This window comes from Podarcis muralis, chromosome 2 (assembly GCF_964188315.1).
Source record: "Podarcis muralis chromosome 2, rPodMur119.hap1.1, whole genome shotgun sequence".
NCBI classification, from domain to species: Eukaryota; Metazoa; Chordata; class Lepidosauria; order Squamata; family Lacertidae; genus Podarcis; species Podarcis muralis.
In genome coordinates this window covers 82,744,802-82,816,890 of record NC_135656.1, presented here as the reverse complement: position 1 = coordinate 82,816,890, position 72,089 = coordinate 82,744,802, and the positions used below count along the sequence as shown (strand labels likewise).

At 46.0% G+C, this 72,089-nt stretch overlaps 1 protein-coding gene across 3 annotated transcripts; it reads right to left on the bottom strand.

Moving 5' to 3' along the window:
- Positions 1-37,026: 37,026 nt before the first annotated feature.
- ABHD6 (abhydrolase domain containing 6, acylglycerol lipase) lies at positions 37,027-70,522 on the bottom strand. Of its 3 annotated transcripts, none has more exons than XM_028719146.2 (9): positions 70,447-70,522; positions 55,309-55,454; positions 52,486-52,642; positions 51,109-51,222; positions 47,955-48,087; positions 45,322-45,479; positions 43,219-43,273; positions 41,580-41,680; positions 37,027-38,794 (listed from the first exon to the last, which is right to left on the bottom strand). In XM_028719146.2, the coding sequence occupies exons 2-9, from the start codon at positions 55,425-55,427 to the stop codon at positions 38,618-38,620; spliced, it is 1,014 nt and encodes a 337-aa protein (XP_028574979.1). In that variant the 5' UTR covers positions 55,428-55,454; positions 70,447-70,522; the 3' UTR covers positions 37,027-38,617. The 3 variants fall into 3 exon arrangements, with proteins under 3 accessions (XP_028574979.1, XP_028574977.1, XP_028574981.1); XM_028719144.2 differs by having other exon boundaries at positions 70,422-70,451; XM_028719148.2 differs by lacking the exon at positions 70,447-70,522 and adding an exon at positions 69,669-69,962.
- Positions 70,523-72,089: the final 1,567 nt, after the last annotated feature.

The window sequence follows — 72,089 nt, the reverse complement described above, 5'->3', positions numbered from 1 at the left end:
CTTCATACAATGAATGCTGCCCCAGCAATAGCATCTCGCAGTGGCGTAGCGTGGGGGGTGCAGGGGGGGCCGGCCGCACCGGGCACAACATCTGGGGTTAGGGCAAATCCACAGGTTAGGGGGCACAAATCCACGGGTTAGGGGGCGCAAATCCACGGGTTAGGGGGCGCAAATTACTTGCCTTGCCCCGGGTGCTGACAACCCACGCTACGCCACTGGCATCTCGAGCACAAAGAACCCTGGGAAATATTGCTTCTCCAGGGCACCTGACTAATGCTGCCATAGAAGCAGATCCAGCTGAAGACATTTTGCTGCCTGAGATGCAGCAGCAAATGGCATCCCACTCCCAAGCCAATGCACGCAGTGCCCAAGGCCACCAAGTTATTTTGGCATCTGGGGCAGGAAATCCCGCATGCCCCTCTCTTCCCTGGAAGTAAAAATACAATAGCAATAAACTAAATAACAAATATGTCATCCTTTAATGACACCCAAAATCAGCTGCCCAAGGTGGCTGCTTTCCTTGGTGTAATGGTAGGGCAGGCCCATTCAGGGAAGATTGATGGATGGAGAGGAGAGAAAGGGAACTCATTTATTGTTGCTTGTAGCCATCAGGTAATGGAAGATTGTCCAGAGTGGTAGTGAGCTGGGGGCTCAGAGGTGGCAAATATGAATGAATTTAAGAACTCTTGGTGAGGGATAAAACTTTTCTCCTCTTCCAGTCCTGGGCCAAAGCGTAGCCATTCCACAGTAAATGTTCAGCGTGGAAGCACACTCAAGAGAATGAATGAATCTCCCCCTATATCACACTTACTGTTTATCAAATATTTTAGCACATTTGCCTATAACTTAAGATTCAGGACCCCAAACTGCACTGTGACCAACCTAAGGTGGGTTCCACTAACAACTCAACCTCTGTAAAAAAAAAGTGGTTCCCCCCCCCCCCTTTTCAGAGAGGGATTGATAAAGAAAAGGAGGAAGAGAGGGGGAAGTAGGAAGAAGAGGGTGATGGAGAAAGATAAACATGTGGGAACAGCAGGCCAGACATATACAGTAGTACCTCAGGTTAAGTACTTAATTCATTCTGGAGGTCCGTTCTTAACCTGAAACTGTTCTTAACCTGAAGCACCACTTTAGCTAATGGGGCCTCCCGCTGCCGCCGCGCTGCCAGAGCACGATTTCTGTTCTCATCCTGAAGCAAAGTTCTTAACCTGAAGCACTATTTCTGACTTAGTGGAGTGTGTAACCTGAAGCGTATGTAGCCTGAAGTGTATGTAACCCAAGGTACCACTGTATAGCTAAAGGAAAATGGAAAAGTGGATGTCATGTGGCAAATTGGTTGGGATAAAACATGGGTAACAAGACCAAGAATGTTAAAATCTACTGGAACAAGCTATTTTCTACTCACAGTTGCTTCAAGTTTTCCCTCATGAATGGCTGGGCATGGGGATGTAAGAGAGATGGGATATGCCATTTGTGTCTCACAGCTTTGAAGCAAACATATGGCTTTGGATTCCTAGAATTTCCCAATTCCAATTTGTCTCCAGACAGACCCATGCTTGCGTGAACATTGCCTTTGCAGATCTCTCAGCACACAAGGCCTGTCTGTCATAATCAGAGTATCCTGGGATAACCTCTTCATTCTGCTTCCTCTTTTCAGTCTTTGGTTTTTAAAAGGACCTACTTGGCTATATTTTCAGACACCAGGATATAGCAGAACATGCCCCAAACCTTCCATACAAGGGCGCAATCCAAAGTTAAGGGCCCCAATTCCACAGAGCACACATTTTGCACAAGTAGGGCTAGGTGCTATTTGCATAGGTGAATAAAAGAAACTGGTATCCCAATCAGCTATATATATCAAAGAAGATGGGAAGGATGAATCCAGTACCTATTCATATCCTGCATTTTATCCTAAGAAGTTTTTTTATATATACACAGATACATACAGAGAGAGCCCAGTTTTCGGATCTGGCATTAGAATTGCATCCATGCCTTTATCTATTATTATTAATATAAGTATTAGAGGAAGAAGAAACAACAATTTTATCACCCTCCTCCCTTTCAGTCGTATTTCAGAGTGGCTTACAAAAGTAATAAAACCATTGCTTTTTTTCTGGGGGGACACAGGGGTACCCAACAATACCCTTAAACATTTTGTGAATCTTTGTACTTTTGACCAGTTACTGTATTTCCCGATTTGAACTATAAAATGGTGATTTTTCTGAGTCAAAATGAGAGCAGCGCTAAACATTTTTTTTTTTTTTTAGAAAAAAAGCACTGAATGAAACTACCGTATCTTGCTTTGAATACAGCTCCTACTTAGATTGGGTCAAAGAATCTTTATCTGTCTTGGTGATCCCAATGGAGAAAGTTAGCTCCAGATATAAAGAGAATTTGTGCTTCGTTATTTGAAGACAAGGAGGTATGATCCGTCTCTCGGAAACCCTCCCAAATATTCTGTGCTGCATTCTGCCCTCAAAAATCCCGCAACAATTCTGTGATACTCTCCTCATGATATCCAGCAATTTGGATGCAAATCATCCACAGTGGACCTAAATTCATGAGAGAGTATATTGCACATAGAAATAGAATGGTGGTTACGTTGAATCAGTTATAGATTCACACCCTCAGTGCTCAAAGATATTTGACTGAGAAATCACAGGAAGGAAAGCTATCTACTGCCCCCCAAGGACTCAGGGCAAGGAGTGGGGGAGAAGCTGTGAATATGCCCCTCTTGCACTGAGAACCAAAATGCTTCTTCTGTTCTAGAGACCTTCTGCTCTGTAGCACATTTCCCAATTTGCCTGCAAAGGAGAATATTTGGTTCAAATAACAAAAGTGTAGGGGGGGGGGGAGAGAGAGAGGCGGCAGCTAGGGTGATCTGCTCATGTTGTGCCATGTGAGGACGGCATTGTGCAAAGCATAGCTGTAAGAAGTGTGTGTGTGTGTGTGTGTGATGAGATGTGTGATGAGTTTAAAACTCCCCCCTCCAAAAAAATATACAAAGGGGGCAAAGGAAGAGGCGTGTGGCCATTGCCGGACGGTGACACAGCAGCTGAGAGCTGCCAGGCTATGTTAACAATAGCAGTAGATATTAAAAGGTCAGAGGGAGGAAGGGAGGGAATAAGAGAGCGGTTTATTTTAAATGCAGTTGATGGAAGTGAAAATAAGCACACACAAAAACCACTTGAGCCAGCATTGGTAGATTATTCCTGGTAGGCTGGAAAGAACAATTTCCAGGGGCAACAAGGGTGGGGTTACTTATTCAAAACCAGTGAATTTCTCTTTTCTTCTCTTCCCTCTCTGGTATCATTCTGCTTTCTAAAAATAGTCAGCTGTAGATGTTCTATTTATTTCATATAATTTACACACTGTTTGGTGGTTGTTGTTTTTTAAAAAAGCCTGCAAAGCGTTTTTTTTCCATTCTGTTGGTGCAATTAAGGAAGTGGAGACCAGGAGAGGTTGTCACAGAGGCACCTAAATGTCCCCTGGCTAGAAGAACATAGTTTTCCTTCCCAATCCATTTCTCTCCTAGGAGAGACTGATATCTCATGGGACCAGGAAGAAGACAACAGATCTAAAGCATAACATATTGTATGTCCAGAGAACCACCACCCGCTTGTCTAGGTAAGAGTCACATCTGTTGCTCCGCCCACATTTGTCTCTGGCCACAACCACTAAGAGCAGGTGCTCCCAGGAAGGTTGCCTATTGGGAAATGTGGCCCTTTGTGGGAATGTTCAGGGAGGCAGGAGAGGATAGATTGTTTAATTATATCCTTTCCAACTTGTGTTAACAAGTTCTACAATTTAGCAGAGTAACACCCCCCTTTTTTAACTTGTACAGCAGATAGTGTTTGCCAGGCTTGTATAAACCTCTAAAATAAGTTTCCTTGGTAATTCCCCTTTATTCCCTCATAAAAAGATTAGACACGACACAGTCTTGTATAAAAGTATAAAAGAGTTTACTCACACATCCTGTTCACAGAAAGATCCCAGAAGGCAGACTTAGGTTACAAAATATATACACCTGGAATCTATCCCATAAAGAGATAGTCCCTTTGTCCTCTCTTGGCTGGAAGCCAAGAGAGCATCTTAGGCTAAGCAGATGTTGCTTCTTCGACAAATGGAGTCAGAGAGAGAGAGATGGCGGCCAGTCCTATGCTTTTGTTACCTGCACAGGTGAGGCCACACCCACCTCTGGTCACATGTAGAGGAAGTCTATCACAGCCTAGGAGGAAACAGGAAGTTCTGACTGGCCGATCCAGACATCCCCTTTTTATGTCCACTCTGGGGATGTTGTACTTAACTGCTCTGTGTTTCGCATCCCACACCCTTGGACTGAGAAAGGTTTCCCATCCCTATTCTAGGGCACAAGAACATGAGCAGAGCCATGCTGGATCAGGCCAATGGCCCATCAAAGCCCAGCATCCTCTTCTCACAGTGGCCAACCAGATGCCTGTGGAAAACTGCAAGTCGGACCATAGCACAAGAGTATTCTCCTCTCCTGTGTTTTCCAATAACTGTGTATTCAAAAATATTGCTGCCTCTGACCATTAAAGCAGAGCATAGCCAGCATGGCTAGTAGCCTCTTTTAAGGCCGTCCAAGATGGTGGCAATCACTGCCCCTTGTGGAAGCAAGTGCTATAGTTTAACTATATGCAGCATGAAGAATACTTTCATCTGTTCTGAATCTTCCAACATTCACCTTCCTTGGAGACCCTCAAGTTCTAAGCCATGAGAGAGGGAGAAATTTTTTTCCTCTATCCACTGTCTCTATGCCATGGATAATTTTATAAACAACTATCTTGCCAACTCTTAACCGCCTTTTCTCTAAATTAAGACGTTCTAAACATGCCTCATAGGCCTTGTAACCTTCTCAAGGTGTGTTGGAAACCCCAACTTTGCATTGTAAATTATATTACTGGGAAACAGACAGAGGCTTCATCCTGACTCATTGCTACAGTCATTCATTTTCATACAAAAACACACCTGTGCACACCCACACAAGTGCCTCACTCACACAACTAAGCACTTTGATTGCTGCTCTGCTCGTAGAAACGGGAGCGGAAAGGTTTTGCTAGTAGGTGTGTGTCTTTTACTGACAACTAAATATCAGGGTTACTAATTAGACATATCTAGCACCCCTGCAGCCAATAATCACAGCTTTGAATAACACATAGTTCTCTGAGTTTTCTACTGGTCAGCACAGCTTCTTGGACGTGACAAATACAGTGGCCTTCCACGTATGCAAAGTTCACATGGGTGGAGCGGAAGTTGAGGAGAATCTGAACCTATAAATTGTTAGTGTACCTTCCATACACTGAAGCGCGGCATATTCTATATGGCTTCTGCACGTTACTCAACCTCATGGATTCCTGCACCTTGTCTAATCGCGACATTTGAAAATGAAGGTGCTTTGTGGTGGTATGTGATCTGAAAACCATCTTGACTGGGAACCAACCACCTGTCTCCTTGATCCTTGCCCATCCTGGCTAATAAAAGCAAGCCGGGAAGGGCTGGGCGATGGGCTCTGCGGGGTGGTGAATGCTTCCCTCTGTGAGGGAACATTCCCAGATCCGCTGAAAGAGGCGGTAGTTAAACCGCTTCTTAAAAAACCATCTTTAGACCCGGCCAGTATGGCCAACTATCGCCCAGTCTCAAATCTTCCATTCTTGGGCAAGGTGATTGAGCGCGTGGTTGCTGAACAACTCCAGGCACGCCTGGAGGATGCGGACCATTTGGATCCCTTCCAATCGGGATTCAGGCCTCATCATGGGACTGAAACTGCCTTGGTCGCGCTGGTTGATGATCTCCGGCGAGCTAGGGACAAAGGTGAGAGTTGTTTCCTAGTTCTGCTGGATCTCTCAGCGGCCTTTGATACAATCGACCATAACATCCTTCTGGACCGCCTAGAGGGGCTGGGAGCTGGGGGCACTGTCATACAGTGGTTCCACTCCTTCCTCCTGGGCCGTGTTCAGAAAGTGGTAGTGGGGGATGAGTGTTCAGACCCCTGGGCCCTCACTTGTGGGGTGCCTCAGGGTTCTGTCCTCTCCCCCATGCTTTTTAACATCTATATGAAGCCGCTGGGAGAGATCATCAGGGGGTTTGGACTGGGTGTTCATCAATATGCAGATGATACCCAGCTCTACCTCTCTTTTAAATCAGAACCAGTGAAGGCAGTGAAGGTCCTGTGTGAGTGCCTGGAGGCGGTTGGAGGATGGATGGTGGCTAATGGATTGAGGTTGAATCCTGACAAGACAGAAGTACTGTTTTTGGGAGACAGGGGGCGGGCTCGTGTGGAGGACTCCCTGGTCCTGAATGGGGTAACTGTGCCCCTGAAGGACCAGGTGCGCAGCCTGGGAGTCATTTTGGACTCACAGCTGTCCATGGAGGCGCAGGTCAATTCTGTATCCAGGGCAGCTGTCTACCAACTCCACCTGGTACGCAGGCTGAGACCCTACCTGCCCGCGGACTGTCTCGCCAGAGTGGTGCATGCTCTAGTTATCTCCCGCTTGGACTACTGCAATGCGCTCTATGTGGGGCTACCTTTGAAGGTGACTCGGAAACTACAACTAATCCAGAATGCGGCAGCTAGACTGGTGACTGGGGGCGGCCACCGAGACCACATAACACCGGTCTTGAAAGACCTACATTGGCTCCCAGTACGTTTCCGAGCACAATTCAAAGTGCTGGTGTTGACCTTTAAAGCCCTAAACGGCCTCGGCCCAGTATACCTGAAGGAGCGTCTCCTCCCCCATCGTTCTGCCCGGACACTGAGGTCCAGCTCCGAGGGCCTTCTGGCGGTTCCCTCATTGCGAGAAGCCAAGTTACAGGGAACCAGGCAGAGGGCCTTCTCGGTAGTGGCGCCCGCCCTGTGGAACGCCCTCCCATCAGATGTCAAAGCGATAAATAACTACCTGACATTCAGAAGGCATCTTAAGGCAGCCCTGTTCAGGGAAGTTTTTAATCTGTGATATTTTACTGTATCTTTGGTTTTTATGGAAGCCGCCCAGAGTGGCTGGGGAAACCCAGCCAGATGGGCGGGGTACAAATAATAAATTATTATTATTATTATTATTATTATTATTATTATTATTATTATTATTATATTAATGTAAAGCAACTCAATGCATATCAAATATGTGCAAGGGGGGAGAAATATTAGCTCATTAAATATATGTGTAAATGTAGCCTCAATAATGTCTCTGAAAAATAGCAACCATTGCCTTATACAGAATTTGGGCAAAGCTAAACATCTAGCCCCACATGCTGAGGCAATGGAAACAATAATCATTTCAAGCTAGGGAATTGTGTGGACAAATCGTTTGATCTTCCTAACATTTATTTCAGAGAAATTAGCAAAATTGGTGTCCAAAGCCAAACCATGTTGGATCAGGACTTTGATACCCAGGTGGTTTGCACAATGCAAAGGCTGCAATCTCTAAATAGCACACTTACCAAGAAGATGCCCCATGCAATTGTGGGACTTTTGATTCAACATACTTAGGGCCATGCTGTCAACTATGCAGCTAGATTTTCTATTTACTAGGCAGGTGAGGTTCTTCGGGTGTAGCCCATCCCATTTCACCACCTGAGGCAAAACGGGAAGTTGCTGCTCCCCCTCTGCCAAAGCCTCATTTACAGAGGTCATGCGTCAACTTCTTGCTTCTCCAGTAGCATTGGCTGAAGTGGCGAGGCACACACAGGGGTGCTGCCCGAGGCTTCAATCTGCCTCATCGGTGGGCTGGTCCTGAGGTTCACATATCCTTAAGGCTTCATATCACAGCAGAACTCCAAAATGACTTCTTCTACCTTTGCAATGTTACAGCATGCAAGAAGCCAATACAGTGGTACCTCGGGTTAAGTACTTACCGTATTTTTCCCTCTATAACACGCAGATTTTTTCTCCTAAAAAGGAAGGGGAAATGTCTGTGCGTGTTATGGAGCGAATGTGTGGTCCCTGGAGCCAAAAAATCAAGCAAAAGTCAAATCGCTCTTCACGGAGAAGGGAAACCTGAAAAGAGGAAGTGGCAGCTTTCCTGCATTCTGCCTCAGGGTCTTACTGCCCACCCTCCTCTGTTTCGTTGCTGTGATTGCTGAAACGGAACAAAGAGCAGGGAAAGCCCCTCCCCTCCAGGCAAGCAGAGGGGAAAGTGTCGTCTCTGTGCTCCGGTACTGCTGGGGGAGAGGGAGAGAGAGTGGGGGAGGGAGAGGGAGAGTGGGGGAGGGAGAGGGAGAGAGAGAGAGAGAGAGAGAGAGAGAGAGAGAGAGAGAGAGAGAGAGAGAGATGGCTGGCTTGGGGGGGAACTTTTGCCTCCCACCCGTTAAATCCCTCTCCAGCATTCTTAGCCAGCTGCTTCTCTGCACACCCCTCTCATGTCCCTTCTTTGTTTTTCCTTCGCTCCCCACTTAAAATGTGGTTAAAAAGCATGGATCCACATGGATCCTCAGGATCTTTGCATTGGGTCACCCCAAATTCACCATCAGATCACATAGCATGTCCATGGCTACAGCCTGCACCAAAAAAATCACACACCCACTGTTGCCTGGGGCTGCAATGGTGCAAAAACGTGGTTAAAAAGCATGGATCCACATGGATCCTCAGGATCTTTGCATTGGGTCACCCCAAATTCACCATCAGATCACATAGCATGTCCATGGCTACAGCCTGCACCAAAAAAATCACGCACCCACTGTTGCCTGGGGCTGCAATGGTGCAAACACGTGGTTAAAAAGCATGGATCCACATGGATCCTCAGGATCTTTGCATTGGGTCACCCCAAATTCACCATCAGATCACATAGCATGTCCATGGCTACAGCCTGCACCCAAAAAATCACGCACTCACTGTTGCCTGGGGCTGCAATGGTGCAAAAACGTGGTTACAAAGCATGGATCCACAGGAATTATCAGGATTTTTGCATTGGGTCACCCCAAATTCACCATCAGATCACATGTCTGTGGCCACAGCATGAAGCACAAAAATGATACATCCACTGTTTCATTCAGAATGTTTTTTCCCTTGTTTTCCTCCTCTAAAAACTAGGTGCGTGTTATGGTCAGGTGCGTGTTATAGAGCGAAAAATACGGTAATTCGTTCCGGAGGTCCGTACTTAACCTGAAACTGTTCTTAACCTGAAGCACCACTTTAGCTAATGGGGCCTCCTGCTGCTGCCGCGCCGCCGAAGCACAATTTCTGTTCTCATCCTGAAGCAAAGTTCTTAACCTGAAGCACTATTTCTGGGTTAGTGGAGTCTGTAACCTGAAGCATATGCAACCTGAAGCGTATGTAACCTGAGGTACCACTGTATAGGGGGATAAATCATAGCAGTGCAGGTTGTGGAGGGGAGCGAGGAGAAAGAAGCAAACTTGCCACTCAGCATCAGGCTTCCACCTTCCGTGGAGTAAATGGGCACCGCAGCTTAACTTTCAGCAGATGGCATGGACAGTCAAACAGCCATTTTCTGATTCACAAAGAGCAATGAAAGCACTCCTCTTCTATCAATATCCAGCAGTGGCGTAGCGTGGGGGGTGCAGGGGGGGCCAGCCGCACCGGGCGCAACATCTGGGGTTAGGGCAAATCCACAGGTTAGGGGGCGCAAATCCATGGGTTAGGGGGCGCAAATTACTTGCCTTGCCCCGGGTGCTGACAACCCACGCTACGCCACTGATATCCAGCAAAGACTTTTCCTTGCTGGCAATCTTGCCTACAATTCTGAGAAAGCCTCGTTCACCCGGCAGCCTTAAATGGGCACTGGCATGATTCTGTCAAGTCCATTCTGATGGAAAGAGCCTGGCAGCCAGAGCAGAGCCTTCTGCCCCCTGTGCTCTGTCTTCCGGTTCTGCTGACTTGAAAGGAACAGTTCTTGCAGGCTGTTCTGACAGGCAAAGAGATGGTTAGATGCTGCAGTGCAAAAATAAAACTCTAATTCACAACCCGTCGTGTTTCACACACTGTGATGGAAAAGTCAGGCCTTGCCCAGAACAGGGCCACGCTGTCCTGTTATTCAAAACTATGCAGAGGTGTGTTTGCAGATGAAGAATGCCGATTGGTGGGCGATCAAGGCAGCAAATCATCTCTGCCACCTAGGAACATGCTCTTGAATGGTCATCCCTCACACCTACTGCAGACTGGGAGGAGGTGTGAAACTGGTGTATCTTGTGTGAACCAAGAAACTTGAAAGTGGGGCTGAACCAGAGGAAGGAAAGGAGCTCTAAATGTTTTTTTGACCTGTCCCCTGACTGGTGGAAATTGAAAGGCTGCTGTTGTTGAGTGTTGTTCTTTTAACTTTTAACTCTCAGGTGGGCGCCATTGCCGTTATAAGAGAACAAGGGGCAGGCGTTCATGGTGAGTTCTGTCACCTCCTTTTCTAGAAAATTGGCACTGGTCCCAACCCTCTTGAGTTGTGTGTAGTATACACAGGGAATGTGGACGTGCGTGTGGGTTCAGACGTGCGTAACGACACTAGGGTAAGGTATGTATTAAAATGCATATATTGGTAAAAATAGCATTCAAAAATATTAGGAAAATATACAAAAATGCATATATTAGGAAAATTGCATATTGTGCATATTAAGAGAACATATACTAAAATGCTGATGAATTTTCATTGGAAAACTGATGTGGAGAACTGAAATTAAAACTGGAAAAGTGAGAAACCAAAATTGTTCATTCTCTCTCTCTCTCTCTCTCTCTCTCTCTCTCTCTCTCTCTGGTGTGTGCAGTGCTTTTTTCTCATAAAATGTTTAGGGGTACTCTCACTTTGACTCAAGAAAATCACCATTTTATAGTTCAAATAGAAAGAAATACAGTAAATGGACAAAAGTACAAAGATTCACAAAATGTTTAGGGGTATGTGTACCCCTGCGTCCCCCCCAGAAAAAAGCAGTGTGTGTGTGTGGTACAGGTCTAGGCCAGTTGACTCAGAAGTGGAGCATTCCCACTGAGTTCAATAGCAATGGATCTCTATTATTTCTTTATTTCTTTAATTTGTATACCGCCCTTCATCCATAGACCTCAGGATGGTTCACATCTCTAGTAAGTGTGTGCCTTGGACTGCAGCCTTGCCTGCCTTCCAGTTGCTAGAGAGAGGGACAACATTATCTTGGTAAATTGTTGATATATATCTGCAGCACTCCTCTCATAAGTAGGCACTCTCTGTTTACAGATTACTGCTGAGCATTGTAAGAGCAACAATGGACAGTTTATCATCCCAGAGGGGGGGAAAGCTCCGAGTTTTTGTATTTCTAGGACAGTTAACAAAATGATAATGTTGTTTGTTTTCAGTATTCCTTTGCCTCTGTTGGCCATGAGCCGTTCAAGGAAGGGACTGTGACTTCTGGTAATGTTTGTGCTTGGCCTGTGATATGATATGACAAAGAGGAGCCTGACATTGCTTGTTCTGTTCCTCTTGTGGGTTCAGTGCAATGTAAGGATTTCCTGTCAAACCCCTAATTCCTTGGAACAACAGCGCCTCCGAGATTACTCTTGTCTGTCTTCCTTTCGTGTGCCAACCATAGCAGATAGGGTTGCTGAACAGTGAGTCATAGCTTCCAGATGAACCAATCTAGCTCTTCAGACCTTAAATATAAGTTAGAAAGGTATGAAACAGAGAAGAGTCTAAGGCTCTTGACCTAGCTGCTCCAGCCAACTGTCAAATTCATAGATTCATTCATCATTTTCTTTGTCGCTTATCCATAGCCAAAACCATGCTCAAGGGGACTTAAAGGTAAAGGTAAAGGTACCCCTGCCCATACGGGCCAGTCGTGTCCGACTCTAGGGTTGTGCGCCCATCTCACTTAAGAGGCCGAGGGCCAGCGCTGTCCGGAGACACTTCTGGGTCACGTGGCCAGCGTAACGAAGCTGCTCTGGCGAGCCAGCACCAGCGCAGCACACGGAAATGCCATTTACCTTCCCGCTATAAAGCGGTACCTATTTATCTACTTGCACTTAAGAGTGCTTTCGAACTGCTAGGTGGGCAGGAGCTGGGACCGAAAGACGGGAGCTCACCCCGCCACAGAGATTCGAACCGCCGACCATACAATCGGCAAGTCCTAGGCGCTGAGGTTTTACCCACAGCGCCACCCGCGTCCCTCAAGGGGACTTACAACATGACAAAAATTGCATAATTATAAACATAACAAAAGTAGTCATAAACAATAAATAAAACATCAAAAAGTACACAACCAAAGTGAACAATTTTCACATAAATCATAAGAACAAAAAATAAAATATACCAAAAAATCAATTATCAATAACAGCAACAACCCCTTCCCCAACTAAAATGCTAAACAACACCCTAGCACAAGAGTCTGTCCAGCAGCCTCAGCTTTTGTAGATGGAGTCAGTCAGGGCAAGGGTTGTTGAGGTAATGCATCAGCTTGGACTTGTCTTTTCATGCCAGTTTTGCTAGTGATGCTTGCTTGGAAAATGCTGAACATTCAAGTCCTTCTGTCTCTAGGCCACATGACCCACATATGCATTCCTGTCAAATCACTTCTGCACTTAGTTTCTGTGACTTTTGGTACCCACTGAACAGAACACAAGCCTGAAGTGGGGCATGTTTTTCATTCATCCTAACTCTCTAGCCACTGCCAACATCCTTCTGAAATGTTGTGAGTTACTTCTTGAGGGCACCTCAGTGATTTATGCTATTTTCATAATAAAATGCTAAAGCACCGAAAAGAGATGTAGATCTCTTTTTTTGTTCTCCCTCCTCCCTCCAAAAAACAAAACTTTGAAAGTATCTGCCTCAGAAAGAAACATTGTATGTACATTGGCAGGTTTATAATCTCAGGGGAGATCAAGTGATTCCGTTTTTATCTACCTAAAACAGTAACGGCTGCCTTAGGAAGAAAACCACTGCAGCTATTTTTCTAAAAAATTCTGAGGCTTCATCCTCAGAAGTGGATGCCTACAAATTTCATCTGTTTCTGCCAAAAGCTTTTTAAAAAGTTACATACATTTCCTTTTTTGCCAGAGGTGGTGGTGGTAGGTGGGTGAGCATTAAAGGTGTCTTGCAGAAAAAACCTTGAAATTGTTTGACTGTAATTAGAGAGGATTTATCCATTCTGGACAGCCTGCATATGCCTGCAAAATTTATCCTCTTCTGTCAAAAACTGTTTTTGATTCCCCTTAAAAGTGAATGGGAGAAAAATAAGGGTTCTCCCCCACCCCCACACTAAAGCATATTCAGATTCAGGCCCCAAGCCAAATCAGGCAGCCTCTGAAGCACTTTGCTTTCTGAAGTGCTGGACTGAGATCTAAGCCAGTCTTGAGGCTTGTGTACACCTCTAGCTTTTACACAATGCAACAGATACTGCTCACATTAAAAGAAGTTAAAGATTACAATGTCTGCAAGATTACATTAACTCAAAGGCCACAGTACAACACAGTGCTGGATTAGGGTAAAAAGGTAAAGGTACCCCTGCCCGTATGGGCCAGTCTTGACAGACTCTAGGGTTGTGCGCCCATCTCACTCAAGAGGCCGGGGGCCAGCGCTGTCCAGAGACACTTCCGGGTCATGTGGCCAGCGTGACATCGCTGCTCTGGTGAGCCAGAGCCGCACACGGAAACGCCCTTTACCTTCCCGCTAGTAAGCGGTCCCTATTTATCTACTTGCACCCGGGGGTGCTTTCGAACTGCTAGGTTGGCAGGCGCTGGGACCGAACAACGGGAGTGCACCCCGCCGCGGGGATTCGAACCGCTGACCTTTCGATCGGCAAGCCCTAGGCGCTGAGGCTTTTACCCACAGCGCCACCTGCGTCCCCTGGATTAGGGTAGGCAAATGTTAATACGGGCTAATAATGATTAATAATGCAATTATTACAGAGCCTGAGTGGACAGGTGCACAGGAGGGGGAAAACAAAATAGATTATAAAATATTTCCTCAGTAGAACATTTCCTTCTGCAGAAGTAGTTTGTGCCCACAAAAACAAAGAGAAATTCTCCAGGACTCAGCCTGTTATTCTTTCTAGCTCTTCCCACCAGCTTTTTCTCACCATTTTTAGATTGTTTTTCTAACCCCAGAGACACTTCAATGGATGAGATTCCTTTGGGTACTCTGCAATATAGATGCAAATCACATCTCCTTGACAGATACATGCCTCCGCAGTTGCTACTAAACCAGAGCACAGGGGCGGCAATCACCCTTCACCCAACAATATTGTGTGCGTGAAACATCCCACACTACAACAAGAGGAAAGATTTCCCCTTTAGTGTGGAAACTCAGAGCCTTTCAAACATCTAGCCTGGTGGACAACAGAAACTCCTCTATTTTCACTTGTTCTGAAGGGAGAGAGCAAACAAGGTCAGCCTGGATCAGCACACACACAGGCCCTGGGACTGTACGACCTTAAGACTGCACCATGTCAGAGCCAGTTTAAAGGGCAGCTGAGGACTTTCAGGGAAAGATGACAGCAGTGGAAGAAGAGGATGAGGAGACAACACAGCGATACCACTAGGGCAGGACTAGGCAACCTAAGGCCCATGGGCCAGATGCGGCCCAATCGCCTTCTCAATCCGGCCCACTGACGGTCCTGGAATCAGCATGTTTTTACATGAGTGGAATGTGTCCTTTTATTTAAAATGCACATCTGGGTTATTTGTGGGGCATAGGAATTCATTCATCCCCCCCCCCAAAAAAATATAGTCTGGCCCACCACATGGTCTGAGGGACGGTGGACTGGCCCACGGCTGAAAAAGTTTGCTGACCCCTGCACTAGGGGAACAAAACAACTATGGTATGTTCAAAGTACAAGCTGGCATATCGGAAAAGATTGTTGATGCAGTTGTGGGAATATCGACCAGGTTGGATTGAGGGACAATGTTCTACTCTCTGCCTTATAACCCCATTCTCTTCTGCTGCCAAGTCCACCCTGTGTCCACTCTTCAGGTGTGCTGCTTTGTGCCTGGAACAAACCACAAACCAGGGCACTTCAATTCCACACCAGGGGCTCTAATACAGGGATGGCGCAGAGGGCTCAAACCCCTATCCCCCCCAACATTTTCAGAGGGCAAACTGGGGCGCGCACACACCCCACCAACCCCATCACTCACCCACAGTTTAACATTCTATCCAAACCATAGTTAGTCTGAACTATGGATTATTGAAGTCCAAAACATCTGGAGGAAACCAGGCTGGAGGAGGCTGTGAAATATTTCAGACAAGAATAATGAGCTTGGGTCTGTATTCACACCAGTGGCGTAGCGTGGGGGGTGCAGGGGGGCCGGCCGCACCGGGCGCAACATCTGGGGGTTAGGGTTAGGGGGCCAAATCCATGGGTTAGGGGGCGCAAATCCACGGGTTAGGGGGCACAAATTACTTGCCTTGCCCCGGGTGCTGACAACCCACGCTACGCCACTGATTCACACAGCAAAAAAAACTCTCCTTCATGCTGCTGGTCTTTCACACCTTGTTTTTTATCATGCCCACACCCTCGTCCCTTGATACTTTATCCCAAAGATGCTTACGAGGCTAGTAAATAATTAGCTGTTTGTACCAGCAAAGAGCTGACAGAGCCTGTGACTTTTGCCTTTTAAGGAAAGGAAAATATGCAGGATAGGATATTTCTCCCACCACCGCTGTATCTTCTTGTCTCCTCCACCTCCTGTAAATGCCAACCTGCCTGGAAAAAGGACTGAGCAAGTGCAGCTTGGAATGTCCTCCTAATCCCCAGGTCAGGGATTGGCAACCGACTATTGAGATATCGCCCTCGGATAGTTTTCTCTTGAAGCCACAGCAATGGACTACTAGGATTGTTCGGTCAGCAGCCTTGCTAGAGTCTGTGCGTAACTTTAGGGTAAAGGAAACCTCAGACACCTTTTTTCTGCCAGGGATGCTATGGAAGGAGGATGGGTTTGGGTAGTGGGACGTTGCCCCTCTTGCATTTCAGAATAGCTGGGGCTGTGCTTTGGGAGGAAAGGATCAACTCACCTATTCTTCCTGCTGAGTGGCTATTAAAGTGGATAAGATAGATATTGTTATTATTATTTCAGTTATGAATCATTTCCTTTCAAATGTCTCATAATGCATTGAACACATATGTAAAACAACTGCATGTATCAAAACAATTTAAAAACTGCATATAAAAGAACAATTATTTTATTATTTATACCCCACCCATCTGGTTGGGTTGACCCAGCCACTCTGGGCGGCTTCCAACACATGTAAAAACATAATTACAGGCATATGAATGCATGAAGAGAGAATCCTGTGTATGAATAAAGAATGCGGTTTTCCTTTTGCTAGTAAGAAATGACTCTATTGTTAGGTCAGAGCCAGCTCCTTACAGGGTGCTGTGCTAAGCAGGTGCCCTGGAAATTAGCTGGAGGTCTTCAAACCAAACTGGACAACCAATTGCTGGAGATTTCTCTAGGAATGAATTTTCTGCCTTGCGCCAAAGATGGGGTTGAGTAGACTCATAGGCTGAGTGGGCCTTGAATGTTAAGATTGGTGAATGAGGGATGTCTTAAAATGAGAGTACCCCTAAATATTATTAATTTTTTTTAGAAAAAAGCACTGCCTATTACGAATGCCTCTAGGTCCTTCAAGCACAGATGTCTTGTAGCAGGGCCAAGGGATGCATTTATGAAAAGCAAAGCATTGCAAAATTTTCTGTCCCAAACTCATTATCTTGAAGCAAATCCTTATCGATTAAAAGAAAGAAAAAACCACCTTGGAAGAACTGTGCCTAGGATTGTACCCTAAGAGCATTTTCAGCCAGAGCGTCTCCTCCCTGCACTTTCCTCACCCCTCTCCAGAGACACTCGGCAAAGAAAGCATTTGCTCAGGAAATGTGCTGTACAGCAAGAACATTTTCCCTCCCTAATTTGACGGTTCTAGGAAATGAAGACCACACAATGAACTGCAATGCATATTCTTTTTTTAAATTTGGCTGAATTCCAGACAGGAACGCAGCAGGCCGAGAGCCAAAGCTGATGGTGGCAACCATGTTTGTTGTTTGCCTGACTACCCTGTTCATGTCTGAAGCAGGGGAGGGGGCAGTGGGTCATATAGGTATTAGAAGAGTCTTTGGCTCATTGGCCAAACATCTTTTCCTCCCAGCTTGGCTGCCATACCAAAGTGAGCTCAGTCAGGAGGAAAATGTTTGTGGCAACAGGCCATGGGGAAATAAAGTGGAGCTGCCCTAACCCATGCACCTTTAACATTATATCCTGCCCCCTTCTACATGAATAGGGAAGATACAACCTAGATCAGACTAAGGATTAAGGAGATAGTTCATGAGACTCTTACTCTCAAGATTGTGGGTTCGAGTCCAACGTTCGGCAAAAGATTCCTGCATTGTAGAGGGTTGGACTAGATGACCCTCGGGATCCCTTCCAACTCCCTTCCAAGAGTCCATGACTTCACCAAACCTGGGCTGTGTACACATTACCATGGACTCTGGCACCAGCGCACTCCAACCCCTGTTGTTTGAAGCCAAGTACACATAATGTTTTGGCCACCTCATGAGAAGAGAAGACTCCCTGGAAAAGTCTCTGATGTTGGGAAAGATGGAGGGCACAAGGAGAAGGGGGCGACAGAGGACGAGATGGTTGAACAGTGTTCTTGAAGCTACCAGCATGAGTTTGACCAAACTGCGGGAGGCAGTGGAAGACAGGAGTGCCTGGCGTGCTCTGGTCCATGGGGTCACGAAGAGTCAGACACGACTAAATGATTAAACAACAACAACAACAAAACACATAATGTTAGCCACGATCAGTGCAGTTTTTCTAGAAAATGAGGTGCCGGAACTCACCATGAACACATCCCTCATTCCCTTAGAATGGCAATGGCACCCACCTGAGAGGTGCCAGAACTGAGTTCTGGTGAGTTCCTGCTGAAAAGCAAGCCCTGGTCACAATCCATTTTTACCCTGGAGTTTCTTGAGAAATACCCCCATTTGATGTGATTGCACATGCTCAGCTGACAGCAAATGCAGAGATGACAATTTCCTTGCATAGAATGGGATTGCAGGTGCAGGGAAGCAAATCGGGTCAGGGCCGTCTTTACCTGGGGGTGCAAGGGGTGCGGGGCACCCGGGCACTGAAGCTGCCTTAGCTCTTAACCATGATCACAGTTGATCGCTGGGTCATTTCCGTTCTATTTTGCAGAAGAGCTGCAAAATCAATGTATCTGGCAGCACCCCAGTGGTGTCTTTCATTTCCACATGATCACAAAAAGAGAAGATGGAGCTATTGCTGCCACTTTTTATTTTTTCATATTAGCGGGTTTCCCCTCCTTAAAAGCTGAACAACTTAGACTTGTGCCCCTAAAAAAATCTCAACAACATTGACCTGCCCCCCCCCACAAAAAAATGGGGGCACTGGGCACTTTGCACCCCAGCGGTGCATATGCTAAAGATGGCCCTGAATCGGGTGATATGCATTGGACAAAGACACCCTGCTTCCTTTCCGGCATGTTCAGCAAGTGCAAATGCAACTTGAAAGTCAGCATATTGGAAAAGCCTTGCTGCATTTTGAGCCACTAACGCAGAGCTTTCCAAACTGCATGTCGCGACACATTAGTGTGTCGGCTGCAGTGTGTCGGTGTGTTGTGTGAACGCTCCCCATGCTCTTCCCGGGGCTCTAAAGGGGTTAGTTTAACCTCCGGTTTGCTAGTGAAACTGAATTACTGTGTCGCGAAATGATGCCTGTCTAAAAAGTGCGTCACCGACATGAAAGGTTTGGAAAGCTCTGCACTCATGTGTCTGTAGCCCTGGTGCCCTTCACATGTTTTGCACTGCAACTGCCTTCATCCTTCACTGATGGCCACACTGGCTGCAGCTGATGGGAGCTGGAAGACACCAGACTGGGGAAACCCCAACAAAATAGAGAAGTGATGCTTGGCAGCAGCTCATTGCCAGGTGGTTTCCATATGCCAAACTCCAAGGGAGGAAATAAGGATGTTGTAATGAAAATGAGAGACCAGGGTCAACAAAAACAATGAATACAGCAGATTGAGAAGTTTCACCTCAAGGAATTTATATTAGGTCACAATCACCGCAATAGGTTCCGTGGTCTCCATTTACACTGTCTTCCCATTATTTGTGTCCATAAAAGGGTCTCCAGGCAGTACGACCATTTGAGAATAAAGAGCCCACAGTTGAGGATCATCTGCAGCTGGTGAGAAGGAAACCCAGTTTCTGTATATTATCCTCAGCTGAACTGTTATACAACCAGAGGGACACGTGAAGATGGCCGAGTGAGAAATGTAAACAACGTTTCTGCCAAAAACACAAGTTGAAAACTAGTAGGGAGGGAGGGGAGGGGAGGCGGGAAGTTGAAAGAGAAGTCAGAGAGGGTTTGAGATCACAACAAAAACAACACAGAGGGCTAAAGCAGTAACATGGAAGTCAATGGCACGAACTGGAAGTGTGAGGAGGGTGAGTGCTGGTGCATCCCCAACAAAGTTGGAGCCGATTTGCACTTGTACCGATTTATATGTGTAGGTGCAAATTCAGAAGTAATTATTACAATTTAAATAGAAATACTATACATCCCAGCAGGCAAAGGCTGCAACCACCAGGTGATTTGAGCACCTGCCCATTCCAGGTCTGTTCCCTGTACGTCCAAGGTCCCTGGGGATGTGGGTGGCACCGTGGTCTAAATCCCTGAGCCTCTTGGGCTTGCTGATCAGAAGGTTGGCAATTTGAATCCACCCAACAGGGTGAGCGCCTGTTGCTCTTTCCCAGCTCCTGCCAACCTAACAGTTCGAAAGCATACCAGTGCCAGTAGATAAATAGGTACCACTGCGGTGGGAAGGTAAACAGCGTTTTCATGCACTCTGGCATTCGTCATGGTCTTCCATGCACCAGTAGTGGTTTAGTCATGCTGGCCACATGACCTGGAAAGCTGTCTGTGGACAAACGTTGGCTCCCTTGGCCTGAAAAGCAAGATGAGCGCCGCACCCCATAGTCACATTTGACAGGACTTAACTGTCCAGGGGTCCTTTGTCTTACCTTACCCAAGGTCCTTGCCCTTCCTTCTTAGGGTTATTTATGTTTAAATTGGTCTTGAATCAGGAAGGCCACCCAAAGTTTAAGATCCAGGGGAATGAAAGAAAGCTGGTGTTTGGGGTGATGGCAGTGCAGCTCACTGAGGAAGCTATCAGAAAGCCAGGCCAGAAGAAGATGGCTCCTCTTTCTTTTTGTGAATGTTCACTTACCCAGTGCTTTTTAGAAGCCTATTAGGGGGCTTGGCTTGGCTTATGTGTTTCATTAGCAGCCTTTCTTCCTACAATTTGAGCACTGGGACACTTATGGGGCAATGCTTTTCATTACAGTCATTGGGTGGCATTCAACTAAGTTTTACTCTGAGTCGACCCAGTGAAATTAATGAATATGACTAAGTTAGGTCCAGTGATTTCAATAGGTTTACTCTGAGTAAAACTTAGTTGCATGCCACCCCATCCGGGCCTAATAATTCCCGCAGGCTAGAGTTTCACCCTGGCTTTAAAAAGAATATCTAGCTTTATATATATTTCTTACACAAAACTTTCTCAGGGCTCAGTTCAAGATTTAAACATGTTTCAGCATCGCTGTCATTCCTTGGTCTGTTCATGGCCCTTGCACGAAGTCTCTCGATGGCATCTTTGAGCTGCAAGAGGTCTTTTTAAAAAAAGCTTCGGAGGAAGAGCAGGTGAGAAAGGGAACTTTGTGAAGTAGCATACTCAGAAAGCTGATAGGCATTTTAGTGGGGCTAGCAGATGAAAACCTCCTGGGCCGCTTGAAACCAAGATATAGAACTGGCCTCATTATGTCCTTCTAAATGGTTATCCAAATTTCTCAGAGCAAGCCTTTAAGTGTGGCTGCCTCTCTTCTGGGGAATAGTATGTCAAGAGAGGATAGGAGCCCACTATTTGCGTCTTCCAGAAACAACTGAAGATAGTTTTTTGTTCTGACTGGCCTTCCCAGATGGATAAGTGGCTGGGTTGTTTTTGTTTTGCCATAAGTGTCCTCTTGTTGGGTTTTAGTCTTGTTTTAAGTATATTTGCCGTTTTTCTGTCTTTAACAGTTTTTAATTAAACTCCCTTGAGACAGTTGTTTAGAAGGCAATTAATAAATTGATGATGATGAGAAGAAGAAGAAGAAGAAGAAGAAGAAGAAGAAGAAGAAGAAGAAGAAGAAGAAGAAGAAGAACCAGTCTAAAAATCCAAATTAATGCTTAAGATTAAGTCACTTCTTCTGAAACCACAGGTTTCAAGCCAGGTATGATTTCCTTACTGCATTTGACATCACTCTATTTGCCAGTGACTATATCCTGAGGCACGCCACGCCAATAAATCTTTACTAATTCTCAGTGCCTGTGTGTAGGAGTGTGTACGTGCTGGATATAAACTCCAGGGAAATATTTATGGGAGGGATTTTAATTCTTCTTGGCTACAGGATTTTGTTTGCTTCCTTGGGTGATGTGTTGGCAAGGGTAAGAGAAGCCTCATGAGAGAGTCTGTGGTTCTTCGGAAGGGAAATGAGTCTCTGCTCAGGATAACGGACAAGTTTTAACAAGCAGTGGCACCTCACACCTAAGGCCGAAACTCATGGCGTGATGCTGGAAATTTGTGATCCGATCTCCTGATTTGTTTTTTTTTTTTTTTAATTAAAGCAACCACAAGCATCTCTGATTCTTATCAAAGCAGTAGCACTGGGAAAGTAGGTGTTTAACCCTTTCCTCTGTGCTATTTGCCCAAAGCAGTCACATTAGGTTGGAAAGGCATGAGACACATAAATAAAGAAACTAATACCAGGATTTTTTTACCTGTAGGAAACAGGGGAAAGAATTTATATAGGATACTACTGGATCACCCCTTTCCACATATTTATCAACCATCTCAACAAATTCAACAATGTTAGAGAGAACTTACCTTTGGAGAAGCCATGCTTATTCTTCTTCACAAGACTTGTTCTTCTATATCAGGAATGGGGAACTTGTGACCTTCCTGATATTGCTGGGACTGCAACTCCCATCAGCTCCAGCTACCGCTAAAATGTTTACTATTGAAAGGTGGTGGACTGTCCTTCATTGGAGGTTTCAAGCAGAGGTTGGATGGCCATCTGCCAGGGATGATTTGGTGGAGATTTCTGCATTGCAGGGAGTTGGATTAGATGACGCTTGAGTCCTTTCTGACTCCACAATTCTATGATTCTCTTATCTCTGTCTTACAACTTGAAAGGATTTATAATCATATAAGATGGCTCCTGCTAGATCAGACAAGGGAGCATCTAATCCATTTTGTTCCCATCCATCTGTGGAGAGCTCAGAAGCAGGACATGAGCACAGCAGCACTCTCTCCAACTGGTACCCAGAGATGTACTACCTCTGATCCTGGAGATAATAGTGCACAATCAACATGGCTACCAGCCATTGACAACACCACTTCTTCTTCTTCTTCTTCTTCTTCTTCTTCTTCTTCTTCTTCCTATTATTATTCTTATTATTATTATTATTATTATTATACAACCCTATACCTGGAGGTCTCAGGGCAGTTCACAGAAAAGATCAACATAAAAAACACAATATATATATATATATATATAAAGGTAACGGACCCCTGACAGTTAAGTCCAGTCGCAGATGACTCTGGGGTTGCAGCACTCATCTCGCTTTACAAGCCGAGGGAGCCGATGTTTGTCCACAGACAGTTTTTCCAGGTCATGTGGCCAGCATGACTAAGCCGCTTCTGGCGAAACCAGAACACCAAAACCAGAGCAGTGCACGGAAATGCCGTTTACCTTCCTGCCAGAGCGGTACCTATTTATCTACTTGCACTTTGACGTGCTTTCAAACTGCTGGGTTGGCAGGAGCTGGGAGTTGTGGGGATTTGATCCGCCGACCTTCTGAACGGCAAGCCCAAGGGGCTCAGTGGTTTAGACCACAGCACCGCCTGCGCCCCTAGACAATATATATAATCAAAATAACCCAATAACACCCCACTCCCCAAAGAGCCACATTTTAAAAGGGCATAGGATGTCTATCAGATCAACCAAAGGCCTGGTTAAAAAGGAATGTTTTTGCCTGACACCTAAAGATGTATAATGAAAGCGCCGGGCGAACTTTCCTGAGGAGAGCATTCCACAGACAGGGAGCCGCTGAATTTTTTATTTTAAAAAACATGAATAAACCTTTTTTGATGGACTCCAATTTGGTGGCCATCACTAGATCTTGTAGGTCTTCCCCTTATGCAGACAAATTTTTCACCACAACTTGATTAAAATTTTGTGGAGTCACCTGGTAACATTTGTTCCCAAATTATAGCACTGTTCTAAAGTACCTGCTATTGTTTTCTTCTGCTGGGATTTCCCCACAGTCCCTTGGTTTGTTTCGGACGGGGGTGGGGGGGTGGGGTCCAAGACCTTGAATGACTTGATCCAGAGGTGTAAACTCTTATATGGTCCTTTTGTAGACCAGGTTAATAATTTAGCCTGTTCTGAGCTAACTTGCCATTAAACTTCCAAGTGCATACATTTTATGGAATAAGCTTTAGCCTCGACAGCTATCAGCTCCAAAGCGTCTGAAACCCCAACCACAGACACAGCTTGCTCTACACATAGTAAAGTCTCACTCATTGCAGTGCAATGGACATTCTCCTAATCTAGATTGTGCTGTGTAAGAAAACTTCCAGAGGACAGCACTGAACACAATTCCTTTATCAAATAATCACTGCAACCACACATGTCTCCTCAGATAAAAAGGGTAACAAACAACAGCTTGATGAATCTAGACAAGAGGTCGCCTGTGCCACTAGAATGGAAGAGTCCTTCTTCACCTTCCGGGGTATTTGCTAAAGTGGAACACTGAATCTCCATCCAGATTGTCCAACTTGCTCCTGTTCTGTGCCCTACCTTTTTGGGGTAGATTGACAGTAGATCAGGGTCTACTAACTAACAGATATTGTCAGTGGCGTAGCGTGGGGGGTGCAGGGGGGGCCGGCTGCACCGGGCGCAACATCTGGGGGTTAGGGTTAGGGGGCGCAAATCCACGGGTTAGGGGGCACAAATTACTTGCCTTGCCCCGGGTGCTGACAACCCACGCTACGCCACTGGATATTGTAGATGATTTGCAGTAGAGCAGAAACAAAAAGCCCCCCCTCCGCCTCCAAATGATGCTGCTAAAATGCTTGCTGGGGGGAGGGGTTAAACAGGAGTGGATTTTTCTGTGACAGGATTTTGAGCTCAGTTCTGGTAATAAAAACAAAATCCTCAACTGAGCATGAACTCAGAGGCACCCCATTCCTTAATCCTAAGCATATGTCTGTTCCTCTAAGTTGCTATTTTACATCTGCCTTTGGCTGGTCTGTCTCAGGGTTCCAGTAAAAATGAAAGGTTGAATCCAAACTATTTGAAGCACACCCACCCACTTAAAAAAAGAATTCTTGGAAGCGTAGTTAACCTTCTCACAGTGCTACCATTCCCAGCACCCCTTAACAAACAACACTTCCCAGGATTATTGGGGGCGGTGCTTTAAAATGCACAGTGTATATACAGCCTAAGTAAGTTGAGCTTAAGTCCCATTGTCTCACTGGTTTCAATGGGACCCAAATTCAATTAACTTAGCCTGGCTCCCACGTCTCCTGAAGTCTACCTGCCCTTGCTTATAGTCACTTGAATGGTCCAGAACAATTTTACTACTGAACTTCTCAAACGAATTCAAAGAACCACCTGATTGGGTGGCAAGGAAGGGGCAGAATGAGACATTTATATATTTAAAATTAGGTAATCAGAATAGGCTTGCTCCACGTCTGGTTAGCCCCACCTAGAAATACCTAGGTTTGTATCAAGAGACTACATCATTAACCCTTCTAATGGAAGAGATTTACTTAAGCCACATCTTAGCCAGTGCTCAGCTCACCAAGGGGGGAGCACGTAGGGAGAAGTGATCTCTTTCCTTCCCCTTTTGTGATGGCTTCTTCAGCTCCTGTTTTTAGAAGGGGGCGGGCATAATTTGACAGGTGGCTTAAAGAATTCTTCTAACTTTGGGGCCAGCAGTTGAACACTGATCTTCCCAATGCAGTCCTCCAGTCACACTAGCACAAAAGCATTGGTCTTCTCTTTCACAGTTGGCATCTATCAGCAGCCGCTCCAGCCAGCTGCAGCTAATGGGATAAGGAGGTTGTAGCACCCACTCCATCAGCTTAACTGTGGGTCCACCTGTCTCCCCACCATCCCTGAACAGTTGCATTCAAGCTGGTCATCCTAATAACTTTGCAACTTTAAGAGCCAAGAGACCGTGATGAGGCAGAGCAGTGCTTTAATCCATCGCAAGGGACAGGGCAGCCATTCCTGACATTTATTACAACTAGTATAAAAAGCTCAGTAAAAAGGGTGGTTTTAACTTGGCTGCCACAGATAATACTCAAATGGGAGACACGTTTTTATGAGCGATCCTTGTAATTCTTGCTCCAAAGACAGTATTTCCTTTGCCATTGTTGTCACTTATTTTGTTAGCAAGCTCATTTTCTAAATTAGAAGAAGAAGAAGAAGAGTTTGGATTTGATATCCCGCCTTTCACTCCCTTTAAGGAGTCTCAAAGCGGCTAACATTCTCCTTTCCCTTCCTCCCCCACAACAAACACTCTGTGAGGTGAGTGGGGCTGAGAGACTTCAAGGAAGTGTGACTGGGCCAAGGTCACCCAGCAGCTGCAAGTGGAGGAGCGGAGACACGAACTCGGTTCCCCAGATTAGGAGACTACCGCTCTTAACCACTACACCACACTGGTGTATACTCTTGATACAGTATAATTCATCATTTACCTATATGCTGGACAGTGTCTGCCCACAGGCTTACAATCTAAAAGACATGACACAAAAGGTAAAAAGGATAGGGAGGGAAGATGACAAGTGAGCTCAAGCACCTAGCCAATATCATTTTACCATCACTTAAGGCAATCTCCAAGATATTCCCTGTACAGAAATCTTGGAGTAAACACCAGTGGCCACAATGGGATACACAATGTGCCAGGAGTTGAAGATCAGGACCCTGTGTTTAAAACCCAACAAGCAGGCATTGTAGGAAGAAGGAAAAACAAATATATTGGCTTAAGGAAAAGTACAAAAACTCCAGCTGTCTTAGTGACTAGAAGAATCTTTTTAAGGGAGGCAATGCTGCCACCTGCTGCCACTGTTGGGAACTTGCACCATCCTCTGTACCACAGCTTTTAAATGACAAAATCCAGAAATTTGTCAAATCTCCTTCCCTTACCCTTTTTCTCTTAGCCCAAAGAACAGTGCTGAGACAAAATGGGCTTGCTTTTTGCAGTTACATCCCCTTTTCTTCATTTGTTCTCCAATAAAAGGTCTCGTGTTGAAATTCCTCTGTGCCTTCACAGTTCTTTCAACCCCTTTCCAAATATGGCTGTTCTTTCTTCCAAATAAATGGTGCTGTTTGCAGGGCTTTGCTAGCAGCAATCAAACTGCGCAAGCCTGGTGCTAGCAGAAAGCAAGAAAGCTGGATTAGCCTTCTGCCGGGAGATGGCCATGCTGTCAGATAACATTTTTTTTAAAGGAAATGTTGTAGATGAAGTGGTGTGCTCAGGAGCAGCTGAAGGGTTTGTTTAGGAGCGAATCGCTTCCCAGTGAAAACATGCAAAGCGGTGAACTTTTCAGCATTACATCATGCCTTCAGGTGCAGCCTCAAGAAGCACAAAAGCTACTCTTCTGCATTGTTCACCCAAATGACGGGAAGCTGCATGGGAGTGACACAGCCGCTGTGTGAGAGCCAGCTCTGTAAGGACTTCCCAACAGTCTTCCAGCATCCCTCCAAGAAAACTGGCTCCTCTGTCTCTGGGGTTTGCAGCCCCTTTACCGTCACAAGAAGAATCAGCAAATTATTATCTGGGCAGACACACATGCATACCCTCCAAGTGTCCCTATTTTCCAGGGACTGTCCCGGAATTACGAAAGCCACCCCACCTTCTGATTTGATCCCAGAATGTCCCTGTTTCCCCTGCCAGTGCTGCCTCTGCTGAGCTCAGGTGGCGATGACAGTGGTGGTGGTCATGGCTGTGAGGGAGCATCCTGTTGCCTCTTGGTGGCTGCTGGCCTCCTCCCTCTGTAGCAGCTGCTGGAGAGCAGGCGAGGAGGAGGAGAGGCTGTGTTAACGCCATGGGACACACCAGCTCTGAGGGGTAGGCAGAGGGCAGGAAGAAAGAGGAAGCAGAGCAGAGCTCAGGGAGTCTTGGGTTTTGTTTGTTTTTTTTAAAAAAAAGCTTTGTGCATCTCTGTCTAATCTTGTCCCTTTCTAAAATTTATTTATTGGTGTGCACATTTCTTTTTTTAAAAAATCTGCTAAGGAATAAAATAAAATAAAATCGGGATTAAGGGATTTTCTCAGGACGGGGGAGGGAGTGTGTGCTGTGTCCCATTGGTGCAGTGGTGCCTTTCTTCTGATAGGAAATTGTCTGCGGGGGCCAGGGACAAGAAACGGGGGAGTCAAGGAAGGCCACCGGTGGGGGGGGTGTGAGAAAAGTCCCTGTTTTCATCTGAGGAATGTTGGAGGGTATGAACATGTGCACACACAGATACATGCATAGGCAAGAAAGACCAAACACACTTTCTAAAATAGCAGGGATCCTCCCATCTTCCCATACCCATTCTTGCTTTTAGGCTAAAGAGCAAAATAATTTGGATGCTTTATCAGTGTATTCTGCCACTCCACCATGCGACTGGAAGCCAGGCTCTTCAAATAATTAGAACTCCTCTGGGGCATATCCTTCCCCCAATATATTTTCCTCTTTCCAAGTCCCCGTTTAGTTGCTTGGATTTTCTGACTTCTTTGCTGGTCTTGAAAACATGCCTGAATATGTCCTTATGCTTCATTATACAACAGATTACACACACCCCTTCCTTCTTTTTGCTCTCAGCCCTTTGAGTGTGGCATAGAACTGATTTTCTACTACTGTACTGTCATATTCTTAAAAGTAAGTCCTCGTAAATGGCTTGCTCTTGCAACACACACACACACACACACCCTGCCTCTGCTGCCACCTTCACAACTCATGCTTAAGCTCACAGCCTTATGGTTTCCTGCTCTTTGTGGTCTCTAGATGGTGCTATCCCCTTTGAAAATCCCATAAAGCTAATGTTATTTTGCGATGAAGGTTTTGTTGCGTGCAAAATGCAAATACATCATTACTAAGAAAGGAATTTCTCAGCTGAAACTTGGATTCCTGTTGGGGGTTCTCCACAGGAAACCAATGCCACTCATTTATCCAGGGCCATTGTTCGCCAGGTGGAAATACTAGTGACAGTGCAGACCCACAGGGGAGCCAGATGTCCCCAGAACATCAATGTGCCATTGAAGAAAGCAGGCATTCCTTATTTCAGAACACCACAGTTGGCAACGCTACACAGAGCAGCTATATCACAGCCCAAGAATCCTTTCAAAACAGCAAGGCAGGTTGCTTAAAAGAATACTGGGGTAGCCTTCGGAATGGTTTATCCCACCTGATGTCTTGCTAAATTCTCTCTGCAGTGGGTTGATAAGGGAGTGGTTGAGAAACAAGGGATGAGGCTAGAGATCCTGTCAAGCAGAAGTACCAACCATATTGTCGCCTGAGCACTCTGTTCCTTAATGGTGTCTGAGATCCACAGGGCAGTATTGTTAGGATACTGACATGTCCTTGCAAGAAAAGGACTGCAGCTCAGTAGCGGAGCACATTCAAAAAGGCCTCAGGTTCCACCCTTAGCATCTCCAGGTAGATCTGGGAAACACTTCTCATTGAAAGGCTGGAAAATATCTGCCAGTCAGTATGGACCAGACTTATTTCAACTGTGGATCCAACCAGGTACTCCCATCATCCCTGACTATTGGGTTAAGCTGGCTTGGGATGGCTGGGGTTGTGGTCTGACATCATTTAGGAACTGAAGATGGAAGGTGTTGGTCTAGGCAACACTGAGCCGGGTGGAGCAATGTTCTAAGGCAGCTTTGTGTGTTCCTGTGGCATTTCCCTCACAAAGGGCAACATGGAGAATTGTCACCTATTCAGTTCCCTTCCCAGTCACAAGAACTACAAATTTCTCTCCTTCCTCCCCCATGTTGAATTCCAAGATGGAGGTTGAATCCTGACAAGACAGAAGTACTGTTTTGGGGGACAGGAGGTGGGCAGGTGTGGAGGATTCCCTGGTCCTGAATGGTGTAACTGTGCCCCTGAAGGACCAGGTGCGCAGCCTGGAAGTCATTTTGGACTCACAGCTGTCCATGGAGGCGCAGGTCAATTCTGTGTCCAGGGCAGCTGTCTATCAGCTCCATCTGGTATACAGGCTGAGACCCTATCTGCCCGCAGACTGCCTCACCAGAGTGGTGCATGCTCTAGTTATCTCTCGCTTGGACTACTGCAATGTGCTCTACATGGGGCTACCTTTGAAAGTGACCCAGGAACTACAACTAATCCAAAATGCGGCAGGTAGATTGGTGACTGGGAGCGGCCGCCGAGACCACATAACACTGGTCCTGAAAGACCTACACTGGCTCCCAGTACATTTCCAAGCACAATTCAAAGTGTTGGTGCTGCTGTTAGAATGTGTTAAGAAAATTATAGGATAGAAAACAGAGGAAGATGGAAAGGAATTGCTGAAACAATTAACAGAAGTGGAATACAAAAAGGGAGGTGTGAGGAGGTCATTGAAATAAGTGAATGAAAGATAAGATACTGAAATTGTTTGATGTGTTTTAAACTGTTTTTGTTTTGTTTTGTTAGTTTAATGTGTTAGTGTTATGTAGTGTTTCTGTATTGTATTGTATTGTTCTTTTTTTGTAGTGTTTAAATTGTTGGAAAAGTAATAAATATTATTTTTTTAAAAAAAGTGTTGGTGCTGACCTTTAAGGCCCTAAACGGCCTCGGCCCAGTATACCTGAAGGAGCATCTCCACCCCCACTGTTCAGCGCCAAGGGCCTTCTGGTGGTTCCCTCACTGCGAGAAGTGAAGTTACAGGGAACCAGGCAGAGGGCCTTCTCGGTAGTGGCGCCTGCCCTGTGGAACACTCTCCCATCAGATGTCAAAGAGATAAAACAACTACCAGACTTTTAGAAGACATCTGAAGGCAGCCCTCTTTAGGGAAGCTATTAATGTTTGACAGACTATTGTATTTTAATATTTTGTTGGAAGCCGCCCAGAGTGGCTGGGGAAACCCAACCAGATGGGCGGGGTATAAATAATAAGTTGTTGTTGTTGTTGTTGTTGTTGTGTTGCTCAGAAATTACATGGAAGGTGCATGTGCACCTTCTGTGTCTCAATGCAGCTTGTTGTTAATTTTCCCTTCCACCTCAGGAGCATTATAATATATCATATTCATAAGCATTTAAGGCAAACATGGGGGAAAGCAATGGATAAACAACAAAAGCCCTTTGCAGCAGGGGAGTAGGAACATCACTTCAGGCCTTCCCATGGAAAGCAAAACAATGTGGTTTCCTTCTATCCAAATTTACCACAGGAGAGCAGGAGGCTGCTCCTCCTGGATGAAGGAAACAGCTTCTCTATGAGCAAGTGCCATTTTTCAAACTCAAATCTGCCTCACTGAAATGAATGAGACTGGAAGAGCCTTTTTTTCTATAAACAGCAATTGAGCTCCTTTTCTGCATGGTTGTATTTTGCAGCACTTTTGAGATTCCACTGAGCCCTGAGCCCAGGCCTCTTAGAAATGGACTGCCGCCGTGTTTTCACATCACAGCCAATACACAGACAGGCCAATGTCCAGGCTCTCTTCCCATACACCAGAGTCTAAAGTTCAGTCCTCCACATCAGTTTCAGGATATATATATATTTAAGTCCTCATGAAAATCCACCAGCTTTGTAGTGCAATTTTCTCCTAACAGGCACGTTTGCATGCAATTGTGCCTCACATACACAATTTTGCAAAGCAATTATCCCCAAAATAATGCATCTGTGTATGTTATTTTGACTAAAATATGTATTTTTAATGGATACTTTACCCAAGTATATGCATTCTTGTAGAAATTTCTCTGCTGGAGAACGGCACTGCAAAATTCAGAGTCTCGAAGGATGGCTGAGTTTCAATTCATGTACCATTTCGGTCCACCTTTAAATGCAGATGGAATTGAATTTCTCTCCCATCTCTAGAGGATCTTTTTTTCTGTCAAGAGGCATTATGCCTCATGTGTAATCTGCTAGAGACTGCAAACCAGCAGTGGGCAAGGCCAGAGCCAAAGGCAACCCCCCTTTCCCCTTCACTGTTACTTTCTGCCACCCCTTTGTTTTCTTGGCCACTGCCAACCCAAGCCAGAGAGGGAGAGCATCATTCCCACCCACTGTCAGGAGCAAGCCAGCAGTAAATCGCACAAGGCAAGTTGGAGTTAACTCTTTATTAGCAAGAGCATGATCTGCACAGACTTGGCAGTGTTTCAGGCCTAATGAGCACAGCAGTTCATCCCCAGGAGGTCTTGCCCCATAGATGAGTTGCTGGGATTGAAAGTCTCCACCTCTCCTCAGCCGTATAAGTCCCATCCTCTCCAGGGTTTTCCCCAAGCAATCAGAGAATGTGCCTGTGAGAAGCCAACCTCTCCTCCACCCTTTTCGTGTCTCTTCTAGTTCTGGGGCACCAATGGGAAGGGAAGCTTGTCACAGCAGGAGGGAGAGACACCTGTGACTCTTCACTAGGAGGACTTAACTCTGCCTCTGGCCTCCTTCCTCCCTTGCTTCAGCTTCTGCCTCTGATTCTGGACTTCTCCCTGCCACAGACTCCCCCAGCTCACTCAACCCTATTGCCTCTTCAGCTTCTGACACTATCTTCTCCCTCTGACCACTCATCATTGTCCCACCACCAATCCTTGGGCTCCAAGCCTTCTTCCTTGAGGGTTCCCCAGCTAGTTCCTCCCATCACCAAACAGCCTTGGCCCAGTATACCTGAAGGAGCGTCTCCACCCCCATTGTTCAACCCGGACACTGAGGTCCAGTGCCGAGGGCCTTCTGGCAGTTCCCTCACTGAGAGAAGCGAGGTTACAGGGAACCAGGCAGAGGGCCTTCTCGGTAGTGGCGAGGTAGTGGCGCCTTCCCTGTGGAACGCCCTCCCATCAGATGTCAAGGAAATAAACAACTATATGACTTTTAGAAGACATCTGAAGGCAGCCTTGTTTAGGGAAGTTTTTAATGTTTGATGTTTTCTTGTGTTTTTAATGTTCTGTTGGAAGCCGCCCAGAGTGGCTGGGGAGGCCTGGCCAGATAGGCAAGGTATAAGTAATAAATAACCGTCATCGTCATCATCATCATTCCTCTGCACACCAACCAGTCAATGACATCCAGCCCCCCAGTTCCACACACAAAAGAAAGAAAATTGTATTATTTTTATTATTATTAAAATGTTGTAATGTCAAACTTTGTTCAGCATACACAAATTGTTTGAAGCTGTGTGTGAGTGGGGTCCATTATTCAGATCTTTCTTGGTCTCTCTTAATTGGAGGGAAGGAGAAAGAACATTGTATGCCCCACAAGAGAATGCATATTAGCAGTTGCTAAGCTGCTTATGGGGAGAAGGGGGGCAGGTTACGGGGAAAATGGAACTGTTTCCAAAATTACAGAACTGCACAGGTGTCGGGGTGATACCTACACCCCTGCAGGAAAATGCAGGTAGACATTCTCTTCAGGCAAAGCAAAGTATCCAAACGGCATGCATGCAACAGCTCTTTAAAGCAGGGGCAGATGGTGGCAACTCCCTGCAAGAGATGAGCTCTACCTGCACTGTCAGACACAAGCAGGGTTTGGAGGAGAATGGGCAATTCTCCAGATGGCAGCTGTTTCAGCAGGAACTTGAAGCTTTGGCAAGGCTACATCTGATGCGTAGGCAGTGACAGCACAGACAGAGCCTTGGGTGACTGTTCAGCGTAGGCATATAAAAGGTAGCAGCCAAATAACAACTAGTATGACTAGAATATCACACCTGGCTGGCTGTTAGCCTGCTCTGTTCCCATTAAAGGTAAAGGGACCCCTGACCAGTCGTGAATGACTCTGGGGTTGCGGTGCTCATCTCGCTTTACTGGCTGAGGGAGCCGGCGTATAGTTTCCGGGTCATGTGGCCAGCATGACTAAGCTGCTTCTGGCAAACCAAAGCAGCACACGGAAATGCCATTTACCTTCCCGCCGGAGCGGTACCTATTTATCTACTTGCACTTTGACGTGCTTTCGAACTGCTAGGTTGGCAGGAGCAGGGACCGAGCAATGGGAGCTCACCCCGTCACAGGGATTCGAACCGCCGACCTTCTGATCGGCAAGTCCTAGGCTCAGTGGTTTAACCCACAGCACCACCCGTGTTCCTCTGTTCCCATTATGGGAATCTAAAATTCAACTAAGAGCATGCAAATCGAGTCATGCATTCTAACCCAACAACCACACTTTAAAGGACTTGAGCTTAGCAGAACTACCTGAGCCCCTGGATATAAGAGTCACTGTTCACTAATGTCCATAATATTGGTTTGGATAGTTTGCTGCTAACTCCCAAGCCAGGAAGTTACTTGCAGTGTTCTGCTGGAGGCCCAGAGAGAACGTGCAGGAGCATGAATTGCACATCACTGAATGGCACAACGCCCAAATAAAAAAGAACTTTTATGATGACACTGATTTAAAAATAAAGAACCGGTTCTTTATTCATGCAGGGTGGTTCTCCCGGCGCCTTGCGTCTTAAAAGGAGAGCAGAAAACTCTGCTTCTGTTGTGGGACAGACATGATGAATTTATCATAAAGGCAAAGGCAGAAGAAGGCTGCCCTCCAAGGGTTTTTCCTAACTCGGGCTTTCAAAACAATGCACTGCTAAAACCTTTCTGTCCCTCTACAAACTAAATGTCATATGAGGATAGTTCGGTCTAGAGAAGTGCAGCCACTTTGGAAAACAGGAGAAAGCAAATCTCTCTCTCTCTCTCTCTCTCTCTCTCTCTCTCTCTCTCTCTCACACACACACACACACACACACACACACTGCAAGAGGGCTGTAATAAAGCCCAGTCTTGGAACAGCAAGAAAGGTGAAACAGAGGTGAAGGTGATGTCATGCTTAAATAAATTGTATGAGGCAGGCCTTTAAACAGTTACATGCTCCAGCCTGAAAAAAATCTAAGCCCCTTCATTGTCACTGGTGAACTGGACAGCTTCTCATTAAGCACTTAGTAGTGCATATATGAATAACAACAGTTAAGGATTAAATCTATTGTAATCACTTTAATTACAAGAGAGGACTCGTATGGAGCAAAAAGCCGCTAACAGACACAGACAGAATTTCCATCCCTGCTCTAATAGGCTCAACACGTTATGCTATTTGATGCAAAATTTAGCTCAGCATCCCCATAAGGATCACTAATATAAGCGCCACAGCCACCGGGATTTAAAACCAGACAATGGTGGGGAGAGAGATGTTGTCGGTTCCTCTGTTTACTGATCTCAGTAAAGCAATATGCCCATTTCTTTCTCATACAAGACTTGCAGCAAGTTCTGCAACAGGGACACACCCAGAGTAAGAATTATTCTCGGTGACTTCCCCCCCCCCTGGGGTGCATTAAACCCAAATATCCTGTTTTGCCGCAGTACTGAAGAACTCCCATTTCACAAGAGAGATTGTTCAGTGAAGGTTATGCGTTATTCCTGAGCGTCAATAACTTTTTTGTGAGTATTTGGAGCTTGCTTTTTAACTAAACATAGTCCAGTGGCGCTTGCATTGAACATCCATCTGGATTTGCTTGCGGAAAGCTAGACAATGTTTCTTATTTAATGAGCATTTGCTACGATTTGCTTGTGGGGAGGTTCGACAACGTTGCTTCAAAGGAAATGCTATCCCGTGTGCTCCAATGCATTTCCCTGTTATGTACTGAGTTGAATAGGATCCAAAAGGCAGCAGTCTGATTGGTCCTAGAACAACAGAGTTCAGAATGCAGCAGTCTGACTGGTCCACAGGAGCCACCCAATCCAGCTCCAGGTGGAAGTGAATCCACAACCTGATTGGCCTACAGGTGAATCCCAGAATTAGCCAATCACGTGGGGCCCATTGTGTAAATAATGTATATAAAGCAGACATTCTGGGGGAACTTCCATTCCTCCTCACCACTGTGAGCTGAATAAAGAGCATGAAATCCACTCTCGATTCCGAGTATATTTCACCTGTCACTTTCCTTATCGCAAAAGCCTGATCTTTGGAGGGAAATCAGTTTGTTGCACATGACCTCCACATCACCTTTAATTTGCTTGAATGCAATGGAATCCCACCCCCAAATAAGAGGCAGTCTGGAAGTGCCTCCACATTTCTTTACCTGAATGGCCCAAGAAGGGAATAGAATTAAACAGGTTTGGATTTGCCTACAAACAGGGTGCCATTTACTCAGAACTGTTTCCAGAGGCTGGCATCAATGGGCCTTTGCCAAGGCTTACATCCCTGTAGGGGTGCAGTGCCAGTCTCTGGAGACTCCTTCCTCTGTTTCTCCCCGTCTTTGCACTTGCTGTCCATTCACACATGCACTCACATTCTCTTTTAAATCCAAGCATAAAAACAAGCATTATAGCATATCAAGACTATCTCTAGAGTGTGGATATTTAGTTTGGAGGGGGTGGATTGCAAACTGAATAAGATCCCAGTATTATGAAAACATTTAAAAGATAACTAGAGTTTTCTTTCAGTTTACATTTTAATTACCGTATTTTTTGCTCTATAAGACTCACTTTTTCCCTCCCAAAAAGTAAGGGGAAATGTTTGTGCGTCTTGTGGAGTGAATACAGGTTGCACAGCTATCCCAGAAGCCAGAACATCAAGAGGGATTGCTGCTTTCACTGCGCAGCGATCCCTCTTGCTGTTCTGGCTTCTGAGATTCAGCATATTATTTTTTCTTGTTTTCCTCCTCCAAAAACTGGGTGCATCTTATGGTCCGGTGCGTCTTATAGAGCGAAAAATACGGTAAGTCCTTTTGCCGACATGACACTGACTTCTGAAAGCCGTACCAAAATAAAATAAAATTTTAACTCCTCTGGTTTTTGTAGGCATTAAGATGCCAGTCTCTTTGAGTGGTAGGTGACCAAGTCCTACTCAGAGCAGACTGACTGAAATCCATGTACTTAAGTTAGTCGTGTCCATTAATTCCAGCAAGTCTGCTCTAAGTATGTCTTAGTTGGATACCACCCTTTGTTTTTATTTCCATCAGTTGCTGCAATGTTGATCAAGCAATTACTGGATAAAAGCACACATTTTCCCGATCCCCTCAAATAAAAAGGTGGAAAGTTTCCTTCCCCCACCTGTGCAAGAGATAGACCAGCAATGGCTCAAACACAGGGATGCTATGTATCACGTTTCAAAAGGTACTACGGCAGTCGTAAACGCAAGTTTAGAATACACAAATACTTACAAATTAGAAGAAACCATACCTTTAGCACTTACATCTGGGAAAGAAATGGAGTAGCCACACAACTACATTATGGTCCCATGAACTCAGCAGCCCCACAGAAAAGCAGAAGGAATGCTGAGAACCAAAGTGTGCCTACAAAATTATTCTGAAGTTGCAATATGTAATCAGCATACTTTGGAATGGATCCACTGACTTATTAGGGATACTCTGGAGTAAGCGTACAATAGGCTACAAGCAGGGATGGGGAAACTATGGCCTTCCAGATGATGCAGAACTGCAACTCCCATCATCCCTGGCTGTTAGCCATGCCAATTGGGGTTGATGGGAACTGGAGTCCAACAACTGTTGGGGAGCCACAGGTTCCCAACCACTACACTATTGCCTAAGTACCCATACCACTCACTGTAAATTATAGCTACTGTAGACTCGACAATGATGTTTGCTGTGTGTTTCTTGGTATGGGAGATTTTCAGAAACCTCATTAATGTGTGTGGGTTTTTTGTTTTGTTTTGTTTTGGTTTTGGTTTTTAAAAAAGGAGCATCACAAATAAGAAGATGAAACAAACCTGGTTCAGAAATTTCACTCAGCTAAAGAGCTGGAACTGCAAATGAGTACAAATACCTAGAAGAAGGAAGGCTGATCATATTTTCTAAGCTCTGGTCCAATAAACTTGAAAATGCATCTGATAAATAATTCACTTTAGAGTACCCTAATTAGATTTTATTTTTACATGTAGACATTCCCCCCTCCCCTCCCAGCCAAGACATTACCATTCACAGAATTCACAGAATTCATTAAGAAACTCAATTATTTACATCAAAATAACTCAGCAGAACAAACAATTAAGAAAAGAGCTGAGAAAACAGCTCATCCCAACTTTAACCTGAATTGGATCACTTGTGCATCTATCTACATACAGCATTATTGCTTGGAGAAAGTCCCATCTAGATGGAAAAAAATGGCTCCAGAAATGGCTCCGCTTGGTTTATTAACTGCACAGAAAGATCACTTTTCACAGGGAATATGCTAACCGCTTGAATCAGGAACAGTCCTGTTGATTTCAGTAGACCTAAGCTCCGTGTGTGTGTTTGTTTAGTACATAGTCAGTGAATTTCCCCCTTGAGTCTGAATCCCGAAACCAGTTACCCCAAAATTGTTTGAATACTACAACCATAAAAAAACCTTTCCTGATTCAAATCAGATTATACCAATTATTTCAGCATTACTGACTATTAAGGCAGTACATACATAAGAAACGGAGCTCTTGAGGGATACAAAAACTCATCCATAATAAATCAGTGTAAACATTGCAGAGTTGCAGATTCTCCAAAACTTCCGTGCCCTTAAAATTTTATGCATTGCCTTCCTTCTCTGCTGAAATCATAAATTGATGAGCGACATAGACAGCACTTTAGCAACCACCTGGATCCTAAGAATCATTTGTAACAATTGTTTATCATGCAAGGCCATATATACTAAGAGGCAGGAACATCCCTTCGCTCTCAGTCTATGAAGTTTTGCTCCTTACTGATTTTTCCTATATGTTTCAAGATGAATGTCATTGGCATCTACATTCCAATTAGCCAGATATTATGCTAGATCACATAACACAGCTGCATAAACCTAGGAGTGGCCAGTACATTCTGTGATATAGAATTTTCTGAACTGAGGTCATAGTCTAGTTAATATATAAATAATTATATTACATGTATGCTAAAGGTAAAGGCCAATGGATATGCAGGGTACATACTTTCCGGATAATTCAGGAACTTCGCAAAGAAATTCACTAAAGTCAGAAAGAATCTGAAAGATCTGTCCTTCTTCCAGCTTCTTCTCATGTTACTAGATTTACAATTCAATGAAAAATTACCAAAGACAGTCTAAGAAATGGGTACATTTCTGGCAAGGTAAGATAGGTCAGAGGCTCTCCCGACTCTGTCTAGCTAGCATGCATGTTATCTAGCCCAAGTTGGATAGAAAGGAGTGGGAAACGTTATCAAAAAATAGACGGAAAGTGCCTGAACGAAAAAATTAAGAGTCATAAATCTGATGGCTCTTTTACTACACCCAAAATATCTGGATAATGTAAACTTTATTGGACTTTATTGGACTCAGTATCCCATGAGCCACCTCACTGACGGTCCTACAAATTAAAAATATCAATTAATCTGGTTTCTTCAGGGATTTTGGCACAGTCACCAAGTTCTGTATGAGACCCCTGAGAATTGATCAAATCAGCAGTATTTCATCATAACTGAAACATCTAGCTTAAGGGTTCAACTTGACAGTGGGCGGTTCAAGCCAGCTTCTTATTGTGATCCATATTCTGTACCGTAGCTAAAAACTCCAGGAGGAGCTTTGCCGTCTTCCTGGGCCGTTCCACGACTACCGAGTGTCCACAGTTTTCCAGAATGTGTACCTGACATCCAGGAATCGATTTTGCTAGGATGTCCGCTCCTGAAACATCTAGGACCTAGACGAGGAGAAAAAGGATTCAACAAAAGAGGAACTGGTGTCACTCATGTGGATGACATGCTTGTCAAAGACCGTGGAAACATGCCAAAGGGGAAGCAGAGGGCAACCTTTTGCTCAGTTCCTTGGCCTGGATCAGAAAAACTGTCAGAAGAAGCATTCAATAAAGGCTAGCATTGTGATATAATGTGCCTCTTGAGGATGGCGCGTTTTGTTTTGTTTTAATTAAGACTGACGTTTAAACAAAGTTGGCTCTAATGGAACGCCCAATACAAATAGCAAGAGCATGTGGGTAAAAGCCTCAGCGCCTAGGGCTTGCCGATCGAAAGGTCGGCGGTTTGAATCCCCGCGGTGGGGTGCGCTCCCGTTGCTTGGTCCCAGCGCCTGTCAACCTAGCAGTTCGAAAGCACCCCCGGGTGCAAGTAGATAAATAGGGACCGCTTACTAGCGGGAAGGTAAACGGCGTTTCCATGTGCGGCTCTGGCTCGCCAGAGCAGCGATGTCACGCTGGCCATGTGACCCGGAAGTGTCTCTGGACAGCGCTGGCCCCCGGCCTCTTGAGTGAGATGGGCACACAACCCTAGAGTCTGGCCCGTACGGGCAGGGGTACCTTTACCTTTACCTTATGTGATCTTTATTTGGATTGCAGAGGAGGTGTCAAAGCTGCATCCCAGGTTCTGATCAGGGCCCCCACACTCTTACCATTCACTCTTGCATTCACACAACTGCTAACTGATCCAGTTGTGCCGCGGTTAGTTTGGCCCATATGAAAACATTAGCCGAGCAACACTCGACCAAACTGGAGGAGGTAACCAACGATAATGGGGATGCAAAAACAAAGAAGACACACACTCACACTCCCGACAGCTGAGCACTAAACCTGAATTTAATATATAAACCAAACACTGTATTGGTGTATCCCCCAGATTTGCATCAACCCACATTCGTTTTTTCCTGATGACAGTTCATTTCTATGGTGCCAAAGCACAGGAAGACTTCATGTAGTAAGAAATCTCACACAGATCTGTCTCCTGCTCCACCCCTATCTCCCAAGACCTCTGCCCTGCCCTCAGTTCCCCACACATTTCCTCCTTGCCTGCAGATCTGTAGCTAAGGACTGCCCCATTCAACAATCACGCTATTTCATTCTGTGTGTGTGGCATAAGCACATGAGCATACACAGAAACCACAGTGTTCGTTTCCCCACAAACAAACACACAGAGCGTCATGGACAAATGTTAAAACTGCCTATCGGTCTCATGAGAACGGCTGTCAGTGCTGGAACTTCTTGACATTTGAAGCAGCTCATCATGGTCAACTCTTATGGACCAAAAATATTTCAGCTTGCAGGGCTGATTTGTACCAGCTCCAGCATTGCTGCAGTTGCTCAGCAACTAGGGACATGAATGCTGGGAGAGAAGAGAAAGAGATCAACTACCAGCAGGAAATAGGATACGTTTGTTGGAGGCTTTCTGAACACCACATATCCTTAGCCCCCAAACCAATTCCTGTACCTGCTCATCCAAATCAGCCTTGCTTATATTCAGCTTTGCCCTCCGTCCCCATTCCCGCCCCCCCGGTGCTCCTTCATACACAATCATTTCCTCCTCCTACTCACTGATAATTTCTTCACATTCCCCTCATTTCCTTCCCGTAGTTAACGTTTTTCAGCTTTCTTCTTAACCGTGCCAGCAAATCGTAGAACAGTTCCCCTTTTTAGTTGTCATGGCAACGTCTCTCTCTCTCGCTAACTTACAGATCTTGTGCTAATGGTACCTTTTCTCAAAACACATTTGGAACTCGGGGTGAATTGGTATTCGGCGCAACCTTTTTTAAAAAAAATAATCATACAACCCTCACTCATCCCTCATCCAACCGTTTTGTACAGGTGTGGGAGCACAACATTCCCATTCAATTCAATGGAGCCAGCAAATTTGTATGCACAGGAGTATGCACACAGGTCTGCTACCTCTGCCAAAGTGAATGGGGAAATCTTTGAGCACATGTAAGAGTTTGGCGTGTCCAATGGAGAAGGAATGGGCAGATCAGTCGATTTGCACCTTGAGTCTGTGTACGCTCCATATTTTTATAACACATATACATACAACCCAAAGAATCCTGGGAACTATAGTCAGTTAATGGTGCTGGGAATTGTAGCTCTGTTAGAGGAACAATTGCAGTTTGAATGCGCGCATTCATTAAAAAGCGAGTTCTGTCCCATGACTGTTATTTTTAACTTTATAAAACTTGTATTTAAATATGTATTTTACTGTTTAAATACATATTTTACTTCAGCGTATGCATTTCTAAATGAATTTCACCCAAAAATGCATTTTTATTTTTACACATTTCATTAAGTTTTTTTAGAAGGGGGAAATCCAAAGAATAATGGTGTTCTGATCTGCACAAGGCAAGTCCGTCTCTTTAAAAATGTGGACCAACAAAATTCTCCTCTGCCTCTATGTGCAATTCTCTCATCCAATACCATCCCCTCATCTTCCACTACATTTAATCCAGACAAAAGTCCACTTGAGCAGGCAGGGATCTTTCGTTCTCACACATTACATAGCAGGAAAATGAGCGGTAGAAGACAGGGGCAAATGCAGCTTTCCTCATCTGATGAGGTGGGTTTGGTCTTACACCATATAGCACGTTTGCTCATCTTTAAGTTGCCGTCATTATCTGCCTGCTCTCCCTATTGGTTACTCCGCTGTTCTAATTTATCTTTATATGTTGCACTAAGGAGAGAAGAGGAGAAGGAAGCAGAAACAAATTGGCTGAGGCACCTGATCTTGCTTTCCCCAGATGATCTGCGTTGCAGCTTTGATCTTGCTCATGTTTTCATAAAGCGAGTTGACGGACTTCTCATCTGCAATCTCAAAAAACACTTTCCAGAAGAGGAAAAAGGAGGAGGAGGAGGAGAGAGGGGGAAAAAATCAGTCTAGCTCAGCTTCATTGCACACAACTCAAATTTTAACGAGCTGGGTTTTTTAACCTTTTACTCCTATCTCCCCGCCCGAAGAAAACCATCATGCAGTTTGGGTCAATGAAACTGCAGAAAGAAGAAAAAAGATTTCCCACAGCATAAATAACAAAAGGAAAACCTTCCTGGCCAGAGAGGGATGTGCACAAAAGCCTTTGGAGGAAGTTGCCTTTCTTCAAAGTCACTTGATGTGTGGCTGACATCAAAATCTGCATCCCCACGTCCTGTTCTTCGCCACCCATCCCAACACTTCCCCATATAGTTTAGGCCATAGGTGGGAATCTGTGCCCCTGCAGAAGTTGCTGGACTACAACTCCCATCATCCCCGACCACTGACCATGCTGGCTGTGATTGATAGGGTTTGGAGTCTAATTTTATCTGGAGGACCACAGGTTCTCCACCCCTAAGCTATGTGCCTGCAATTCCAAACCTCTGCTGTGAGACACAACAGTCAAACAGAACCTCAAGATCCAGGGGGCTGTTGATCATACTCGATTCCAGGGGAAAGTGTCTGGCATGGCCGGAATGGGGGACTTGTGGTCTCCCAGGTGTTGTTGCACCACAATCCCCATCAGCCCCAGAAAAAATAAATCAGTTTGCAGGCCCCGCAACCCAGAAAACTGCGGGAGTTCTGCATGACAATCTTCCCGCCTTTTCCACAGGATCACACTCCAGTGGCTCACGTGACAAGTCGTGAGGCGGCATGCACGGTGCTCCCTGTCCATGCTTTGGGGCTTGTTTGTTTTTGGCCTGACACGAACATGCCTTGTTATTTCAGCACGGAAAGTCATGCCCAAAAGGTATAGCCGAAAAGAATGGCAGAACTTAGAGGGAGAAGGACAGCATAGAGAAATTACATGTGTCAATGACGCTCACTGCAACATGGTGGTGGTGAAGCAGTGGAACAGGCGTACACACTGTGGAAAGAATGTTAGAAAGTGGGGCCGAAGTGCCTTACAAACAGTTGAACTAATGCAGTAAACCCCACGTGTGAATGCAGCTGTGGTCCCACTGATTCTGGAGGGCCAGAGGTTCTCTCCATCTCTGTGTATGACCATGAGGTTAGTTTCTGGCCTGTAAACTTCCCAAGGGTATATGGGTGGTTGCTGTTGGCAACAATAAAATAATAAAATAAAAAAAATAAAATAAGACCGGGTGCACCTTTGGTCTGAGGCAGAGGAGTTCTCCTTTCGTTCCTATGGTGGCATACACAAAGCCTCAGCAATCCCCACTGTTTCATTTCCTTAAAGACGTTTTTAACAGGTGTGCTGCTTCAATACTGGGCCAAGCTGCCGTCCCAGGGCCTTAAAACCAAATCACACCATGGGGAGTGGGGGGAGCAGGCAAGCATTTGACCCACGGTGTAGCCTGCACCTTCAGATAACAGAAGCGACCAGCACCAGTTCCAATCCCAAGCTAGAGAAATGACATGATGCACTTACATTTGCGGTAGAAGTCATTGTGCGGGATGCGGACATCAACGAGGCCCTGCAGGATCTACAAACACATAATGGCGTCTTAGAAGAATGGCTTGTGGGGGGCAAGGCTCTCAGGGGCTTCTAGCCACTATGGCTATACTCTGCCTCCACTGTCAGAGGCATCGTGCTTCTCCACACCAGGTGGGGAGAGTGTTGCTGTGCTCAGGTCCTGCTGGCAGGCTTCCCACATGCATCTGCTTGGGCACTGTGAGACAGCATGATGCTGGACTAGACAGGCCCCTGGCCTGAACAAGCAGGGCTCTTATTACGTCCCTATGTTACGTAACAGGGCAAGCACACCATGTCCATCTGCTCCCCCTCTCTTTCCCAGTAGGAGTGGTTTTCTGGACACACCACAGAATCCATGCTGGCAATCAGGACTCTTGAACACTTGAGCATTGCACAAAGCAGCCGAGGAGTAAACCCACTTGGAGACGCACTGCAGCAAGTAGAGGCAGGGAACCTGGGCAAACAAGCTTTGGGGCTGCTAGAAAGAAGAGAGCCAGCATGGAATGCACTCAAACTAAAAATTACAAATCTGTAGCGCACGGCAGGGGAACGTGAGGCCTTCCAGAAGTTGCTGGACTACAACTCCTATTGTCCCCAACCACTAGGCACGCTGGCTAGGGAGGGGGGAAGGTGAAGGGCCTCAGGTTCCTCACCCAAGCTGTAAGGCGAAAGGAGGCACATCTTCCACATAGAGAAAGTTAGAATCCTGCTTCTGAAAGATCGCAGAGGGGAGGATGAATCACAGCTCTGCACAATTTTTAAAGCAATTGTTTTGCACTTTGCTTGCCCTGTGTAAACCCACGCAGCTCAGACTTCAAGGGAAATCAGGTTTCCCTGTCAGGGAAAGCTTGGCTCTTCAGAACAGGCTGCACACACAAACACACACACACACACACACACACACACACACACACCACATCCATTTCACTTGTTCTTCCCAATTTTAAAAATCATATCTTGCATATAGCACCTCGGTATCTATCTGCTCTCTGTACAAACACCCACATGGCTACTAAGGAACATTCAGCACAGAGCTTGAGAAAGGCGGAGAAGAATTGATGCTTTGGAGAAGGAAAGCAATACCAACCAGATGAAAATGTAAAACACAATCTGAAGCAAGTGGCGCTGAGTTCAGCAGAGAACACTCCCAGGAGGCTGCAGTTGTGCTAATCCTGTTATATTGGCCATTGTGCTAAAAGTAGGGCTGTCCCTTGCTATGTTGCGTGAGTGTGTGTTATATAACCTGGACTCTCCTTGGAGACTGTTGTGATGAGGTCCTACACTTCCAAATTTATCAGTACACCATGGGTTAGGTTCAAATCCATGGCTTTCAAAATCCGCTATACCTCATGGATTTTGAGATAAGGAATTATATCTGAAGCTCAGAAACCAGAAAGCTAAACACGAGGTGTACAAGAGTGTGTTAATTTCCAAGTGTTACAATTTGTACAGTTTATTTGTGACTGAGGTACTGATTCACGGTGGGTTTTGTTTTTTAAGTTGAAAAAAAAATAGGACTTCCTATCATCAAGCCTACCTAGGGACCAGGAAGCAGCTGTACAGGTGCTGAACTAAAATTTTAAGGATTAAAGGGGCAGAATTCATTCATAAATAGTAATTGAAGCCCTTCTTTTTTCAACAAGACCTATAACTGGATTTTGTTTTTGTTTTTTTGTTTTTTAACCCCAGTCTGTAGATGTGTTAGATTTGAAACAGTCCTTACATAGAAAATCGTTTCATTTTTACATAGGAAACACTTCTTGTTTTTATTGCTGTTGTATTCGTTGTCAAATTGCTTTAAGGCACTTTATAGGAAGCGATTCACAAATGGAATTCATTCATTAAAATGCATGTTACCTCAGAATCGGTACAAGCCAACCAGTTAGGAGGCCGCATCGTGGGTGGCGGGAGGAGGGGGTGGATACTGTACTTTGCTTTAATCAAATGTTTACCAAGGCAGCAACCAGCCTCGACTTAAGAAGAACAGCCTTGGGGTGGGGGTGAGGGGGCTACAGAAGATTCCCAATTAAGGGCGCCTCTGCCATTCATACTTCTCACCTGCTGGGGCACTTTGAAGCGTACGTATGAGCAAAGCTTTAACATTTCTGCCATTTCCTCCGGGGTGGATGGAATCAGGGGAATCTGGCTGAGGGACTTAGACTCCTTCAGCTCCCTCAGTTGCTTAACAAACTTGCTTTCCGCGACAGGCGGCAGCCCTGCAGGAAAAAAGAGAAGAACAGCCATATGCTGAGCTCCAGAAGCAACGCAATAGGTAGGTGGCCTTGACAAGCCTTTAATTCCTCCAACAATCCCTCCAGAGAAAACATGCCAATTATTTCTTAAAGTCACAAGCAAGGAAGGAGGGGGTGGGGGGTGTCAGGACCTGACTTAATCTTATCTCCCAAGTACAGAACCACCACGTTCGCCACGTAGGGTGAAATGACACTTTGAGCTGCACACATGGCTGTCACCAAGGCACCTCCTGCACGTTTGGATTCCTCTTGGGATATCATAGGCAAAGATAGCCAGGGTGGGGCCCTCCAGATGTATCTAGACTACAATTACCATCATCCGTGGCCATTGACTGGGACGGACAGGAGTTCAGTGATCCAAGCTCTGGGGCAGGCATAGGCAAACTCATGACTACAATTCCCATCATACCTGACCACTGGTCCTGTTAGCTAGGGATGATGGGAATTGTAGTTCCAAAACACCTGGAGGGACCGGAGTTTGCCTATGCCTGCTCTGGGGGATACCGTGTCGGCCACCTTTCATCTAGGGTGACTCAGACTCATGGGGAGCTGCATTTCCCAACCATTGCTGAGTGCTGCTGCTGGTGGAGGGCCTGCAGGATGCTCAGCACTTTGCTGTGTTGACATTATGATTAGGAAGAAGGTAGTTAGACACTGATTTGGTCTTTCCAATAACAGCCACGTGTCTGTTATAACAGAATGGGACTTTTCTGTAGCAGCTCCCCATTTGTGGAATGTTCTACCCAGGAAGATTCGCCTGGCTCCTTCATCAGCATTAGCATCAGAATTTGTTATTTATACCTCGCCCACCTGGTTGGGTTTCCTCAGCCACTCTCGGCAGCTCCCAACACAATATTAAAAACACAATAAAACATCAAACATTTAAAACTTCCCTGAACAGGGCTGCCTTCAGACGTCTTCTAAAAGTCAGATAGTTGTTTATTTCCTTGACATCTGATGGGAAGAGGGCGTTCTACAGGGCAGGCATCAGTACCGAGAAGGCCCTCTGTCTGGTTCCCTGTAACCTCATTTTTGCAGTGAGGGAACTGCCAGAAGGCCTCAGCGCTGGACCTCAGTGTCCGGGCTGAACAATGCGGAAGGAGACACTCCTTCAGGTATACTGGGCCAAGGCCGTTTATACACTTTTAGGCACAAGGCAAAAAAGTTCCTCTTTAACCAGGCCTTTGGTTGACTGATATTCAGTGCCCTTTTAAAATGGGGGGGGGTGTATTGGGTATTGATGATGATGATGATGATGATGTAGGCCTGCCTTTAACTACAAGGGCACAGGGGTAGCCAAGGTAACAAGCACACAAATGCTGTTTTTACCTAGTGTCTTAACGTGTAAACATTGAGCCTAATTCTAGCTTTTAATAGGAGGCGTGGAGCAAAGCTGGATGGATCCTGAGCCAAAGTGACTTGGAGGGTTTGGCAGCTTGTTAGGGATTAAGCGGGATGTCTATGAGGTAGTACAAATCGAAGCTGGGTTCCCTGAAGCACTTTGTGGTGCCTCAGTGATCCGGACATAAACAAAGGTGCATATTAGCATCCGCTGTAAGGTAAAGTACAGGTTACCCTATGAAAAAATAACATCAGGGTGGAGAGATGTGGGAAGGGGCAGCAAACACCACAATGGAGAGAAGCAGGAAGAAGAGCCTCACTGTGGCTGACAAGCTAGTCTTGTAATCAGAGTGAATGACCTTACCTAAAAAGTCAATCCCTTTTCGTTCCCTCCACAATCAACTTTACAAGGTACCTAGAACAAACACCCCTGGACTTCTCTTTTGTTTGCAACTTGACAGGTGTTAATCAATTGCACTCCCAAACTGTAAGGGCTACCCTGTCAGGGAAACCCCTGAGGCAATCTTTCTGAAATCTGGCAGAATTCACGCCTTCAGAAGGAGTGTCCTTATCTACAGATTTAATCCAATTCTGATCCAAAATAAAGTTTTAGATGTTTCCTTTTAAAGGGGGGGTAGGGGAGAATGAAGCTGCCCAGAACAACACCCCCTGGATATATTTGCTTATAATTTGACAGGCTTTAGCCACTCAGGAGCAGCTACAAGGTCTGCAAATTTCATTCACTTCTGCCAAAAGCAGAATTGTGAATAGGGAGGGCGGGTGGTGGTGACAAAAGGAAGGGGACTTAGACTGACCACAGCCCAAATCACAGAATCATAGGGCTGAAAGAGACCCTGAGGGTCATCTAATCCAACCCCCTGCAAGGCAGAAATCTCAATTAAAGCATCTGTGTCAGGTGGCCATTCCACCAGGCAGCCAAAGCACCTTTGACACGAGCAGACTGTTTTCCAAAGCACCAGGTCAGGAACCAATCAACTCCTGTGGTTGGTGCACATCCTGAGTATTTAAATTCACCAGACACATGGACCGTGGACACATCTCCTGCCTCAGGAGGTGAAGTTCATTTGTGGCACTCACCCGCAGGGCATACAAGACTTAAGCTGCAGATCTCCGCTGGGTACTGAGCAGCATAAACTCCTGCAACGTTTCCGCCCATGGAAGTTCCAAGTAGATGGAAGGGTTTCCTGTTCAGATTGATACATTCAACAAACTGAAAGGATGAAAAAACCAACACTTGGGTTACTATGGGGCAGGCAGCAACTGCAGTAGAGTTGGGAGAGATTAGAGGAACTGGATTGGAAATTAATACTCACACAAGTAAAAGCGCATGAGATTCAGCACCATAACAGATGTTAAGGGGCAGCCCAGAGGAAGTTAGGCTATGTGCAGTGCGCTACCTGGCTCTTCTTTCGGTAGTATTAAGAAAGTATTAGTGTTGCTTATGGTTGGGGGGATTGGCTTAACTGTGCTGGGAAGAAGAAGAGTTTGGATTTGATATCCCGCTGTATCACTACCCGAAGGAGTCTCAACGCAGCTAACATTCTCCTTTCCCTTCCTCCCCCACAACAAACACTCTGTGAGGTGAGTGGGGCTGAGAGACTTCAGAGAAGTGTGACTGGCCCAAGGTCACCCAGCAGCTGCATGTGGAGGAGCGGGCAAGCAAACCCAGTTCCCCAGATTACGAGACTACCGCTCTTAACCACTACACCACACTGGCTCTCAGAGCAGGTACTGCAACTTTAACGCAGCCAAATTCTATCCTAGGTCTGGGAAAGCTAAAAACAGGCATCGAAACCCTCTTCAGGTATTCAGAGTAAATGTGTGGAAAGGGTAGTGTTTATTTATCTCATTTATATCCCACCTTTCCTCCAAGCTGGCGTACATGCTTCTCCCCCTCCTCACTGAATCCCCACAACAACCCTGTGAGGTAGGTTAGGCTAAGAGACAGTGACTGGGCCAAGGTCACCCAGCGAGCTTCATGGACGAGTGGGGATTCAAACCTTGGTCTCCCAGGTCTTAGTCTGACACTCTAACCACTGCACCAGGCTGGCTTTCTGTGTGCACACAACCCCATCCTCTTTGTCCTCATCCCTACAGGAAAATTTTGCTCATCAGTCACAAAGGTCTGAAGGGGGCTTCTGGGCATGTTCGGTGCGTGTGGAGTTAAAAGAGGGGAGGGGTGCGCAAAGAAGCCCCCGCCCCCAACATCCCCATGAAAGTCAGCTTCACTTCAGACCAGACCTTCCCATGCTGAGAGGGAAAATCTGATGAGGATGTCTACATGTGTCTGAGGAAATGAACATAGAATCCTTGAGATCCAGAACCCTGTTAAGACAAGGCTCCTGATCACAGGGAGTATTCTAAGTAAACTCTGATGATTCCTCCAATCTCCCTTCAGGGCGTGCATGGCCAACATGGAAAGGTTTGAATAGGCACCCGACGTCCACAGTGACATTGTAGGTGGGACTTGTGGGTGCACCCCTCCTCACCCTTCATTTTAGCCCTCAGGTAAATGGGGCTTCTGTCCCCAGGGGTTCAGAACAGCGGCCTTCGACATTGCTAAGTGGACAGACAGGAAAACCAGCACATCCTATAAACAGGCCCAAAGCAACTGAAAACAAACATCTTACCAGAGGGAAAGCTTGCGAGCTAAGAGTTTGATGGCTGTCCACTGATTCTCAGACCCTGGCTCAGCATTGTCTTTTTAATACATTTGATCTACTTATGTTTATGGAAATGCTGAGAGCATAAACAAGTCTGACAAAGCGGGCCACATATTAGCAGCTCAGCTGCTGACAGAAAGGAGAGGGCCATTTCTACAAGGTAAAGAAGCTACTTCTTTGATAACTTCTCATAACTCAGGATGTACGGGAGATGGGAAAGGAAGTGGAAGATATTAGGCGTGCTCTGCAATTCAGTTCCTTTGGAATACAGTGGTACTTCGGGTTACAAACACCTCGGGTTACAGACTCCGCTAACCCAGAAGTAGTACCTCAGGTTAAGAACTTTGCCTCAGGATGAGAACAAAAATTGTGAGCTGGCAGTGTGGCGGCAGCGGGAGACCCCATTACCTAAAGTGGTACCTCAGGTTAAGAATGGTTTCAGGTTAAGAACAGACCTGGTCTCATGAGACAGAGCATTCCACCAGGCCGGAGCCAGTGTTGAGAAGGCCCTGGCTCTGGTTGAGGCTAATCTAACTTCCTTAGGGCCCGGGACCTCTAGGGTGTTGCTATTTATGGACCTTAAGGTCCTCCGTGGGGCATACCAGGAGAGGCGGTCCCGTAGGTACAAGGGTCCTAGGCCGTGAAGGGCTTTAAAGGTTAAAACCAGCACCTTAAATCTGACCCTGTACTCCACCGGGAGCCAGTGCAGCTGGAAAAGAACTGGGTGAATATGCTCCTATTGCAGAGACCCCGTGAGGAGCCTCGCTGCAGCATTCTGCACCCGCTGAAGTTTCTGGGACAGCTTCAAAGGCAGCCCCGTGTAGCACGAATTACAGTAGTCAAGCCTGGAGGTAATCGTCGCATGTGCTGATTGTATATGTATAAATGCAAGTTTAGAAATAGTTGAAATAATTTAAGTTTTAAAAACTATCCATCTTGCCATAGGATGGAAGGCCATGATGCCTGGGGGTTCAGACATGGCTGAGTTTGCTGTGCAGGTGCTCACTGGGTAATGCCAAGGCCCTTCCTGCTCTCATGATTTTTTTCTCTTTAAGCCAGTCTTTTAGCAGACAGCCCTTCAAATGGGAGCTCTTCCCTTTGTAAAGGAGGAAACAGACAGTCACCTTACAACCTGCAAACCAATTCTTTTGATCACTGATGGGCTTAGATCTTCACAGGACAGGATGTGAAGAATTAAAGAGATTAAGGATTTGAGAGTCAGAACGCAGGCAAGAGAATCTTTTGAGACTGTAAATAGCTGGCATGTCTGCTGGCCACGAAGGAAGGAAGGAAGGAAGGAAGGAAGGAAGGAAGGAAGGAAGGAAGGAAGGAGAGAGCTTTCAGAAGGGAGGGTCGCTGTACTGAAATATTGGGATGTATCTCCAGGGTTTTGCCGTAACCCATCTCCCATCACTCTTTACAACGTTGCTTAATCTTCCCCAGACTCTCCAAATCAAAACACTAATCACCTCCGAACAGTGAGTTCTGAATCAGTCCATGGACTCAAGATGGTGGAACAGAGAGAACATCCCAACCGTTTCCAGGGTCATTTCTGGAGCATTTATTACCTGGTGTATTCGTTTCACTTGCCCATAGATTGAGTAGTCATCTAGGGATGAGCGAGTGGTACCCTCATGGCCAGGCATGTCAACACAAATCAAGTGCAGGTTCTTTGGAAGGAACTGCAGGAAACAAGCATCATGTGGTTAGGATGGAGGAGAGATCACACCAGAAGCAAATCAGAACAAATTTCCAACCACTGCCATCATGGTGGAAGTGGAGCTGAGCAAGCACTGCATTGGCAACGGATGAATTGTATTAACACTGGCCCCATGCAAGCTGTTCCTTAAAAGCTAAAATATATGAAGAGAATTCTTATAAAAGAGAGAGGGAGAGAAGCATGCGCACATGCCATCTTTTGTGTGAATCCTAAGGTCCTCAGCATACGATTTATTTATTTTAAGACACTTTAGGCTAATCCCAAAGAAAGCAAGTAGACAACCTCCCCTCCCAATCTCATCACAATAATTCATTTGCAGTTAGCAAGCAGCAGCCTCACAGGGATCGAAAATAGGAGTATTCTGAGCACAGGTGGCTCCGCAGTAGATGCAGAAGTGTGACAGCCCAAACTTTCCACAAAACTAACAGGGACGACTGTGGGATGCTCATTTTGAGCAGCTGGCTTTCCATACTGAACATGTGGGTGGCCAGAAAAGTGGTACCTACCTTTTCCCATGGTGAAAGCCAGGCATGATCCCAACCAAGTGGACCGTTTGAACTTATCCTCAAGGCTGATTCACCTGTTACTTTTTCAGCATGGCTGATAGCACAAACCCACTGCTGGCACACTAATATATGGATTTTATATCACATGGGTGCTTCCCCTGTAGCAGCGCTGATGGGAGGAAGACATGGCCTGCAGTGGGATGCCTGTGGCCTTCTGGGAGTTACTGCATTACAACTCCCAGCATCCGTGAACTTTGGGCGGATGGGAGCCTAACTACATGCGGAGGGCCGCAGATTCTCCACCTTTGGGATGTACCGTATTTTTCACTCTATAAGATGCACCAGACCATAAGACGCACCTAGTTTTTGGAGGAGGAAAACAAGAAAAAAAAAACTTTCTGAATTTCTGAAGCCAGAACAACAAGAGGGATTGCTGCACAGCAAAAGCAGCGATCCCTCTTGCTGTTCTGGCTTCTGGGATAGCTGTGCAGCCTGCATTCGTTCCATAAGACGCACACACATTTCCCCTTACTTTTTAGGAGGGAAAAAGTGAGTCTTATAGAGCAAAAAATATGGTAATACATACACCGGATGCTGCACAAATCAGCCATAGAAAAGTGACAAGGGCACACTGGAATGGGCTGCAACTTAGCCCAAGAGCAGAACGTTGTCCCTCCCAAGTGAAACTGTTATTTCCTCATAGAGAAGGAGAAGTGTACCTTGACTACAGAAAGCCACATATCCTTGTGGGCCGAGAATCCATGCAGCATGAGCACAGAGGGACGGTGGCCAGGCCTCCCTCGGTAGGAGTAGCAGAACTGGTAGTCGTCGTAGTTCACGTATCGAACTTGCATGCCCAGGGCGCGGCGCCAGTACCTGACAGCAGCAGGGGCAGGACAAAGGAGAAGGGTTGCAACGCAGCAGCCTCAGCACAAGAGCAAAGCATTTCTGCAACCAATGCAAATCAGCACTGCCTGCTCCCCCCGCAGCGTGACTGCCACACTTGAACTTGTTTTTTAGGAAGACCCGGTGTCAGACAGGCAGTCTCCTCCAGCCCTACCTGGTAATTGTACCTGGAACTTTCCATATGTGAAGCAGACTCTCCACCCTGAGCTACAGCCCCTGGCATCCCATGCCTTCCTTCCCACAAGGTTGTGAAATCACAACGTGACCCTCTCCCACTTTCCCTTGCGCCAATCTTTTTCACAGTTCTCCCTTTACTGAAACAACCAGAGCCGCCTCTCTAATCCCTTTGTAACAATTTCCCCTGCTTAGGCATTTAAAATAGCTTTACTGATTGATGAACCTTCCTGGCAAGCAATTTATCCCCACTCAGAAACGAACCAATGACATCTGCGCCCATGGGGAGCTAATCCTCCGAGTCAGCCAGAGTAACCGGGGTAATAAAGGCCTGCCTAGCAACAGGCGAAAAAGGCATGCTTTTGGTAATAAGATAATGCAGAATTCTCCCAGCAGCATTTACATTAATGGAACAGCCACAGCAATAACCATCTGTACAGGAAGGGATCTAAAAATCCCAGTTAAGAAAGATTATGCATCTATACATACATATGTAGACTTAGTAGCCCCTCTATGAGCATAATAAGGAAGCTGTAAGGCAGGGAGGAACTTTTGGTCCTCCAGATGTTGTTGGACTCCAGTTCCCATCATCCCTGACCATGCTGGCTGGGGCTGATGGGAGTTGGAGTCCAACAACATCTGGAGGGCCAAAGATCCCCTAGTCTAGTATTAATGAGTGTGTGTGCGACTCCACTAACCTACAACATACATACACTAATACACTACAACTGTTATGGTTGGCTCAGCAGTTGAACACCTTCTTTACATGCAGAAGGTCCCTAGCTCCATCCCTGGAACCTCCAGTTTAAAAAGGAGGAAAGGCAGCAGTTGCTCAGAAAGACTCTACCTGATGCCCTGGACAGCTGCTACCAGGCAGAGTAAAAAATACATGTATTTTAAGAAGTACGTTGGCCTTGTGTTTTATGTTACGGCATTTTAGTGTACATTGCCATATTTATAAAGGTAAAGGTACCCCTGCCCATACGGGCCAGTCGTGACCGACTCTGGGGTTGCGTGCTCATCTCGCTTAAGAGGCCGGGAGCCAGCACTGTCCGGAGACACTTCCGGGTCACGTGGCCAGCGTGACGAAGCTGCTCCGGCGAGCCAGCACCAGCTCAGCGCACGGAAATGACGTTACCTTCCCGCTATAAAGCGGTACCTATTTATCTACTTGCACTTAAGGGTGCTTTCGAACTGCTAGGTGGGCAGGAGCTGGGACCGAACGATGGGAGCTCACCCCGCCACGGGGATTCGAACCGCTGGCCATACGATCGGCAAGTCCTAGGCACTGAGGTTTTACCCACAGCGCCACCATATAAATTAAGTAAATCAATATCCTGGGTTAGATTGACAAGTAGTTTGACTTAGTGAAAGGCACCTTCCTGTGCTGCTATGAGGAGGCTGTATGCACAGATGAAGCCTTCAGGAGGTGGTCGGGGGAAAAGACTGTGAACTTGCTGTCTATATGCTTGATCACCCAACACCACAGGTATGGTAGGAGCGCATAAGTGTTTCATACTTCCATGCCATGCCTAGAGATGAGCCAGTTCAGCTGAATATGTGAAGCAGGCTTAGAAACAAACACTATCTGATCAGCAATGGTGATGAGAAAAGGCTTCGTTATCCTCTTGGCCAGCTTAAGGCAGTCCGAGTTTAGTGGACAAGTTGAAGGAGCTCCGTGCTCCCAAATGGTTCTAAGTCAGTCTTCGTCAACCTGACGCCCTCCAGATGTTTTGGACTTCAACTCCCATCAGCTCCTGCACAGCTGGAGAGCATCAGGTTGGCCAAAGCTGTTCTACATGCACACCAGGCTTTGTCCAATTACCTCTTCCAACTGTGAACTAACAGTGCTACATTGGACGCCACTGCCAAAGGGGACCTTTGACTTTTGGGGAGTTGCTGTATGAAGCAGGAGTCTAAACAACAGAAGGATCAAGGAAAGGAAGCCTTTGCAACTACTGCTCATTCAGAAGTTAAGAACTATTGATCATTCAGTTTCTGGCAACGCCCACAATTCAATGGTGGTTGTTATCGTAGCCCCTCCGGGGGCTTTGAAGGAGTTCAGGCAGGGGAAAGGAAGGGAATGAGGCATAAACCCTCCTGATGTTTCCCAGTGGGGTCTAGGAAGTTCACTGCAACCTGCAGTGTCACACAATCCCGTGTCTGCCACTTTGGAAAGCAGAACGGGAGCGATCTTGGAGTGTGCCCCCACCATGGATGAGCCTCTGTTATGGCATGATTTGTGGAAGGTTACTCCTCAATCTGGATAATTGGCGTTAATCAAGAGGTGCTCCCGAAACATGTGCAATCAATCAGCTGCCGAAAGAACTGGGACTGGTTTTTAAATAAAAAAAATTTAAGGACGGTTGATCATTCACTCTAATTGTGGCAAACGTTTTGGGAAGTACATAGGCTTTCTAGGAAGGCAACACCCATCAGACCCAGGACTCTGAATAACTTACCAGTAGTATATTCTGATCAGTGCTGAAGGCCACAGAAGAAAGGATGCCACAAATGCCAAAATTGGGATAGCCAGCGTGCCTCCCGCTATTACAAACATGTTCAACACATCAAGGTCCATTTTGTTCTCTTGGTGGCTCTAGCTCAGCTGCAAAGATAGATTTAAAAAACGGTCAGTTATAAGCACTGGAAATCATGAACAAGAGGCAGAAGGCAAGCATATCCCAGGATGCAACGGATACTTTTCCAGACCACAAACAATGCTTTGAAACCCTGCCCTACCCTTGCAAATCCCCCCTGGACTCCTTCCAGACCATGTCTCACCATTTGTGCTCTAAGACCAAATGCAACTGCATCAAAGAAAGGAGATGGGAGAGAGTCAGTGGCTGTAGAGAAAAAAAGGATGGGAGGTATTCATTCTTCCTTTCATTCCCTCTCCCTGTGGCCTCTGATGGTACTGGAGGCAAGAGGGAAATACTTCTCTGGCTCAGATTTTGGTCCGAGCCAGAGAAGAACTCCAGAGTCTGGTACTTCAGGTGAGCACAGTGAGCCCGACTCAAATCTCCACATCTAGAAACGCAAATCTTGATAACATCACTAATTTCATTCCACCAGGCTGCAGCTGAGGGAAAGGTGAGGCAGCAAAGCCCAACCAGCACAGTTGGAATCGACTGCCATTTAGCAACTCCTGACCTCAAACTGTCTCCTGAAGTGAATATTCCCCCAGGTCATCAAACACCTGCACCATGGAACAGTGCAAAAGAAGGCTTGGATTTGAAGGGTTTGTAAGAAAGGATTGCAGGTTTACCAGTCAGTGGGTGATGTAGGAGGAGCACCACCACCTGTAGTCCTCTAAGCCCCACAGCACCTTAATTATTCTCTCTCTTTCCTAGCGCAAAGTGCTTGGAAAGAAAGGGAAAGCGTTAAAGGGCCTGAGGAACCCAGAGTCCTGAAGGTGGCAATGCTTCTCCTCCATTGCTGCCAGCCCACAGCAGTGAAAGCAGAGGTATCTCCAAGGCTCCACTACTCTGGATGGGTGGTGACAGCAGCAAGAGGACAGCAATGAAAGAGAAGGAACAACACCTGCACTAGTCTAGGCTCCCTGGTTTGAGTTCTGCCCTCACCACTCATTCAGTAAAGCCTAAGCAAAGGGACTTCCCTTCCCAGTGCTTCTGGGCCTCTCCTAGAGCCAGACTTGATCCAAGAGGGAATGGAGAGAAGATGATGTGGAAGCAGAGGCTGAAGCTATCTCACCCAGAGAGTCTATTTACCATGTAAAGTAAGTAAGACCCCTCACCCCCAAAATATATATTAAAGAAGAGGCCAATGTCAGCCATATTTAGCTCCAGCATTTGCCTGACCATGCCAATGCTGACACCACACATGGAATTGGCATATGGATTTTCTTCTGCTTCTGCTTCTTCCCCTTTCCTTTTGTATCCCATCCACTACACAGTAAGCCATTTCTGTATTATAATATATAAACTGCCCATGACAATCTGACAGAAAACCATTCTATAAAAATAGTCAATACACGAAATATTTGTGAAGCAGCAGAGCTTTGAAACAGTAAACTCACATTGCCCTGTTCCAAAGGTGTTAATTTAAGTTTCTATGACATCAGTCAACAAAACTTCTCTCAAGCTTTACCATGGCATAACCATTTTTAACATCTCTCTGCAAACGGCTTGTGTTCCATCATGTTTTAATGCAGCCACCATTGTCCCAGTCCCAAAGAAAACAGCAACTAACTGCCTAAAGGACTACAGACCTATTGCATTAACATCTGTAGTGATGAAATGCTTCGAGAGATTGGTCCTTCAACACCTTAGGACATGTTTTCCTTCGGATTTTGATAAACTTCAGTTCGCTTATAGGAGAAATAGGTCAACAGATGATGCCATAGCTACAGCCTTTCACCTTGCAACGAGTCATCTGGAGAAACCGGGGAATTACGTTAGAATGTTGTTTATTGATTATAGCTCGGCTTTTAATACCATCCTTCCGGACATTCTTATCAAAAAGCTGATGGAACTAGACAACAACAACAACAAATGTTTATTCGGCTTTACGCCCATCATGAAGCACAACACAACATAACAAATCAAATAAAACAGCGGACTCATACAAACCACAAGTAGTATAACACAGTTCGCAACTCATAAGGACGGATATTAGCCATTCATAAAAAAAAAGTTTAAGATTAAGATTAAAAAAATTTGGCACTACACTAAAAACAATATCTGATGTCATTATAGAAAATTCTTATGACTATCAATAATCAGCTAACATTCCGTTCCGTCTCTTGTACGAGAGGACGGCTGTTAGGAATTTAGCAACCTGTAGGGTAATATAAGGATCCACATCTTGAAGTACCCAGGCAAGCTGTAGGTCTACTGGTTTGTCAGCCATAGGCTGGATTATGGGGTTTAATATACTAGCACGGGCTGAACTGTACAAAGGGCAGATAAACATAACATGATGTAGAGATTCAGATGTTTTCATTTCACAAGCACACATTGAAGGGACTTGGCCCTTAGTGGATCTATGTCTCAGCACGTTTGTTGGAAAGACATTGAACCTAGCTCTAATGAAGGCATATCAGTGAGACGCGGCCATAAGCGATGTTAAGTAGGACGGAGCGCGGTAGATAGGGGTTATGCCGAAATTTAATGGCGAGCAGGCTCCACCACCAGCTACGAAATTTTGGTATAGCTCCGCATCATCCAGCCTTTGATTTATACACCTTTTTGCCACATTTAGATCCAGTTTGAGCAATTCAGTGGGCGAGATCTCATAGGACAGCAATTTGGCATGGATTTTTCCTGACCACAAATTTGTGAAGTCATCCCGCCACATGCATTGAATTAGATAGTGGTTCGGGAGTTTATGCCATAGGGATATCCAATAGATCAAAACTCTCCTCCATATGACTAGCTCCACTGAGGGGATCTTAATTTCTAAGCGAATGGCCGCATTACTTACGCATGTTGGTAATTTTAAAAGTCGGCGTAAGAATTGGCTTTGAAGTGTCTCTAAAGGTGAGAGGTTTGCAAAGGCAGCCCATAAAGGAGCAGCATAGGCCATTGTGGCCATCACTTTGATGCTATACACTTTCAAGGCCGCAGGGATGAATAAGGCCCCCTCAGAGTAGAAAAAACGGAGGAGGGAGTGTGATAGGGCTTTTGTCTTGTTTTGAAGATATTCAACGTGCGCTTTCCACCCTAAATTATATTGAAAATAAATTCCTAAGTATTTAAATTTATGTACTTGTTCGATTTTCGTGTCCTCCAGCTTCCAAGAATAAAGTTTTCGACTCCTTGAAAATATCAGTACTTTAGACTTGGTGTGGTTGATAGACAGATGATTAGAATGGCAATATGTCGCAAAAATCTTTAATGCCCTCCTTAAACCCACTCTAGAGTAAGAGAGTAGTACCGCATCATCTGCGTAGAGAAGTAAAGGACAACGGTAATCAGCTATGCGAGGGGTGTGGATAAATTTTTGTGCGACGGCTAATGGGTTCCTCAGATCACTGATAAATAAGTTAAAAAGAAGCGGCGCTAAAATACAACCCTGGCGTACACCCTCATTTACTGGCACTGGGTTAGTCAGGTCTCCAGCAGGGGATAATCTCACCCTGGCCACGGACCCGGCATGAAGTTGGGAGATAAGCCACAGGAGCCTTCTATCTATTCCCAAACAGGCAAGTTTATCCCATAGCAATTTCCTCGGAATACTATCAAACGCAGCTTTCAAATCTATGAAAGCTGCGCAAAGTTGGCCCCGTCGAGGTATCGAGTATTTCCGGGCTAAGTGATAAAGAATAATTGCCTGGTCTGTTGTGGATCGGTTTGATCTAAATCCAGCTTGCTCATGTCCAATCAGGTCAGCCTCAACTGACCACTTCATCAACCTTGTCAGCAAAAAACGGGCATATATTTTCCCAATGGATGATAGCAGACTGATATTCCGATAGTTCCCTGGGTCACCGGGAGGGCCTTTTTTGTAGATAGGAATTATAATGTCCTCCTTCCACGTTCCTGGTATTACGCCCGTGGCATTTATTGCGTCGAACGTTTTAGCTAAGATCCCTGCCCACCATGCAGAATGAAGCTTTATGGCCTCAACTGGGACCAAATCTGGCCCAGGGGCCTTACCAGTTTTCAGCTCAGCTATCAATTCTAGGATTTCAGCAGGGGATGGAACTAGACCTTTCTTCTACCATCTGTGACTGGATTAAAGACTTTCTGAAGGATCGGACACAAACAGTGAGGATTGGGCCTGTTACATCAGTGAGGATTGGGCCTGTTAAGAGATTGAGTGTTTGGGGGGGGAGGCTTGGTTAATTTCATTGTACACAGGTTGTACATTGACAATAAAGGTATTCTATTCTATTCTATTCTATTCTATTCTATTCTATTCTATTCGCATACATTTTGCCCCAGTTCACAAAGAATTTCCTAGAGCAGCCTTTCCCACCCAGATGCGCTCCAGATTTTGCTGAACTGATTTTGTATGACCATTGACCATGTTCTCTGGCACTGATGGGAGATGGAGTCCAACCCCACCTGGAAGGGCAGTGGGTTCTCTACCCACAATTTAAATACTACATCACAAGCGGAAATTCAACAAGTGTCGCTTTCTCCACCACAGAGATCGCATAAAGCTGCATTCCTAAAATATCTTCCCCAGAGCATAAATAAGGCCCCAAACCTACAAGCACATTTTATATAAAAACGCAATTCACAGTGTGAATATTCACAATGTGAATATTCTCAATCACAATTTCAATGAAGCATCTGGAAATTAAATACAGTGGTGCCCCGCAAGACGAAATTAATTCGTTCCGCAATTTTTGTCGTCTAGCGAATTTTTCGTCTTGCGAAGCACGAAATCCCATAGGAATGCATTGAAAATCAATTAATGCGTTCCTATGGTCAAAAAAAGTCCAAACAAAGCCAAATTTGGTACAACAACAGTTTATTAACTGCTCTTTAAAGTCACACATACTGTAAAGAGCAGTTCAAAAATTGAAGGGAAAATAAATTAACTTTATAAACAAAACATGTCTTTGTTTTTAGACAAAGAAAACAAAGTCGCGAGACGTTTTCGTCTTCCGAAGCAAGCCCATAGGGGAAATTCGTCTTGCGAGGCAAATCGAAAACGGAAAAACCTTTCGTCTAGCGAGTTTTTTGTCTTGCGAGGCATTCGTCTTGCGAGGTACCACTGTACACAATGCTGCTTACTCAAGTATTATTAATCAGAACTGATTAAGGAAACACAGAAATGTCAGACATTTTCTTCAAACAATCTCCCTCTGGACACATTGAAGTTTCTTATTTTGAAATAAAATTCCCTCTAGATTTATGTTAAGGATACTAGGGCAGCTTTTATGAGCTGGAAACACAAAAAAGACTCAGAAAACAATTGGTGCAACCCTTACCACACAAGCCAACAGCTAACCATGCCAGCTCATCTTTTTATCAAAACCATATCTCTGTCTGATGCAAGCAGCATCCAGGAGTGCTGAATGTACTATACAGAGGGTGTGACAAGTTGAGACATCCTGATCACTATGAATGGCCAACTGGAGAGTTGCAATAGACAGGAACAAAACAATGCTAACCCTTCATAGATTGTGGGAATTCCTCTTCAGGAAGTGAGCACTCCAGCTCTGGGGAAGCAACAGAGAAGCAGTTTGAAACTAGTTTGCAGTTTGAATGAAGAGTGGAAACTAGGAGACTGAGAATTAAGGATTGCCTGAAAGTGAAGCATCTTGAAGTGCAGAATCTTCTCTCTTTCTCTCTGGAAATCTGGTACAGGACGAGTAGATCTGCTTGCCTGCATATACTTTATAGGCAACTGCTTGCTTCTACTTTGCCACTGTGTGGATATTTCCAAATGGAGCAAAGGCTACAAGCATCTCACTGCTCAGAAATGGGGAATACATAGTAACAGACCAGAGATAGCTAAATGAGGTATAATACATTTCACACCTGAAAGTAGCCTCAACTCAGAATACATTCTGAAGGCACCATGTACGCACACAGGAGATGCATCTAACTTGTGATGGGCAGAACTCAGCTATTGCCTCCCTGATGATTCCTCTGAATGTTTCCTCTTCTCACTTCTTCTACCAAAATTTTCTTCAATCTACGAGCACCAAGGTACATCATTCTACAACTCTGACCAATAAGTGCAGAGTATTTTTCATTGCAGTCAGCAGATTCTTGTTCAGTGCACCTCCCCCCCTCCTTCTCTCTCTCAGGATGCATTACATAATCTACATAGCAAATTTCTTCAAGGGATGTTCAGCAAACTGAAGATAAATGGCAGCATCCAGAAATGCTGGGGCAGCAGGCCAGATTAAAATGCTTGCAGTTGCGATAACTGCAGGTAACTGCCTGTCTTGCTCAGAGAGAGTAAAGCAGGGATGTTACAGGAGATGAACAGGATCACGGAAGAAACTTCAGACCCAAAGAAAGTGTATTGAGGAGAAGCAGCCATAAAGTTCTGTACTGGGCAGATCTTTTCCACATGTTCATGCACATTTCCAGCTTTACAAATCAAGAGTGGAACACATGTGGGGCACCAGATGCTGCTGAAGTCCAGTTCCCAGCAGCCCAGCCAGCATGGCCAATGGTCTATGGATGATGATAGTAGACGTTCAACATCTGGAGGGTCACAGGTTTCACATCCCTGTTATAAACAAGCACTGGCTGCATATGAAGCACACTGGATATTAGCAAAGCTTTAAGTTAGGTATGCAAGTAGATTTTACCAGCATATAACTAACAAGCATTTTCTGGAACAGAGTAGATCAACAGGGAAAACTTCAAGACAAATCCCACAATCTGCAGTTCAGAGAAATGTCAACTTTTGAAAAAGTATTGGAATGAAGACTTGGCAAGCATAGCAAATTGCAGGTATCAATAAACCAGGGTTTTCCCCCTATTTACTAATAATTACTTTTATTGACAACATGTTTCCCACCCAACTGCTATCTTCTAATTATGAAGGCCCCAAACCATTCTTCTTACATGACAGGTTCAGTTGAACACCTTCCCCCAAAAAGTATGGCCTTTAAGACTTGGAGTACAGAAGCTCAAGTGATGTAACTAAGCGGCACATGGCAATCCCTGGTCCGTGAAAAGGATCTAGGGGTCTTGGTGGACCACAAGCTTAACATGAGTCAGCAGTGCGACGTAGCAGGAAAAGAAGCTAATGCTATTCTAGGCTGCATCAATAGAAGTGTAGTGTCCAAGGGAACTTCAAAGGAAGTAATAGAACCTTGGTCAGACCACATCTGGAATATTGTGTCCAATTCTGGGCACCACAATTTAAGAAGGCTGTTGACAGGCTGGAACGTGTGCAGAGGAGGGCAACCAAGATAATTAAGGGTCTGGAAACTAAGCCTTACAAGGACCACTTGAAGGAGCCGGGTATGTTAAGCCTGGAAAAGAGGAGACTGAGAGGAGATATGATTGTTGTTGTTGTTGTTTAGTCGTTTAGTCGTGTCCGACTCTTCGTGACCCCATGGACCAGAGCACGCCAGGCACCTCTGTCCTCCACTACCTCCCGCAGTTTGGTCAAACTCATGCTGGTAACCTCGAAAACACTATCCAACCATCTCGTCCTCTGTCGCCCCCTTCTCCTTGTGCCCTCCATCTTTCCCAGCATCAGTGTCTTCTCCAGGGAGTCTTCTCTTCTCATGAGGTGGCCAATGTACTGGAGCCGCAGCTTCACGATCTGTCCTTCCAGTGAGCACTCAGGGCTGATTTCCTTAAGAATGGATGCGTTTGATCTTCTTGCAGTCCATGGGACTCTCAAGAGTCTTCTCCAGCACCATAATTCAAAAGCATCAATTCTTCGGCGATCAACCTTCTTTATGGTCCAGCTCTCACTTCCATATGATAGGAGATAGGATAGCTATGATATGATAGCTATCTTCAAATATCTTAAGGGAAGAGGGGACATGCTCGTTTTCTGCTGATCTGGCGGGTAGGACTTGAACCAATGGCTTCAAGTTACAAGAAAGGAGATTCCGACTAAACATTTGGAAAACCTTTCAGACAGTAAGAGCTGTTTGGCAGTGGAACAGATTCCCACGAGAGGTGGTGGACTCTCCATCTTTGCAGTTTTTTAAGCAAAGGTTGGATGGCCATCTGTCATGGATGCTTTAGCCAAGATTCTTGCATTGCAAGGGGTTGGACAAGATGACCCTTGTGTACCTTCCAGCTCTAAGATGACAGGGGCCAGCAACCTTTTTCAGCCATGGGCCGGTCCACCGTCCCTCAGACCATGTGGTGGGCCAGACTATATTTTGAAAAAAATAATGAATGAATTCCTGTGCCCCACAAATAACCCAGAGATGCATTTTAAATAAAAGGACACATTCTACTCATGTAAAAACACGCTGATTCCTGGACCATCCACAGGCCAGATTGAGAAGGCGATTGGGCTGCATCCAGCCCCCAGGCCTTAGGTTGCCTACCCCTGTTCTACGATATCCTCATAGAAGCTCCTTTCTACACCTTTTTCAAGCTGTGCAGTATTCTTCTCGAATTACAGTGATGAGAACTGGTCACATATTCCAAGCACTGTTGCACCACAGATTTGTATAAGGGCATCGTGACATTGGCAGATTTATTTTCAACTATTTCCCTAATGATCTCCACTATAAGAGCTCGCTTTTTTCACAGCAGCCACACATAGGGCCAATGTTTTCCTTGAGCCACCTACCACAACCCAAAGAACTCTTTCCTGGTCAGTTGCTGCCAGCTCAGATCCCATCAGCATATCTGCAAAGTTCGGATTTAAATTTTTTTGCCCCAGTGTGCATCACTTTACATTTGCTTACACTGACTCACATTTGCCATTTTAACATCCTTTCCTCTGGTTTGGAACAATCCTTTGGGAGCTCCTTAGAACTGTAAAGTTGGAAGGGACCACAAGGGTCATCTAGTCCAATGCCCTGCAATGCAGGAATCTTTTGCCCAACATGGGGCTCAAACCTACAGTCCCAAGAGTAAGAGCCTCATGCTCTACCGACTGCGCCATAATTCTTGCTGTCCCTTTTTCTTTTTTACTACCTTAAATAATTTGGTGGCTTTGCCATTTCACAGCTTACCCCTAACCCCATCCTCCAGCATCCACTATCAAATCCAACTGGTATCCTTCATGCAACCTCACAACAAACAGTTACAACATACCAGTTTACTGATCTTCCTATTTAGCAAAGATCTGACCGTCCTCCCTAAAACCTTTCTATGAAAGAGATTTGTCCCTGTGCACAGTTCTAGTCCAATTTAGACTCCCTTGGAGATCTGCCTTCAAAACATTTCCACCAGTTGGCAGGTCTTGATGTAGCTGTACTTACCTGTAGCTGGGCTTTTAAGAACCATTTGATCTGCAGCACGTAGCAAGTGCTCACGCTTATCTTGCTGGTTCTCTGCAACTCAAGCCGCTTTTAAAGGCGCATAAGGAGGCCACGGCAGGTTCCCCCCTCTCCCCTAGTAGCTGGCAATCCTACGCACAGGAGTAAGAGCCAAGGAATAATTGGAAATCCCAATCCTCTAGTAATTGCTTCATCTCCTGGGACCTTTCAAATAGCCACCTACACCCTACTGAAATTTCTTCATCTACACACACCTTAAAAGTTCAGGAGCCCTGTCCTCTTTTCTCACCTGGGTCCCCTACTGCTTAATCTGAAATTCAAGCATGCAACCTTTTAATCTTTTTTCGCAGGAAGCTTCTCACAAGGGATTTGGGGCAGACATTGGCTCTGGAATTCAACTGTTCTCTTCTTATAGCTCAGCGGCAGAGCACCTGCTTTGCATTCAGAAGGTTCCTGGTCCAACCTCAGGCATCTCCAGGTAAGGCTGGCAGAGATCTCCAAGCTGAATTCCTGGAGGGCCACTGCCAGGTAGCCATCATTAATGCCACTGGGTGAGATGAACCAAGGGTCTGACTCACAACAAAGTAGCTTCCTATGTTCTTATCAGGAGGCTTATTCTGCCATATTTGTTTTTAGCACTGTAATTTTTACATATTCTAACAACTGATCGTAGAATTGTAGAGTTGGAAGGGACCATGAGGGTCATCTAGTCCAGTGTTTCCCAACCTTGGGCCTCCAGCTGTTTTTGGACTACAACTCCCATCATCCCTAGCTAGCAAGACCAGTGGTCAGGGATGATGGGAATTGTAGTTCAAAAACAGCTGGAGGCCCAAGGTTGGGAAACACTGATCTAGTCCAACCCCCTGCAATGCAGGAATCTTTTGCCCAACGTGGGGCTCGAACCCACGACCCTGAGATTAAGGGTCTCATGCTCTACCGAATGAGCTATCCAGGACTATTGTTTACATTGTGCACAGCACTGGGATCCTTTACGAGGAAGGGTGGTATATAAATGGAATACTTATTAATGATCAAAACTTAAAATATGAATCCTTCAGATGTTAACTCAGCATTTTCAACTTAGGTTTGTATTTCTAGCTACTAACATGTAGGTTTGGGAATGAATTTTGTACAAGAAATTTGTTTTGTTTTGTTTTGCCTTTCTCAGAGAAACTTGAGGCATACAGAAGACTGTGCAACTTCAGATATGGTAGCTCACTGAGTGACCTTGGGCCAATCACAGTCTCTCAGCTCAACCTACCTCGTAAGACTCTGGTGAAGATAAAGTGGGGAAAGGAGAACCATGGGCACCACTTTGAGCTTCTTGTGGGGGGGAGGTGATATAAAATATGTAATAATAATAATAATAAATAAAGCACTCCTGGAATTGGATGTTGTCTCCTCTGGCTTCCTGTTGGTGAAATGCTATTACAGTGGTACCTTGGGTTACGAACTTAATTCGTTCTAGAGGTCCGTTCTTAACCCGAAACCGTTCTTAACCTGAGGCAAACTTTCACTAATGGGGCCTCCCACTGCTGCCGTGCCACCGGCACGCAATTTCCATTCTCATCCTGGGGCAAAGTTCGTAACCCGAGGTACTACTTCTAGGTTAGCGGAGTTTGTAACCCGAAGTGTTTGTAACCTGAGGTACCACTGTATAAGGAAATCATGTGGATTAATCTCTGGCTCCTTGATTGTTAACAAGTTTCTGACTATAAAAAGCCACCTCATCCTTTGCCAGATAAGCCTGGCTTCGTCTACTCTGACTGCAAGGGGGTCTTTTCCAGTCCTGCAACATTTTTAGATAAATCAATCCATTTTTATTTCTTTTCTATTCTTTTTTTTTTTAAGTATATTGTTTCAAAAAATTAAGTGCGTGCTTCTTGGCTCGACACCCATCTGATTAATAGTCTCTCTTCCCTTTTGCAAAAATGAAGCTGTACGTCACAGTCCTCTTTGCACAGTGCAGTGAGCAACATATAACCAAACAAATCCTCCCTGACATATTAAGCTTTCTCGGCCGCATCCAATATTTCCTCTAGTCTTCTCGGGACTGGCGTGGTCCTCCATTAAAGTCTCAAAGCATCAAGCGGCAAAACCTTCCTGCCCTCCAGTCATGGCTTCAGAATAGAACGTTCTTAAAGTATTAATAAAAAAGGAGGCAGTGCGAGAAAGTACATTATTTTACTGCTTTCGTATTAGAACGCTGGGCTGAAATTGTGGCACTCTCACAGCTAAAAGGCTAGATCAGGGTAGCAAATGTGGCATCCTCCACTGTGCCATAAGAATTCCAGACATATCTGCGTTAGGCCTGGCATATATCAAAGTTCACATCTGAGTTTAGGAAGATATAAAGGCCGGCTCTATCATTAGGCACAGGTCACCTCAGGCAGTAGATTCTGGGATGCAGGGGGCAGCAGTGCCAGTCACTCCTTCTAAGCCATTCTCCTGTTAGAGGACAACAAAAAATAAATGTGTGCATCATGCAGTGTGTTCTGTCCCCACCCCCCAAGCTAGACAGGTGCCCTCAAGTACATGGAGGGTGCTGTCCCATTATAAATGCTGAAGTAAGAATCAATGGCTAGCCTGTTCAGCTTCTATAGGGAGACACTGCATTGTCCTTTGCCCCATGCAGCAATTGCCTTGCGTTGACACTGGAAGGTTCCTTCCCCCCTTCAGCTATCATATGTGGCATGGATTCCTGGCTGGCATCACCCAGAGCCATTTGCTCTGCAGGCTTCTTTTGGCAAGGTAGCTGCTTTCTACTTGTGGTCTGCTGGCCACAGTGGCGGGACATGAGCACAACAGTTTCTCTCCCCACTGGTGTTTCCTAGCAATCAGTATTCAGGGTCACGCTGCCTGGTTACTCTCACAATCCCTGGTTACTATCAGCAGCAGTGGTGGCATAATTGGTGTATGCCGAAAATCAGCTTCACTGCCTCTCCAATATTTTGCCACTGGAAGAACCACATTACAGTGGTACCTCGGGTTAATTCGTTCTGGAGGTCCATTCTTAACCTGAAACTGTTCTTAACCTGAGGTACCACTTTAGCTAATGGGGCCTCCTGCTGCTGCCGTGTGATTTCTGTACTCATCCTGAAGCAAAGTTCTTAACCTGAGGTACTACTTCCGGGTTAGTGGAGTCTGTAACCTGAACCGTCTGTAACCCAAGGTTACAGCAATAAAAGGTAAAAGTTAAAGGACCCCTGGATGGTTAAGTCCAGTCAAAGGTGACTATGAGGTGCGGCACTAATCTCACTTTCAGGCCGAGGGAGCCAGCATTTGTCCACAGACAGGTTTCCGGGTCATGTGGCCAGCATGACTAAACCGCTTCTGGTGCAATGGAACACCGTGACGGAAACCAGAGCATACAGAAACGTCGTTTACCTTCCCGCCACAGTGCTACCTGTTTATCTACTTGCACTGGTGTGCTTTTGAACTGCTAGGTTGGAAGAAACTGGGACAGAGCAACAGGAACTCACCCTGTCATGGGGATTCGAACCACCGACCTACTGATCGGCAAGCCCAAGAGGCTCAGTGGTTTAGACCACATCGCCGCCCGTGTCCCAATTGACCTTTACCTATTACAGCAATACTTCCACACAGCAATAAAGGCAAATGGATATGGCTTTGCAGACACAAGCCAGTCCAACGTGTGTCTACAGGCCCACCATATTTAGCAATGCATACGTTGTTGCTCATACTTGATGTAAATACCCCCCTCAGTGACTGCTTGCGCAGAAGGGGAAGCAGCTCGAGTTTTTAAAAATGGGGAGGAGATGGAAGAACATACCCATTTTTACATCCACACTATGAAATTAGTTTCTTCAGCTTTAAAGCAAGTACAGTGGTACCTCGAGTTAAGAACTTAATTCATTCTGGAGGTCTGTACTTAACCTGAAACTGTTCTTAACCTGAAGCACCACTTTAGCTATTGGGGCCTCCTGCTGCCGCCGTGCTGCCGGAGCACGATTTCTGTTCTCATCCTGAAGCAAAGTTCTTAACCCGAGGTAATATTTCTGGGTTAGTGGAGTCTGTAACCTGAAGCGTATGTAACCTGAAGCGTATGTAACACGAGGTACCACTGTATAAGGAAACAGAATTGGGGGGGTTGGAATTCATGCAACCTAAAGAACACTGGCACCAGATGGGAATTTTTGTCTCGATGCAAATAGCTACACCAGTGAGGGAGACGATTCTTACATGTGATTTACATGAAATAGTTCTCAACAAAATTTCAGGGCAATGTCATGATAATGGCTAGGGGGGATTAAACCTTTCAGGCCTGCCTGCAAGGTCCCAATCCTTCCCACCACAGTCCCCCACCACCACAGCTATTTGCATGGGGTGGGGGGGACCCACATTACTGGTTAAATGCAAAAACAAACTTTCATTTATCCCCATCAGATTTCTCCATAGCAACCTGGAGGCTCTCCTACCTAAACGATAGCAAAATCAAATATTCAGGACTTTGTATAGGACTCTCCATTTTCTCTATACCAGAAATGTACCACATACCAGGTGTTATTGCCCTTTGGTTCGGCTGTCCACAAAACACATGCCAAGTCCTTTGACAGAGCTAGGCACCCTTCAGATGCTTTTCGCATGCCAGATGGATGGCAGTGCAGGATAAGAAGCTGAAGAAAGCCTTTTTAAAAAAAGAAGACGAAGAAACGAACCTACTTTCTGCAACCAGTGCACCTTTTACACTGACATTACAGACATGGGGAAAGAAGCGGGTCACCAGGGGTCCTTCATGAGATCAGATCACACACACCTATCTTCCAGTAATCCGGAATAACCGCCGATTATCAGCACCTGATTCTGTCCTCCGAGCACTAAAGCAGATTACAGCTGCCACTCCGAGCATAAACAGACAGCAACGAACCGAGAAACAAAGGAGAGGCGAGCGTGCCTTCGAAGGAGTAACGGAGAAGGTGCCCGATTTCCTGGGGAACTTACAGAGGGATTTGGAGCCTTTCAGCCCGATACTAGAAGTCTTGCGAGTGCCACCTTGTCCAACGGGGGCTGGCTCCCTGAGGAGGATCCTAGCCGACGTGCCAAGCGACCGTGTGAATGCGCCAGAAGCGACATCGCTTCCTGGGCTGACACAGCAAAAACGTCCGCTCGCAGAGGGGACGCAAACCGGAGGATCGCTCGACCCATACATTACGCGTGGTCGGCCGGTCGGCGGAGGAGAGGGGGCTGCCTGGCCTAAAGAACGAGCGAGGAGGATAGGCGGGCCTGGGCATTTATTTTAGCCGGGGAAGCATCCTCCCTCCCTCGCCCGCCCGGCCGGCTGCCTTCGCTGCACTGGCCAGCATCCAAGTCAGGGATGCCTGTGCAAGGGCGCCCTTGGGCCACACCGGCCTGGCCCTCCGGAGTCCGACCCCCGCTGCCAACATCGTGACACAGCAGGGCCCTCTGCTCGTCGCACGGTCCCCGATCCGCCACCGGCCGGCGCCTGGGGGCGAGCCGCGCAGGAGGAGCACCGCACGCAAGCGATGCCGCAGCGCCTTCCTCCGGCTGCCCTCGCCTGCCTGCCTTGCATTCCACCGAGTCTGCTCACTCCATCGCAGCAGCAGTGAAGCGGCTGTCTTCTCTCCCCGCCGGCCTGTTAACCTCCCAGCCCCTCTCCCCACCGGCTTCCCCTCCTCCCTCTCCCCTTCCCCGGTCCCCAGCCGCTCTGCGATGCAAAAACCCCACCACCCCCACCTTGCGCCGCACCAGCTCGCTGCACCTGCTTCTTCGGCTGCGCGGCGGCGGGGGGGGGGGGGGGCGGGTTCCAACTCCGGGAATCGGTGCGCGCGCGCGCAGCGCCCCAGCACCACCACCACCACCACCACCTCGGCTCGGCCGGCCGGCGCCTTTGGCCACCACCCCCTTTCTTTTCTGTCGATTGAACCTTAAAGGCAAGGGCCGCGCGTGATTCCCCACCCTCCGACAGAAAAGGGGTTGGCTCAACGGAAGGCCCTTCCCCGCCTCCTCGCAACGACAAGGCAGGCCGAGGCCACCCAGGCGGCTTTGCGCTCGGCTTCGGAGCCAAGAGAGCTGCTCGCCCGCGCCGGACGAGGGACGGAGATGGCGAGTAAAGGCGGCGAAGGATCGGCCCGCCGCGTTCTGCACTTACTGGATTCTTGGGATGCGACCCACAATTAGTGTAGAGCCGCGGAGAGATTCGCCTTTGGCTCAAATTAAGCGGCATTTTCACACTGGCACCTTTGGGGATGCCTCCACGCCGCCCCGCCCCGAGCAATGCTCCCCCCCCCCTCATCCCTGTGCAAACGATAAAACGGAGCTAAAAATTGTTCACTTCGCACCAAAAGGTGCTTTTTCCTTCTTCAAAAAATCCAGCCCCCAAAACGCAGTTGTTATATGGGGTTTATTAGAAGCATTTACGTGCTGCTGTTTTCCTGCGCTGAAAAGTGATACAATATTATAATATAGGCTTGTGCAGTCCTGTTTTTCTAGAAAAGGAGGTGCCAGAGCTCACCACGAACTTCTCCCTTGTTCTCCTAGAGTGCCAATTCTAAGACCTGAGAAGTGCCAAAGTTGAGGTCCAGTGAGCTCCTGCTAAAAAAAAGAGAGAGAGAAAGCCCTGGGCTTGCGTATTTGTATAATACAGTAAAATATAATACAGACTTCTGTAAGGTGCCATGGGGTGCACTTTGGCACTTTTAGACCCTGGGTGCATTGCCACTTTAGATGGCAATGCACATTACTTCACATACATGGTCTCTTCCAGACAACCATAAGAACAGAAGAAGGGCTGCAGCCCATCTAGTCCAACATCCTGTTTTCAAAGCAGCCAACCAGTTGCCTGTGGAAAACCCACAAGCAGGATTCAAGCGCACTCTCCCCTCCTGTGGTTTCCAGAAACTGGTATTCTGAAGCACTGTTACCTCCAACATAGGGTCTGAAGAACAGAAGAAGAGTCCTGCTGGGTCAGGACAATGACCTCCCTACTCCAGCATCCTTTCTCACAGTGGCCAACCACACTGGATCCCCACCAACTGGTATTCTGAGGTATACCACCTCCAGTACTAGAGGTAGTACATAGCCATAATGACTAGTAGCCACTGATAGCCTTATCCACCATGAATTCATATTAACACCTTCAAAAAGTCATCCAGGTTGGTGGTCATCACGACATCTCGTGGAGAACAAATGCCATAATTCTAATTGTGAGCTGGCTGAAATAGTACCTCCTTTTGCCAGCCCTGGATCTTCCAAATTCAGCTTTTTTGGGTGGCCCTGGGTTCTAATACCCATCTACGGTACTTTCTCCATATCATGCATAATTGTACACATCTAAATAATGTCCCCACTACAGTACTCCCCTTTAGTCTAAACTCAGTACTGCAAATATTGTAAGCTTTCTTC

What these genes read in the sequence shown, in the direction of transcription:
- ABHD6 (XM_028719146.2), bottom strand. Translation starts at nt 55,427, where the DNA reads ATGGACCTTGATGTGTTGAACATGTTTGTAATAGCGGGAGGCACGCTG. An exon ending in AAGTCTTGTATGCCCTGCGG is followed by an intron (nt 45,480 to 47,954) that starts GTGAGTGCCACA and finishes TTTTTCCTGCAG; the next exon opens with GGCTGCCGCCTGTCGCGGAA. An exon ending in CAATGACTTCTACCGCAAAT is followed by an intron (nt 41,681 to 43,218) that starts GTAAGTGCATCA and finishes TCTTCTGGAAAG; the next exon opens with TGTTTTTTGAGATTGCAGAT.